Here is a 72,089-nt window from a genome sequence, read left to right as displayed (position 1 = left end):
CTCCACCTCCGGGGTCGACCAAAGATCATCAGTCGGATTCCCCGACTGAGCTCCCCAAGGAGAAGTCCTGGCCATGATGCCAGAACCAGGAAAAAGAAAAAGATGGAGAAAAAGAAGAAGAAGAAGAAGAAGAAGGGGAAAGAATTCTAAAAGAAGTAGGGAGAAGGCGGAAGGAGACAGAAGTCATGAAAGGACTTCTCAAGAAATGGGAGCAGAAGCAACTACCTGGGACAAGGGGGACCGCTCGGGCAGAGTCTTTACAGCAGAACCGCGAGAAATAAGGTTTTGGATACAAGCGACCCCATATATATAGGGCCCCTCGACGGTCGAGATGAGGGCGCACCGACGAGGACCTCTCGGATGATTGACACGTGGCAGCATCCGGACCCTCCTCTGGCCCGACGATTCGACGCACCCATCCCAGATTGGGCCACGTTGCCTTCATCCGCACGAACGACTCTGGCCCAACGACCTCCCGACACGTGGCGAAAGAACCGCACCTCAAAATTAATTCGCTGATGGTGGTCTGCGTTCCCCAGAAGACGTCTGACACCGGATCGTCTGACATCGGATCATCTGACACCGGATCGTCTGACACCAAATCGTCGGACATCGAGTCGCCTGACACTGATTTGTCTAGATCGTCCGCTAGTGAGATCAGCGGGATCAGGGCATGACGCAATGAAGATCCACTCCTTTCGCCCGATGCCCCACCCACGTGGAAATGCGGGCTGACGTGACATCAGGCTCAGGAGTGGGGGGGCAACTGTTGGGATATACCGACTGACCCTGACACCGACTCATCGATGGATCCCAATACCGACCCATCCTCGAGATGGACCGACCGACTTTGCCCGTCTGGCAACGGGCGACACTGACAGTAACTGCCGATGATGCCCTGCCCGAGCGTGTCGGCCAAACAGCCCAACACTGCCTCCGATCACCCGAAACCAACCCTGTATCACTGACCCCCTATCGGGTGGGACATCGCCGACTCCTTGTCGGGTTGGACAACCGACGCCCGACTTCTACAGGCCCTTCTAGATGCCGACTGTGCTCCTGAGTCGCCGCCCGATAGCCAAATCTTGATATATAGTCGGTCGGCCCCTCTCAAAAATGCCGAACGAATGGCATGGGCTGCAGTCCTGTCAAGGACAGGCCGTGCAGCCGCCAGGGGGCGTTGTCCTGCCAGAAACCTGGGGTGCTGTCCTGTCAAGGATGCGAATTAATTCTTAGGACCTGTCAGCACGTCGACGACATGATAACCCCCGATAATTTGACAACCCTTCAGTTGTCTACATCACCGACGGCGGGACCATATCACCTCCTACTATAAAACGAGGTAAGGTAGCAGCTTACACGGAACCTCTCTCGCTCCCTCCATCGCTGAGTCTCCTGATTCCTCTCTACTATTGCCTAGTCTCCTCTCTGACTTGACTGTCGGAGGGTCCCCGCCGGGGGTATCTCCGATCAGTATGGACTTTCCCTTGCAGGTGCCCGTTCCCGACGATCAGGCGACAAGGGGATTGACCGCAACACCATGCTTGCCATTTTTGTTAGTCTTCAATCGAATCCTCACCATCGTCCCGCGTGCTTTACTAGTTGAGGAAAGCTTTACTAGTCGTTAACCCACTTTATCGTGCTCCTTTCCCCATTCCCGCTCCTCATTTCTCTTTTCCCATGCATTATACTTTGTCCCTAGCCCAAACCCCATACCCCCTCCTTACACTCACCTCATGAAAACTAGATAGTTCATTTTATATTTTTATTTTCAATTTTTTTATCTTTATGTTTATTTTAAAATTTATAATAGTTTATTATATCTGTGAAGACCGTCCACGTCGACCTCTATCCTCATACTTTTCTCCTTAATCCAACCAAATCAAATGAAAACCGATTCCCATCTTAATAAGAGTAAACAACCCTTAAGTCACCTATTGCCATTTGTTTCTGAGCTTCTCTACATTGGTGCATGGAAAAGGTGGGAAATGCGAGCTGTTTGAACAAACCTGTGTTAGAAAATCAGAAGAATCTTACCGGTTAGCTAAAGGAATAATGTATAGTATACTTATTTAGGTGACTTTTGATTGATATCATTGAATGAAGCTTCATAGACCCACTAAGTTCTTACCAAAAAAAAAAAGATCCACTAAGTAAACATTTCTATTTTTAATTAATAATATTATATTTCTAAATGGATCTCATTGCATTCCACTCAACCAAGGGTAATCTCATTACAGATGTGATGAAATTCACATAAGCATCTGTCTAAATAAAGTGAACAATCTTAACAATTCAACAGCTTAAATTGATATGAAATATGGATTAAATTCCACTAATATCAAACATTGACCCAAATTAACCAATTTATAACCTACGTTCTGAAAATATCTTTCAAACAATCTTAATTTTTAGCTAAGTTTAAACTCATATAAGGTCATCGTAGCTTGATGCAAGGAAAGATTTCATTGCGAGAAGATAGTCATTTTTCTTCATCTTCCTATTTCTCATCATCCATCTTTGAGATGGATAGATCATATTGTTTGTCCAAATTGCTTTCTTCCTCTTAATTTAAAAAAAAAAAAACTTCTAACAAAAAAAAAAAGAAATACTTGGATCATTAATTTTGAAAAATAATTGAAACCTATAAAAAAAAACTTTTCTTGATAAAATCTAAAAATAATTTAAATATCTTAAATTTTGGTCACAAATTAATAATTACAAAAGCAAAAAAAAAAATTATAGTTTGAGTAAAGTGAAATGGTTCTAAATGATAAGAAAATCTAATATCTTGAAGTGCCAAGTTTCTAATACCATAATGAACTCAAAGATTACTCAAAACATAGCTCTCCTTCTACTTGGAGAGGAATTTTTTATTCTCAACCATGTCGGTTTAATCCTAGCATATTAGCTTTGAAACCATGTGAAATGTGCTTTGGTTGTCTTTATTGTCACATGTAATGTACATCTATAGTACTAATTCACAAAGAAAAATTAGTTAATAAGAATGAAAAATGAAATTATTAACAAGAAACATAATTCAAAAGTGTACAATAGTATAATGTTATAATCTATTTAAAGAAAAGCACTCAAAAGAAAGGAAAAATAAATTATAGCTATTGTTAGGGGGTAATACGTTGGCCACAATAAATTAATAGAAGTTGGGATCTCTGACCTTATCCAATATGATGTATCCTGAGTACTGTCTGAATTTCATTGATAACTAGCCTGGAAGTTCACCGACCAAGTGTTCCAAAGGAACGGCTATGAGAGGAAAAGACAGAGATAATACTAAGACTATTGGGGAGAGATATCCCACTATAGCCAGAGCTCGCCTTTGCCAACCACTTGGCTGAACCGATCACCCTAGGGTTCGACATCGCTTTGTCTACTTCGATCTCCGCAGCAAACACATCACCAGAAGATAGGAACCCTTGGCCTCCTACTTCGAAGAATGATCAAGGATCGAACGAGCGATCTCTGTCTAAAGCTCAGGTTAAGGAACACCAAACGATTCTCCGTGTGGAATTGTTGGGCTCCATTATCCAGTCACGTTACTTCGCTTATCAGTCGCACACAATGTCGCATCACCATCCCTTCCACAGCTGCGCATCGAGAGAATTTATGGCCACTGTCAGAGACATTTAAATACCTCACATGGTTCTGTGTGATGGGATACGGTCGTAATGATCCCTTATCCTCTCATCCTGGACTTTAATCCTCTCTTTTTTGGAGAAGGGGCCCTTGCCAAAATTATGGCACCAACCCTCGACTCGACCATGGGTTCCGACACCTTATCGATCCATACGTCAGCCGATCTTTTCCAAGATGGTGCTCGGGCACCAGGCATTAAGCCAAAAAAAGCCCGACTATCTCCAGAGATTTTGAGCCAATCCTTACACCTAATCAATCTTTAGATCATATTCTATTACAACTTATCGTATATCGAAAGGCTGACCTTTTTCCGGCCCTGCGTGGTGGGCTAAATCGATCCTTAGGTCGCACCAAGCTCCACTTGTCCAACCCCCCACTGACCTTGGATGGTCTGCTCTGGAGGATCTTCTAGCCTTCTTCCTGACCACCGATCTTTACTGCAGTTAACCAATGGATAGATTGGTCCGGACGAACCAATCGATCCCCTTGGCCAATAGCATTCGACGACGAAGACATTCATAAGCTCTTGGACTTCGACGTGCTGGACAATGATCCTCCATCTAAAATATGGATCAAGACGCACCAATTATGGTTTTGGTCTGCATGAGTTAAGTCAGGATACATCCTTTCATGCCATTATCCCATTTGCGACCCACACGCTGGATAGACTCACATCACCTGGCCTCCCTTGATTGACTACATGCCGCACAGCTCCGCATGATGGGATAGTCGGAATGATTTTTCGTCCCTCCTTGCTTAACTTTAATTCCTCTCCATTAGTGGAAGAACAAAGAGGGCTCTCAAAAAATGCATGAATAATGAGCCATCTGGATATCAAGCTCGAGATTAAGGAAAGTTTAGTTTTGGCATTATCCCTAAGGATTCTGAGCTGATCCTTACTCCTAATCGAACCTTGGATCCTTCACTATTATAACCTATCACTTTGAAGAAGGTGGCCCTTATCATACTGACCCTCCGAATAGGACTCCCTAAAAAATCCTCCGATACCTACATTCCTACCCATAAGCAGGTTCAAACCAACTGGCCACCCCCCCTCCTGGCCAGTGCTCTTCATCTAATAGTAAAGACCTCTTGATCTCCAGACTTCGACGTCAGAGGAGGAATCAGACATTAGATAACAGAACAGGCTTAAGGGTTAATTATAATTCTTATCCAAACATGTCAAGTCAGAATACATTATCATCATTTTGCTCGCCGCCCACGCGTCTACCAAGCCTATGTCACGTTACCTTCCTTGCCAACTGTGCATCGGCTAAAGGTTTACTTGCCAACTGATATTATCTGTACAGTCCATCACATCACCAATCCCCCTATAAGTAGAGGTAAAGAGGAGACCCCCAGGTACATGCATATGTGACCATCATACTTGTGCCCTCTTGTAATTTTTTCTCCTTCTCCTCTATTGCGTCAGATTCCTGACTTGATCATCAGAGGATCCTCGCCGGAGCTAATTTTGATGGAGATTTGTTTTACAAAAATACCACTTCAGTGGTCCCCAGTCTACTCCAGCTGTATCTATACGCAGTCCAAAATCTTTCACAACAGATTGACGCTAGAGGAGGGGCCAGGCCCGCTCTAAGAAGGAGGAGAGAGAACCATGCAACTACTCTGGCACCATGCAAAGGGATGTCTTTCCATCGATCGAACACTGCTACTTTCCAACCAATGGACAATCCACCCAACCCACAAACTCAGACATCTCCATTGGAAGTACCTCCACTAATCGCTCCACCATCTGGAGTTGTTGTCGGTATGGACCAGTTCAATATATTGGTCCAGCAGGTTCGAGACCTAACTGCGGCAGTGCAAATAATATAACAAAATAACCCTCTACCACCTGCTACATTTTTGCCTGGGCATCTCCAAGTTCCCCCACAAAAACAGACTCACCAGAGTCGCTTGAGAGACTCGAAGTGCAGTGCTCGACGGTCTTCGAGTCCTCACTTAGAGCACGACTCCACTTCGGGCCATGCTTACACTCCTCATTCTGGCATATATACTACCAGAGATGCAGAAATTGATCCTAAGTTTAAGGAGATGAACCGAATGATCGAGGCCTTGCAAAATCAGACTCCAGCGAGGGATGATGGATACAACACCGATCCCCCTTTCAGCATTGAAATCATGAGTCAGCCACTCCTCACCATTTTAAGATGCCCCAGTTGGAAAGCTATGATGGATCGACTGACCCTGTAGATCATTTGGAAAGCTTCAAGACGGTAATGCTTCTTCATGGAGCCACCGATGTCACCCTTTGCAGAGCTTTTCCCTCAACCTTGAAAGGTGTGGCTCAACACTGGTATTCTAGCCTAAAGCCATGAACAATTTCCTCCTTCGACCAAATGGGTTGCTTTTTTATGACCCATTTTGTCAGTAGTAGGAGGTAAAGAAAGGGGTCTGACTCCTTGATCAACATCAAGCAGAAAGAAGGAGAATCTCTCCAGGCCAATGTTGGCTATTTTAATACGACTGAACTGAAAGTAAGTGACCTAGATCAGTCAGTCACAATAACCGCCTTGAAGGGTGGACTTTTGAAGAACAGTCTCCGATACTCCTTGGAGAAATCCTATCCCCACAATTTTGCGGAGATGCTGATCAGAGTGGAAAATATGCCCAGACCAAGGAAGCTTTTGAAGATGTACCCATGTCGAGGACAACCTTGGAAAAGAAAAAAAGGAAGGGCCTAAGAAGCCCCGACCATAGGAGATCCAGAAGAAAGACTTTCAGTAAAATCGATCTCCCCCAAGGTGCAACCGATCTCAAACTCCCCCGAGAGGATGCTAGGGGTGGAGCCCAGTTGAAAAATGGTGCCCATCTCCATGCAAAAAATTTGCCAACTACACTCCCCCCAATGTCTCCTGGACACAGGTCCTTATGGAGGTGCATGCCCAGATCCCTCAATCCCAAAGAATGAGGAAAAACCCACTATGCTGAAACCCAAACAAGTTTTGTCTCTACCATTGTGATCACAGTCATAACATCGAAGACAGCATCCAGCTACAGGATGAGATTGAAGAACTTATTTGCCATGGACATTTGAACTGATTTATCAGACGCCACCCTAAACATCGTGAAGAGCACCGAAGGAACCCCCCATAGCAAGAGCAGCGGTAGGAACCCCTAGAAGACTAACCTCCAGCTGGGATTATCAATGTGATAGCAGGGGGGCATCAACATTGGATAGGAGAAGAAGCTGAATCATCCAAGAAGCCGAGGATCAAGGAGCCCATCACCTTCACCGAAGAGGACACCCAAGGGGTCTTGTATCTGCATAACAATGTGGTGGTTGTAACATTAAATATAGAAATTTATGGTGTACACAGTGTCTTAATAGATAATGAAAGCTCAGTGGATGTGTTGTTTTTTGATACTCTTATCAAAATGAAAATATCACTTAGAGTGCTTGGGGCGACTGGACACCCCCTTGGTGGGATTTATAGGCTAATCGGGACTTGCCCCATGTGCAAAGCAAATTCTAGATTGTGATGTGGATGGATCATCTAGTCCTGCTAGATCTGGTGTAGGACTATTGCTTTCTGGACCAAACAGATTCACCGTAAAATACACCTTACGATTCAACTTTTCCACAACCAATAACGAAGCTGAATACGAAGCCCTTCTGATTGGACTAAGAGTTATGCAAGAACTAGGAGTCAAGAAGCTAAAAATCTATACTGACTCTCAACTAGTAGTTGGCTATATTAAAGGGAAGTACGAAGCATGAGAGGAGAATATGAAAAAATACCCCTCAAAGATAAAAATTTTATTTCAACATTTTTTGATTTTGAAATTCAGCAAGTACCCAAGGTGGAGAAGTCAAGGGCCGATTTACTCTCCAAACTAGATACCTTGGCGCCAGGCGATCTTCCAAGGGGTTCGTTCTTTGAAGAGTTAGAGAAGCCAAGCCTTGACGATCCGATCTAAGTTTTGCAGATCGATGAAGAGCCTAGTTGGATCGACCCCTTTGTTCATTTCTTAAGGGATGAAATGCTACTGACCAACTCAAAGGAAGTCAAAAAAATCAAACATCAGGCCCCTCATTATATCCTCCATGAAGGCAAACTTTACAAGCGTTCCTTCTCCTTGCCACTTCTTAGGTGCCTTCACCCCATCGAAGCTGAATATGCCCTTTGAGAGGTACATGAGGGGAATACGGAAACCATGTGGCCGGTAAATCACTGGCCTACAGATTACTTCGACAGAGATATTATTGGCCCAAAATGTAAGATGATGCTGTCAATTTCATCAAATGCTTCAATCAATGTTAGAAGATCGCCAATATTCAGCACCTGCCAACCACTTCATTAGCCCCAACTGCAGCCCCATGGCCATTTGTGCAAGCGGGGATGGGCATCCTAGGTCCCTTTCCTCCAATTTTGGAACAAAAAAAGTTTCTATTTATAGCGATCGACTACTTCACCAAATAGATAGAAGTCGAACTTTTAGCCCAGATTACTGAGGCCAGAGTGATGGACTTCGTCTGGAAGTCTATCATTTGCAGATTTGACCTCTCATGAGTGTTGATCACAGACAATGGATGCTAGTTTTCTAGATCAAAGTTCGTTGAATTCTATCGAGAATGAGGCATTTCTCAATATTTTACTTCTGTAGGACATCAGCAAGTAAATAGTGAAGTCGAAGTCATAAATCAAACCTTTCTATAGGGACTGAAGGCCAGGATCGACCAAGCCAAGGAGACCTGGATAAATGAGCTCTATAGCATACTATGGGCCTACAGAACCACTCAAAGGACTCCGATAGGTGAGACTCCTTTTCACCTTTCCTTTGGAATAGAAGCCATTATACCAATGGAGATCAGACTTCCATCATTTTGGATCGAGAACTACAATGATGAAACCAACATGAAACAACTCTGAGCGAACCAAAATCTAATGGAAGAAGTTTGTGAAAAAGTGTGAGTTCGGATGGCAGCCTATCAATAAAAAATGATCCGATATTATAACTCCCACATCAAAAATAAAGAATTCAAAATCAACGATCTGGTCTTAAGTCAAACCAAAGTCTCCCAACCTATAGAACATGAAAAGCTGGCTCCTAGATGGAAAGATCCTTATCAAGTAGAAGGAATCATCCAACCCAAAATGTATCACCTAAAATGGCTAGATGGAATGCCCATATCTCACCTTTGAAACTCAGAAAACCTCCGTATGTACTATAGATGATGTATCTGGTTAATAAATGGTGCATTCCTCTTTGTTCTCATATTTTCTCTGATCTCTGGCTCAAATTCAATGCATGCCTTACTGGATTCGCGACAATAATACATCTCGAAATAAAAAAGATAATGACATTGTGCGAAAATAAAATATGCTTTATTAGAATAGTTCTATTTCATTTCATCATAATCATTGTTTATAAGAGCAAAAAAGCACTGCATGCATACAAACAGAAGAAAAAGAGAAAACACCACATAGAACAAAAAAAATGGCAATGTTCTGTTAGACCAACGATAATCCATCAACACCAAGGCTCAGATCCAGGACAAGGACCATCTGATATTCATCAACCGGCGACATCCCATTAAACCGACAATAATCCATCAATGCCAAGGCTAAGATCCAGGACAAGGATGATCTAATCTTCATCCAAAGAAATGGCTCCAACCTCCTCATCAGTATTATCAGGGTGGAGGCAGTGCAGATCCAACTTCGGCTCCAACCAATGGGTACGGGCCTTGCAGTTCTCAAAATCCTAGTTGAAGTCAGTGGCAGAAGCATCGAGAAGCTCTCCCTTGAAGGCCTCTGAGGTCTTATACCCCACAATATAGTGGAATCGAGCCTCTTTGAAAGCGAAGGACCCTTCTCCTGGAACTCTAAGAGGGGGAGAGGGATGAGCAATCTGAGGAGAATCCAGTGACCTGCTCCTCGCCTGTCCCAATTTTTGCCATCTCCTAGAAAGCCTGACTTTTTTGCTGCATCTTCCACCTATCGTAGGGAAGGTACCATATTGACAAATAATCAAGAAGGGAGAAGTGTCAGAGTGGATAGATCACTGGAAAAAGGAAGACTCCAATTTATAAGGATGCCGAACAGGATGCGCCCCTTCATCCAGCAACCATGCCATGCCATGCGTCTTAACCTTGAAATGTCAATCGATATGCTCATTCTCGAAGTCACCAAGGAATGACTGCTAGGCCATTTCAAGAACCATTTCCCTCGAGAAATGGTGCTCACTTTAATGGCACGGGGACTGTCGAACATCCTATGGCTGCTTGTTCTGATTCTCAGGCCGACTGTTGGTTTTTTCACTCTGTACCACCGACTTCGGCAACTAAATAAAAGAGAACGAACTATTTAGCCCCTGAAAGGCCAAACTTATCTTTGGATGAGTCAGTAAATAAAATTTCCACCTATTCGGTAGGAGTGCAAAGGAAGCTCCCACCTATTCGGTGGGAGTGCAAAAGAAGCTCCTATCTATTTAGTGGGAGTGTAAGAAAAGCCCCTACCTTTTTGATGAAAGTATAAGTGAAGCCTCCATCTATTCGATGGGAGTGCAAAAAAAGTCCCCACCTATTCAGTGGGAGCACAAAGAAAGCCTCCACCTATTCGGCGAGAGTGCAAGCAAAACCCCCACATATTCGATGGAAGTGCAAATAAATCCCTCACCTATTCGATGGGAGTGCAAAAGAAACCCCTACCTATTCGATGGAAAGCAAGTGAAGGCCCCAATAGATGAGAGAGTGCAAGTGAAACCTCCACCTATTCGATGGAAGTACGAAGGAAGCCTCCATCTATTTGGTGAGAGTGCAAGCAAAGCCCCCACCTATTCGATGGAAGTGCAAGTGAAGTCTCCACTTATTTGATGAGAGTACAAAGGAAGCCTCCATCTATTCAGTAAGAGTGCAAGTGAAGCCCTCACCTATTCGATGGGAGTATAAAGAAAGTCTCCACCTATTCAATGAGAGTGCAAGTGAAGCCCCCACCTATTCAGTGAGAGTGTAAGCAAAGCCCCCGCCTATTCGTTGGAAGTGCAAGGGAAGCCTCCACCTATTCGATGGGAGCGCAAGTGAAGCCCCCACCTATTCGGTAGAAGCACAAAGGAAGCCTCCACCTATTCACTGGGAGTGCAAGCAAAGCCCCCCTACTCGATGGGAGTACAAGTGAAGCCCCTATCTACTCGATGGGAGTGCAAAGGAAGTCTCCACCTATTCGGTGGGAGTGCAAGTGAAGTTTCTACCTATTCGATGGGAGTGTAAAATCTTCATCTATTCGATGAGAGTACAAGTGAAGCCCTCACCTATTTGATGGAAGCACAAAGAAAGTCTCCACCTATTCGGTGAGAGTGTAAGTGAAGTCTCCACCTATTCAATGGGAGTGCAAGCGAAGCCCCCACCTATTTGATGAGAGTGCAAAGACAACCCCCACCTATTCGATGAGAGTGCAAGTGAAGCCTTCACCTATTCGGTGAGAGTACAAAAAAAGCCCCCACCTATTTGATGGGAGTGCGAAGGAAGCCCCCATCTATTCGGTAGGAGTGTAAAGGAAGCTCCCATCTATTCGATGAGAGTGTAAGTGAAGCTCCAATCTATTCGATGGGAGGATGAAGGAAGCCCCCATATATTCGGTGGGGGTGCAAGCAAAGCCTCCACCTATTCGATAGGAGTGCAAGTGGAGTCCCCACTTATTCGGTTAGAGTGCGAAAGAAGTCCCCACTTATTGGATGAAAGTGTAAGTGAAGCTCTCATCTATTCGATGGGAGTGTAAAGGAAGCCCCCACCTACTTGATGGGAGTGCAAAAAAAGTCCTCACCTATTTGATGAGAGTGCAAGTGAAGCCTCCACCTATTCAGTAGGAGTACAAAGGAAGCCCCCACCAATTCGGTGAGAGTGCAAGCGAAGCCCCCATCTATTCTGTGGGAGTGCAAAAGAAGCCCCCACGTATTCAGTGGAAGTGCAAGCAAAGCCTCTACCTATTCGATTGGAGTACAAACAAAGCCCCCATGATATTACTAGTGCCCACACTGTCAAAGATCTAAGCCCCGTTGTTCACATGTTTGTTGGGTTGTGATTGTATCACAAACTCTCCACACGCATCCCCATGTTTACCCGAAAGTAAGATGGAAGCTACTCACTAGGGGATCGTACCCTAGATCACGTCAGGATTCATCGCTCTTCAGACCCCAACCGGTAAGAACACTTGTTTCAAGGCCATTGGTCATGAATCCGATCTCTGTGGAAGTCGCTGAACTCCTAACCCAGTTACTCCAGGCATCCTCCAACAGAAAATGCCTACAACTATTCTAGTGAGGCTTAGAGGGAGGGAGCAAACAATCTAAATTAAATCGGAGAACAAGTTCTAAAAGCATCCATGAGACCATTGCTAACAGAGTCGAAGTCAAGGCTCATCCAAGGATAAAGCAAGACTGAACCTAAGCTTGAAATAGCACGATCTGCGAGAATAGGTAAAGGCCTGGAGACCTTTCTAGAAGTCTGAAGGCCTTTATGATGGGAAGATTCTGGATAGATAGCATTCTCATTGGCACAAAACAGCCAAATACAATAAAAAAATGAAACTGCAATAAATCAGATGTATGCAACATAAGTTCTACCAAAGTTCAAACATTGTATTTATGATGTTTACAAGGTAAAGCATCACAGCAAAGGCAATTATAGAGACACGAAGAAAAATGAGAAAAAAAAAGGAGCTAATATCTGCTCTGCTTCATTATTAGCATGGTGGTTTCTCCACTTACCACCGATGGAGTCCGGAGTCCTTACCGATCCAGCTGGAAAGTAGCACAACACCGGCAGCGATGAGTATAGCTAGTACCAGTAGGCCATTGAGGGTCCCAGGGATGAGGTCTCCAGGTGGTGAAGACCATGGTTCGTGTCGAAGAGATATCACGTGGCCCATTGGTGATTCCTCATGGAAGCACATGCTCCGCATAAATATCATGAGAGACTATCATCGAAGCCATACCCGATCTGGGTATGGCACTGGGACAGTCCCTTAAGGCTGTGGATCCACTTTTTCTATGAGTAGAACGGCTATTTCCAATACCTCCCAAGCTAAACTAAAGCCATTAGGCGATTCTCCTTTCTTAGATGACAAGCAGCGAGCATGACTAGAAAGGATGGCACTTCTACTTATGGAGAAGATTTTCATTGTGCATCTGCGGCAAAAGGTGCCGCCCCACTCCTCCATAGCATCCGAGATGTGGAGCACCTCCCAAATGTCCTTTCCCTATAAAGAAGGCTAAACTCAAGCATCTCATGATCACCTCTATTAACCAGCATAACATAGCGATCGAGGAGTAGTTACAAGCACAACCTTGGTTGACGTGCACTTAGCACGGATGTGTATGAAGTGGCCGTATTGTCTTGTCTTACTTTTTCTAGGTCCTAGAGTGAGTACTCAACACGAGTACGAAAACATAAACGTGTCCCAAAAAGTCACGTACAAAACCTTTAGTCAAAATGGTACTCTGTACTTTTGATTGTTGCCTATGTAATTGTCTCCTATCTGATATCCAAATGCAGAGAAGAACACGTTGGCCAAATGATAAATTCGAATCAAAGTGTACCCTCACTGATTTTTTAGCATCCGATCCAAAAACAAGAACAAAATCGAAACTTACTTTCATTAAGTTAAAAGATTAAGACCTACTCGAAATTTGACTAAAATGGAGCTACTGATCCTAATTAAATTATCGTTGAACTCCATAAAGCCAATCTCTGAGATGTAAATCTCCCTAAAGCTGAGTGTTGACAGACGTTACTGATCCCATCTGATCGGCAAAAATTGGACAAGTGTTTTGGGGGAAAGAATTGCAAGAGACCAAACGAATATAGGGTAAGTCTCAAATAAAATATTTCATTTCGAAAGGATTACAACAAATACAATCGTACCCAAGAATGGACAAAGAAAAAATTTGGCTCCAGTCGTAAAAAAATTATGAAGTCAGAATCCTTTCTGGTGGACCTCTAGAATCGGGGGCAAGCACTATGGCCAAGCTTTCCCGCTCTTCAGACCTGATCTTTGAAATGTTGAGAAGGCTGATGTCTACCTTAGGTTAAAGCTCAAATATTTGTGCCTCGCATTCTCCAAACCCAACTCTAAAAGTTTGGCGAGATGTGCCAACAACCTGAGCAGCTGCCTCTCTCTGGATAGCTTCAAGCAAAACTATCCTGTTCTTAACCTTGCCTTCGGTAACCTTCCTAGTGGCTTCTCTCTTCACAAGCCTGATCTGGAGCTCTACCATCTCCGATCACTCTTTCTTGATCATTTTCAGGAGATCGGCGTTGGCCCACTCGGATGAGGTGAAATCGAATTGAAATTTAGCCGACAGTCGCCCTTTTTTTTTCTTTGTCCGATCATGATTGGTAACTTTTAGCCGCTCCAAATGAAGTTCACCCTCAAGCTGCCTTATTCGAGCGATCGATCTCCAGCGGGCCTTGCTTGCATCTTTAGTGATCACATCCCTTTCTTCAACTACTTTATGCTTTCGGGCGATGTAATCGTGCAGATTTTGTTGAGTACCTTCGTGGACATGGCTCACTTCAATCGAAAGGTCTTCGCATTTCTTCATCATTATTAGCAACTTTTGTTCAGTCTTGGCCACAATCTTTCTTACCCTAGCAAGCACCTTCTGTAGTGCCCCGATCTGCGGCTAGAGTGGTAATACCGACTGTTGGTGCAAAAATCCGCTTGCGCCGGAGAAGCTGGAGTCGAGGGAGTCACGGTCGCCATCGGGACCTGCAAAGGAAGTCTAAACCGGAGGTGAGGTTGCTCCGGCAAGACCATCCGACGCTCAAGTCAGTTCTCTACCTCAACAAGAATGGAGTGCTCGAACAGAAAATTTAGCAGAGTTTTGAGGTAAAGACTAAGAGCTTATAGAATAACGTATCTAGAACCCCCTTTTATAGGCGGAGAGGGCGGTAGCCTGATAGCGATATCTGTAATCGTCTAGCAGTGGGCTGCCCAGGGTCAGGCAGAGTTTGTTGCAAAGAGTAGTGGAGTGGACCTGTGGCTATCATCGGAGTGTGCCACGTGGAGTCTGCCGAGGGAAGTGGAGCGGCGTCCGTTGTCGCGACTTGCTAGCGGATGGAAGAATCGCGCGGTATCCGTCGCAGGAAGTGGAGCAGGATTGTGGCCGTTATCGTGGCTTGCCAGGGAGTAGTGGAGCTGCACGGGATCCATCGTAGGAAGTGGAGTAGTGCTGTGACCGTTACTGCGGCCTGTCAGGGAGTGATGGAGCTGCGCGAAATCCGCCGCAGGAAGTGGAGCGGGATCATGGTGGTTGCTGTGTCGCGCCTGGGAGTGCAGATCCGTCGGCTGAAGTTCGGTAGTGGTCGGAGCTGATGACAGAGTCCGGCTCCCGTAGGAGTCCGGGCGGAGTCCTCCTGCAATTAAAGTTAGGTGCGAAGTCCGGCTCCCGTAGGAGTCCGGACGGATCTTACCGACGGTTGAAGTTGGCGACGGAGCCCGGCTCCCGTAGGAGTCCGGGCGGAGTCCCCCTTGAGGTTGGAGTCGTGGGCGGAGCCCGGCTCTTGTAGGAGTCCGGGTAGAGTCCTCTCGGAGTTGATGTTGCGGGCGGAGCCCAGCTCCCGTAGGAGTCCGGACGGAGTCCTCCTGCAATTAAAGTTAGGTGCGAAGTCCGGCTCCCGTAGGAGTCCGGACGGATCTTACTGACGGTTGAAGTTGGCGACGGAGCCCGACTCCCGTAGGAGTCCGGACGGAGTCCCCCTTGAGGTTGGAGTCGTGGGCGGAGCCCGGCTCCCGTAGGAGTCCGGGCAGAGTCCTCTCAGAGTTGATGTTACGGGCGGAGCCCGACTCCCGTAGGAGTCCGGGTGGAGTCCTCCTGTAATTAAAGTTAGGTGCGAAGTCCGGCTCCCGTAGGAGTCCGGACGGATCTTACCGACGGTTGAAGTTGGCGACGGAGCCCGGCTCCCGTAGGAGTCCGGGCGGAGTCCCCCTTGAGGTTGGAGTCATGGGCGGAGCCCGGCTCCCGTAGGAGTTCGGGCGGAGTTCATTCGGAGTTGATTCTGCTGAGAACTTCGGCTGTGGGTATTTTATACCCAACACCAGTCCCCCTACTTTCGAGTTTGAATTTCGAACGAAGGAAGTACAGAGAGATTGGCACAGCCGAAGCTGTCCCCTCGAATCCTGTGCGCACCCGCCCCTAGATATTTTTGCATTAAATGTGCGCGTGCTGGAGTCTTTTCGAATCGGGACGATACGAAGGGACCCTTCGAAATTTTTGCCAGTACACTGGCTCAGGTACGGTGCCATAATGGCCCTACCGATTCGTCAGCCACTTTTAGCCGCCCGTCGGGGGGAGTGGGACACGTGTCGGGCGCGGGCTGGTCTGGGGGGATTCGCGATCATTATGGTGCCGGATCTCAGGATCTATTTAAACCCATCCTTCCACCTTTAGGGGCCCTATTCCGTTCCAGAGTTTTTATCAGTATCTGCCTTCCCTTCGAGAGCCCTATTTCAGTTGGCATCTTCTCGAGCCGTAGGCGCCCTCCAAATCGTCCCTGTCTTCGTCCCTCTGGTCCCTCAGAGCGATCTAGGTTAGTTCCAGCACCTTCAACCTTCTCCCCACCGCTTAGGGACTTCTTCTCTATCATTATTTTTTGTATTCCTCCGAGTTAGTTTCTTGTGACCTCACGCCCCTCATCCTGTCCATCCTCTTAGGGACCTTTAGAGCCCTCCTTCGAAACTACCCAAAATGTCGTCCGGCTCTTCTGCTCCTTGCAGTTCCAGAAGTTCTTCCGCCTCAAACCCCCAGGTCCCTTGCTCTGTAGACGAACCTGCGTCTGGGGCTGGGCTCCGCCCGGTTTTTGCACCGGGCGCCATTCCATGTTCCCTGACTCCGGAGGAACTCCTTCTGATAAGGGTTCAGTATGGAGTTCCTCCGGAGTACGACTTGGAGCTGCCTGGCCCTTCTGACCGGGCCAGCACTCCCCCATCCGATCGTTTTTGTCTGTATCAGAAAGCGTTCCGTGTCGGACTCCGGCTTCCGCTTCCTTCCTTTGTTGTTGCCCTCTTCCGCTTCTTAGACATCTCCTTGACTTCTGTGGCCCCGAATTCTTTTAGGTTTTTGATAGGATTTTTCTCCCTTTGCCACGTAGTCGAGGTCCAACCGTCCCTCTTCCTGTTTAGGCACTTCTATACTTTCAAGCGCCATCCTTCGACGAAGGACTGGTGGTACTTCTCCCCCCAGTTCGGCAAGAAGGGGTTGCTGAAAGGTGCCCCTTCTTCAATCCACAATTGGAAGGAGAAATACCTCTTCGTCTACTATCCGACCCTGAGGCTGGGCCTGCCCCCTTGGGGCTCTCTGAGGGATTCTGTTCGCCGGGCCCCTAGTCTGGGGGAGGATGACCTCCAGGCTGCCCGGAAGCTTCTTGCCTATTCCGCTCCTTCCCTTCCCAATCTTCTGAGGGAGCAATTTCTTTTCAACATCGGCCTGAGCCCCCAGGATCCTGCGAGTATTCATCTTTTTCTTTATCTTCTCTTTTCATGCCTTTCTTCTTTTTCTTTCCCTTTTTACCTCTTCTTCCTTCTCTCTCTTTTTCCCCTCTATTTCTTTCTTTCTTTCTTCCCCCCCCCCTCTTTTTTTTTGTCGATCTTTGACTCTTGATTGATTGGTTTGCTTCTTTTTCTTCTTTCTTTTTCTCTCCTTTTTTTTTTTTTTAAGGAATGGACGCCGAAGCAGTGCGGATGCTTGCCAGGGGCCTCAGGGCCCACAAGAGAAAGGGCGTCGCGACCTCCGGATCGGCGAAGAGGGCCAGGGCGGAGGAGTCGAGCTTGGCCGCACCCACCCAGGCGGCCCCAGCGATTGACATTCCCTCGGATGCCGAGGCAACGGCTCCCCGGGCCTCCTCGAGGAGTCCGCCGACTGGGGCCCCTGTTTCGGGGGTCCGCTCCATGGAGGCGCCCGTGGCCGAGAGGGGGAAGAGGAAGAAATCGGTGGCCCACAGGGTGAGTAGCCGCCGAACTACCGCCGACGAGTCCCTCTGCTCCGAAGAGGGGCCGGAGAATCCCTTCAATGACAGGGATCTGATCAGGCGGTTGATCGACGGCTGCATTCTGCCTGACGTCGTCGAGAGGATCGACCGTGCCGATCCTGAGTAGCGGGTCTGAGACTCTTTGGGGTCCTTCCTTGAGGTAAGCAAATCTTTATTCACCTGGCTATTCGGCCTTTGTTCTGATCCCCCAGCCGCCCTTGCAGATTGGGCACCAGCTCCTCGCCAATATTGAGGCAGTGAACCGTGCGAGGAGGGACATCCTCCAGGTGGAGGAGCACTGCCGGGCCGAGGTTGCTCGCCTCCAAGCAAAGACGGTCGAAGTAGTCGCCCTCCAAGAGGCTCTGGAGAGAGAGAAACAAGCCCGGGAGGAGGAGAGGCGGACCTTGGAGGAGTCGGCGAAAAGGGCGGAGGCCGAGGTCGCCAACTTGGCCGAGCAGATTTCGGTCCTGGTCTCGGAGGCCAGAGCCCTTGCGGTAGAGGAATTCAAGGCTTCCGCGAAGATGAGAGACCTGAACGTCCAATTCGGCCAGGAGGCGTTCATCAAGGGGTTTGAGCTCTGCCAAGAGAAGGTGGCCAAAAAATTTCTGGAGCTCGACCTCAGCTTCCTAGGCGAGGAGTCCGAAGATGAGGCCGGTCCCTCGCCAGCCGCCACTGCTATTGCAGCCCCCTTGCCGGGGACGCCGAGTTCTCCAACCCCCGCCCCTGAGATCTGAGACCTCCGACCTTGTATTTTTATTTCATCGCAATTTTTCTTTTCTTTTCTGTCTTCAAGAATCACCCAATTAATAAAGCTGAATTTCTTGTCGCGGATGGCTTCTCTTCCCTCCCCTTCTTCTCTCTGTTTTTTCTCTTTTTTTTTTTTTTTTTTGCGATGAGTCGTGCCTTGACGCTTTTGCTTTCCGACGGCAGTGTCCCGCAGAAGCATTTTCCCTGCCCCTGGGGGTCCCGCTGAAGTCGACGATCCAGCGGCTGAAGAAGAAAATCCTTCACTTGACAAAGAAGTCGAAGAAGATGGAAGGTGAGCTTCGCAGATTGAGGGAAGGTCATTTTGAAGCCACCACGGAGGCCATCCACTTTCGGAATCTCCACGTGAAGAGGATCATGGAGTATAGCTGAAGGAAGGTGGCTTTCGCGAAGGAGCTTGAGGAATGCAAGAAGAGCGCCAGTGATCGAATTTGGGCTCAGGCCGCCAGGATTAGCGCCCTCAAGGTGGAACTGTCAACTGCGAAGGGGAGGATCGGCCAGCTGGAAGGAAGTTCATCCCGGCTCTTGGCTCGGGTCGATGGCGACCAAGAGTGGTCGAAGAGGGTCTCCGACCTCCAGCAGCAGCTTCAGGACGCCGAGGTGAGCCACGACGTGCATCGGGCCAGCTGGCGCAGGCAGGTGGAGGAATATAAAGGGAGACTCAGGGTGGCGACCAACGAAGTCGCCCGTCTCCAGAGGCAGCTGGCCAGCAGGGCTCAGCTTACTTCCGCCCGGGATTCTGATAAGCTCCAGTCCCTAAGAGGAACCGTTGAAGGGATTTCAGTCGCCCTCGGGGAAAAGATAGCCGAGCTGCAACAACTGAAGATTCAACTGGCATACGAACAGTGGGCCGTCGCGGATGCAGAGGCAGAATCCGAGGTCTTGAGGAAGAGACGTCGAGAGGCGGAGGCCGAGAGCCAGCGACTTCGTCGGGCGCTCCAGGACGCGCTGCAGAAAAGGGAAGAGCTAGAAGAAGAAATTGAGAATCTAAGGCAGTCCTGGTTGAGGGGTGGAGCAGATAATTCTAGGTCGGAGGGAGCAGAGCCTCCTTAGAGCTCTTTTCGTCTTTCTGTCTTTTCCTGTATTTACTTCCCTTTTTGTCATTTTGCTTTTCTTTCCTTGGCCTTCCGGGCTTTGTAACGTGTATTTCGGAAATGGAATGAAAAGGGTGTTTTGTGTTACCTCGTCCGCGCATTGTACTAATTGTCGTTTGCCGAACTTTTCTTGTCGCTCGACTTGTCTGATGTAGACGTCGTTGGGAGGCGCCCAGTCGTCGATGCGTTAGCTTGCCTTTCTCGTCGTGCATGGCCGCAAGCCTGAGCTTGGCCATCCGGACTCCGCATTACTTTGGAGATGTCGCTATCTTTCTAACCTGTGTCGGGAGTCTTTTTAGAGGTCGGGGGTGTTTGGTAGGAACTCCCCGTCTCCGTCGGGATGAAGTCCTTCAGGTTTTTGGTGCGGTTCGTCCTTCATCTGTTTTCGCCGTAGTTCGTCACCCTTCCTTTTTAATTTTCCTCTTCTCCGAGTGAGGGCCCTCTCCTCACTTTTTACGGGGTTGCATAGGAGCGAGGAGGTGCCGCTGAGGGGCTTTTTCCTTTCCCCCGATCTTGTTGGGCGGCCGGGTCTCGCCATCATCAGGACGAGGTTCTTCTCCCATTCCCGCGGGGCACGTAAGGGCCATTGCCAGGGCGGGCGGAGTCTCCCTCGCTGCAGAAGTCGTGGGTGGAGTTCGGCTCCCGTAGGAGTCTGGGTGGAGTCATCCTTGGTGTTGTGGGTGGAGCCCGGCTCTCGTAGGAGTCCGGGCGGAGTCTTCCTTAGCGTCGTGGACGGAGCCCGGCTCCCGTAGGAGTCCAGGTGGAGTCTTCCTTGGCATCGTGGACGGAGCCCGACTCTCGTAGGAGTCCGGGTGGAGTCTTTCTTGGCATCGTGGATGGAGCCCGGCTCTCGTAGGAGTCCAGGCGGAGTCTTCCTTGGCATCGTGGACGGAGCCCAGCTCCCATAGGAGTCCGGGCCTTCTACTTTGCTCAAGCCAGGGCGAGGTTCTCCTCCCGTTCCCGACTTGGCTATGGGGGCGCGTTAGGGTGCTGTAAGGCCTCTCCCTCCATCCGGTCTAAAAGAACCGAGTCTTTGACTTTGTTCATGTCAGGATGAGGTTCTCCTCCTGTTTCTGACATGGCTGTGGGGGCACATTAGGGTGCTGTAAGGCCTCTCCTCCCATCCGGTCTAAAAGAACCGGGCCTTTGACTTTGCACATGTCAGGACGAGATTCTCCTCCTGTTCCTGACATGGCTGTGGGGGCACATTAGGGCGCTGTAAGGCCTCTCCCCCCATCCGGTCTAAAAGAATCGGGCCTTTGACTTTGCTCATGTCAGGACGAGATTCTCCTCCTGTTCCTGACATGGCTGTGGGGGCACAGTAGGGCGCTGTAAGGCCTCTCCCCCCATCCGGTCTAAAAGAACTGGGTCTTTGACTTTGCTCATGTCAGGACGAGGTCCTCCTCCTGTTCCTGACATGGCCGTGGGGGCACATTAGGGCGTTGTAAGGCCTCTCCCCCAATCCGATTTCGAGATAGTCGGACTTTCATTTTAGGTATGTTAGGATGGGGTTCTCCCCCCGCTCCTAACATAACTTTGTTTCAGGCGTTTGGAGGGGTCATATCCAGTCGTGACAAATCCATGCCAGATGGAAAGAGTACGTCAAGTAGAAAGAAATTTAGATTCAAGGTGAAATCGTAAGTGATACATTTACAGATTTTTCGAGTTCCACGATTGCGGGAGGTCTGCTCCTCCTTGAGGCCCTCCGGTGATGGAGTCGATGGTCCCGATGGGGGGTCGGTCTTCGGGTTGCTCCTCCCTTCTTGGCGGTTCTGGCTGCGGAAGGGCCCTTGACCGATCTCCTCTACCCTCAGGCCTGCGTCGGATGAACCTGTCGAGTCGACCTCGCCGAATGAGCTCCTCGATCTCATCCCGGAGCTGGATGCATTCCTCTGTGTCGTGGCCGTGGTCGCGGTGGTAGAGGCAGAACTTGTTGGGGTTGCACTTCTCGGGGTGTGTGCGCATCCTCTCTGACCTAGGGAGCTGCTCCCTGACCTCCATCAGTACCTGGGCCTTCGAGGCGTTGAGGGGGGCGTAGTTGCGGAATCTCCCTGGTGGGGAACCCCGCCGAACCCCGCGATCCGGACTTCTCTGCCTGTGCACCCGGGGTGGAGTATGGGCGCACTTGTGCCCAGGAGGGGATCGAGAATGCGGTCGGGCTTCCCTTGGCCTTTTTTCAATTGCGGGCTTACTCGAGCCTCCCGCTTGCCACTCTCTCGCTGTCTCTTCATCCTTCATTTTGAAGGCTTCTTCCGCTCGGGCGTATCCTTCAGCCCGAGCTAGCAAATCAGCAAAATCCCTGGGGTACTTCTTCTCCAGGGAGAACAAAAGATCATTCTTCTGAAGGCCACCCTTCAGGGCGGCCATTGCGACTGATTGGTCCAAGTTCCGGATCTCCAGTACCGCGACGTTGAAACGGTTGATGTAGGCCCGAATGGACTCCCCTTCCCTCTGCTTGATGTTGATGAGGGACTCTGAACCCTTCCGGGGGCACCGGCTGCTGACAAAATGGGCCACGAATTAATGGCTCATTTGATCGAAGAAAAAGATGGTACCCGATTTCAAAACCGAGTACCAGTTCCTCGCCGCTCCCTTCAAGGTGGATGGGAAGGCCCAGCATAGGATGGCATCAGGAGCACCGTGAAGCAGCATCATCATTCGGAAGGCCTCCAGATGATCAACCGGGTCCGAAGTCCCGTCGTAGCTTTCGAACTGGGGAAGCTTGAAGTTTGGCGGGATCGGTTCCTGCATGATCATTTGAGAGAAGGGAGGGTCAGTACAAATATCCTCACCATAAGCGGGGGGTGCATGACGGAGTTCTTCGATCCGTCGGTTCATCTCCTGGAGCCTCCGGTCTAGGAAATCCTCTCGACTTCGAGTCTCGAGGGTCCTCTGGCAGAATGGGGGCAGGGATCTTCCAGGGGTGGAGTCGTGGTCCGATTGAGGACTCTCCGCCCTCGGGTTCGTTTTCCCAGGAAGGACGGGGCGACTGGCCCAGGTGGCCCGTCCCGTCGTCGGATTCCGGTGCTCCGGGGATATCCTTTCCGGGCGTACCGATGCCTGCGGCTGCTGTTGCTGCATAGCTTGCACAGCTTCAATGAGGCCTCTGACCTGCTGCGCCAGTAGGTCAAACTGCTTCGCGCCGACCGCCGCCGCTGGAGGAGGAGGAGGAGGTTGAGAAACAGGAGGGGAGGTCGGAGCCTGAGATCTGGCCGCGAAGGTCGTGGACCATCGCGTGGACGCCTTGCGGGGAGGCATCGAGTAAGGATCCTGAGGGGGAGATAGGGGTGGGTGCCGGAGGAGACGATCGGAGGCGGCTCCATTGAGCGCTCCTTTAAGAACAAGGGTACTGCGAAGGTTCAGCCCTTCCTCTAGCGCTAATCCTGTTGGTGCAAAAATCCGCTTGCACCGGAGAAGCTGGAGTCGAGGGAGTCGCGGTCACCGTCGGGACCTGCAAAGGAAGTCTAAACCGGAGGTGGGGTTGCTCCGGCAAGACCCTCCGATGCTCAAGTCAGTTCTCTGCCTCAACAAGAATGGAGTGCTCGAACGGAGAATTTAGCAGAGTTTTGAGGTAAAAACTAAGAGCTTATAGAATAACGTATCTAGAACCCCCTTTTATAGGCGGAGGGGACGGTAGCCTGATAGCGGTATCTGTAACCGTCTGACAGTGGGCTGCCCAGAGTCAGGCGGAGTTTGTTGCAAAGAGTAGTGGAGTGGACCCGTGGCTATCATCGGAGTGTGCCACGTGGAGTCTGTCGAGGGAAGTGGAGCGGCGTCCGTTGTCGCGACTTGTCAGCGGATGGAAGAATCGTGCGGTATCCGTCGCAGGAAGTGGAGCAGAATTGTGGCCGTTATCGTGGCTTGCCAGGGAGTAGTGGAGCTGTGCGGGATCCATCGTAGGAAGTGGAGCAGTGCTGTGACCGTTACTGCGGTCTGTCAGGGAGTGATGGAGCTGCGCGGAATCCGCCGCAGGAAGTGGTGCGGGATCGTGGTGGTTGCTATGTCGCGCCTGGGAGTGCAGATCCGTCGGCTGAAGTTCGATAGCGGTCGGAGCTGATGACGGAGTCCGGCTCCCGTAGGAGTCCGGACGGAGTCCTCCTGTAATTAAAGTTAGGTGCGAAGTCCGGCTCCCGTAGGAGTCCGGACGGATCTTACCGACGGTTGAAGTTGGCGACGGAGCCCAGCTCCCGTAGGAGTCCGGGCGGAGTCCCCCTTAAGGTTGGAGTCATGGGGGGAGCCTGGCTCCCGTAGGAGTCCGGGCAGAGTCCTCTCGGAGTTGATGTTGCGGGCGGAGCCCGCTCCCGTAGGAGTCCGGGCAGAGTCCTCCTGCAATTAAAGTTAGGTGCGAAGTCCGGCTCCCGTAGGAGTCCGGACGGATCTTACCGGTGGTTGAAGTTGGCAACGGAGCCCGGCTCCCGTAGGAGTCCGGGCGGAGTCCCCCTTGAGGTTGGAGTCGTGGGCGGAGCCCGGCTCCCGTAGGAGTCCGGGCAGAGTCCTCTCAGAGTTGATGTTGCGGGCGGAGCCCGGCTCCTGTAGGAGTCCGGGCGGAGTCCTCTTGCAATTAAAGTTAGGTGTAAAGTCCGGCTCCCGTAGGAGTCCGGACGGATCTTACCGGCGGTTGAAGTTGGCGACGGAGCCCGGCTCCCGTAGGAGTCCGGGCGGAGTCTCCCTTGAGGTTGGAGTCGTGGGCGGAGCCCGGCTCCCGTAGGAGTCTGGGCAGAGTCCTCTCGGAGTTGATGTTGCGGGTGGAGCCCGGCTCCCGTAGGAGTCCGGGCGGAGTCCATTCGGAGTCGATTCTGCTGAGAACTTCGGCTGTGGGTATTTTATACCCAACACCGACATTATGGTTGAGGAATCAATTCGTTGCCTACGACAGCTTGACTGAAAGAAGGTATTAAATATCAGAAGAAGTGATTTGCACAAAAAAGAAGTGATGCTCATAAAAAGGAAGGAAGAACTTTCTTTTTCATTAATTTGAAAACATGTTTACCTTGCTTTCAAGCTAAAGAAATACAAACAAAGCCCTAAACTTCTCTAACCTCGGTCTGGGCTTCGGCAAGAAGCCTTGAAGTCCCTTCGACCAGCTGCATTTTAGTTGGAGTTGGGGGTTTGGTGGGCATCGTCGCTTCGGGCTCCAACATCCCTTCAGCCCCGGAGGGAACAGGTGCCGGACCTCCTTCAATTTCTACTTCCACTGCCACCCCTAGAAACATCAAGTCAAGATCGAGGAAGCGCTCCGCAACCTTTGCTTAGCAATCCCTCTTTGCTACAATGTATACTTCGAGGCCAAAGTCCACTTTGATCTTGGAGAGCTCCGTGGACTCTTGAAAGGCCTCTACAGCTAGTCATCCAGCTTCAGCAACCCAACTCTCCATCCTCTTCTCGACCTCTAGAACTTTGGCTTAAGCTGCTTGATGACTCTTCTTCTCTGCAGTCAAGTTAGCTTCAGTCCTTATCCTTCCTCTGCTTTGGCTTTGCCCACCTTTGTCCTCTCCAACTCCTCCCTCAAACTTTTAGCTGACTTGGCCTGAGCTTGGGCTTCAGCTTCAGTAGCCTCTAGCCTCCCTTATGCCTCGACAAGTTTCTGTTCAGCTTCTCTAGCTGAATTAATAAAGGATGCAACCTGATGCCCCAACTGAACCAATAAAATCAAGTCAATAGAAATATAAAGAAAACAAGAAGTTTCAGAGGAACTTACTCGGATGAAGGAAGACATAGATTCCTTTTTCCGCACCCTAAGACTCTACTGTTCGATCCTTGAAATATTGAGCTCGTGCAGCATACCCTCCAAGGCCTTTCGAGCGGTCTTGTAGTCCTCGATAGTGGCACTCTTAGGGATCCTAGTCGAACACTCCCACTAATCCGTTGTGTTGGGAGAATGGGCTGATGTCCCCTCTCCTTGGGGTGCAAGAAGGACCTCCGGACCAGAGGCAACAACCTCCGGAGCGGGCACCAGAGGACTTTGGGTGGAGGAGAGGGCACTGAAGATGCACTCCTAGCACTCGCTTCGGCGGGCCGCAGCTTCTTAACGACCCCTATGGAATTGGAAGGGCCCCTTTTTATTTTTACTATTGCGTACCTCCCTTCCGAAGTGCCTCGAGTTCTCCCTGGGCGTCCCCTTTTCAGAGTGCTTCGAGCTCTTCCGATCTCATCCCTACATTGTCCTAGTCAGTAAATTAAAGAAAATAAAAAAGAAAAAAAAATCTAGGGTCGGCCAAACTGATCTCCAGGATCGGCTGAACTCAACCCAGTGTGGAAGAGGACCTACTCCGATAACAGATCTTTTAAGGGAGGAATCTTGTACTCCTATAATAGCACAGAGCTACAAAGGTCCTCTCCTTCCAACTTCGGCATCCGAAACACAGCATCTCTTGGCCGACCCCAGCTCAGTAAAACTAGTAACTCAAGAGAAGGATCCGAAACAAAGAAAAATCGCTCCTTCCACCCATGAATGGAGGAAGGAGCCCCCTTTATCAAGGCAGGGACATCCTTTGGAGGAGAAACATACCACCAATCTATAGTATATCTTTTTAGGAAAAAGAAAGATCGAAAGAGAGGGATAGATAGGTGAACCCTGATCAAGGAATAAGCGACCACGAATCTGATGATAAAACAAAAGGAATTAGGGACTAAGGAGCAAGAGGAAAAATTAAAAAAATAAAAAATTTCTACAAAGAAAGGGTGCACAAGCAATCGGAGTTTGACCCGGAACGACTCTTCATAGAGATCGATCCATCCGACGAGAGGATTACCAATCCTACCACTCACCCCCGGAAGCTCCAGCTCAAATGAAATCGAAATTCTGTAATGGGCCCAGATCAAATCCAAATCTTTTGGACTCAACACAGACCGAATGGTATCAGACACAAAGGTCGATTCTGCCTCATGCCTGGCACCTTCCCCCTCGATGCCAAGGAATGGTCCGATGACCAACTCCCAATGAGCCCTTGGTACTGACCATCATCAATCAAATAGGAAGATAAAGAGTCAAAGAAAAGGAATGAGAATGAAGGGGGAACCGATCGAAGAAGAAAGAAAATAATGAGAAAAAGGATAGGCCCACCTTTCGTTCAAAAGAAAAGAATGAAAGGAAGAGAAGCGGCTGCTGGAGAAGATGACCGGTGACCTGGGGAAATAAGAATGGAGAACCTCTGAGTGTGGCATTCAAAGAGAAAAATTCAAAGCATTAGGGAGAAAAACTGGCACCCTAGGTTCCTTTTCATAGCAATAAAGATCAAGCACGGCCCCAAGCTTGAGACTCCCGATAACCGATGGATGGAGGACGACTGGTGCCTCCCCATTGGTCAGCGCCAATCGAAAAATGGCCCATAATGAGGAGTTTTCAAAATAAAACACGCCGCCCTTTGAATCTTGCATAAATCGACTCTCTCTCCTCTCTAGCTATTAATAGCTAGATAATATAGCGACCTCATTTTCAAAAAGTTGCCGTCTTGGCTCCAAACGGGCGTATACCCTCTATCACCTCTTATACTCCCATCCTCCAAATCTTTTAAGCCTCAAACTCGGGAGTAGGGGGGCATATGTTGGGAGATAATACATTGGCCACTACAAACTAATCGAAGTTGGGGTCTCTGACCTTATCCAATGTGATGTACCTTGAGTATTGTCTGAATTCCATTGATGACTAGTCTGGAAGTTTGCCGACCAGGCATTCTCATGAGAGAAAAAAATTGAGATAATGCTAAGACTGTTTGGGGGAGGTATCCTATTATAGCCGGAGCTCGCCTTTGCCAACCGCTTGACGGAATTGATCCCCCTAGGGGTTCGGCATCGCCTTGTTTGCTTCAATCTCTACAGCAAACACATCATCAGAAGATACGAACCCTTGGCCGCCTACTTTGGAGAATGATCAAGAATCAGACAAATGATCTCTGCCTAGAGCTCAGGCTGAGGAACACCAAATGATTCCCCATGTGGACCTATTGGGCTCCATTGTCCAGTCACATCACTCCATCTATCAGTCGCACACCATGTCGCATCACCATCCTTTCCATAGCTATGTATCAAGAGAATTTATGGCCGCTGTCAGAGATATTTAAATACCTCAAACAGTCTCATGTGATGGGACACGATTGTAATGACCCCTTGTCCTCTCACCCTTGACTTTAATCCTCTCCTTTTTGGAGAAGGGGCCCTTGCCAAAATTGCGGCACCAGCCCCCGACTCAATCATGGATTCCAACACCTTACCAATCCATAAGTTAGTCAATTTTCCCCATGATGGTGCTCGGGCGTCAGGCATCAAGCCAAGAGAGGCCCGACTATCTCTGGAGATTTTGAGTCAATTCTTACATTTAATCAGTCTTTAGATCATATGCTATTACAACTTATCGTATATCGGGAGACTGATCCTTTTTCAGGCCCCATGCGGTGGGTTAAATCGACCCTTAGGTCGTGCCAAGCCTCACTTATCTCCACTGACCTTGGATGGTCTACTCTGGAGGACCTTCTAGCCTTCTTCCTAGCCACCGACCTCTACCACAGTCAACCAATGAATAAATTGGTCCGAACGAACCGACCGATCCCTTGGCCAATAGTATCTAGCGATGAGGACATTTGTAAGCTCTTGGACTATGGCATGCTAAACAATGACCCTCCATCTAAAATACAGATCAAGATGCACCAATTATGGTTTTTATCTGCATGAGTCAAGTTGGGGCACACCCTTTCATGCCATTATCCCACTTGCGAACCACGCACTGGATAGACTCACATCACTTGACTTTCTCTGATTGACTACATGCCATATAGCTCCGCGTGATAGGATAGTTGGAATAACTTTCCGCCCCTCCTCGCTTGACTTTAGTTCCCTCCAATTAATGAAAGAGCAGAGATGCCTCTCGAAGAATGCACAAATAATGAGCCATCTGAACATCAAGCTTGAGATCAAGAGAAGCTCAGTTTTGACGTTATCTCTGAGGATTCTGAGCCAATCTTTACTCCTAACCGAACCTTGGGTCCTTCACTATTATAACTTATCACTCTGAAGAAGGTGGCCTCTATCATACTGACCCTCTGAATAGGATCTCCTAAAAAGTCCTCCGATATCTACATTCCTATCCATAAACAGGTTCGGACCAATTGGCCGACCCCTCTCCTGGTTGACGCTCTCTATCTAATAGTAAGGACCTCTTGGCCTTTAGACTTCGACATCAGAGGAGGGATCGGACATCGGACAACAAAATAGGCTCAAGGGTTAATTATAATTATTGTCCAAACATGTCAAGTCAGGATACATTACCATCATTTCACTCACCGCCCACGTGCCTACCAAGCCTGTGTCACGTCACCTTCCTTGCCAACTGTGCACCGACTAAAGATCCACTTATCAATTGACATGATCCGTATGGTCCATCACATCACTAATCCCCCTATAAGTAGAGGTAAAGAAGAGACCCTCAAGTACGCACGTATGTGCCCATCATACTTGTGCCCTCTTGTGATTTTCTTTTCTTCTCCTCTAACTTGATCGTCAGAGGATTCTCATCAGAGTCAATTCTGATCGAAACTTGTTTTGCAGTAACACTGCTGCGATGATCCCCAACCTATTCTAACCGTATCCATACGTAGTCAGGAATCTTTCGCAACAACTATCATAGAGGTAGAACAGAAAAATGGCAATCATCAACCATGAATGTTAGCCAGTGCGGCAAGTCCAAATAATCGACCTTATCACTGCAAAATCAAACTTCTATTAATTTATTTATTTTATAATTGTAAAAGCAAAAAACAAAAATTGAAAACCGGTAGCCATGCCGAAGACATGTAGACTTTCTTAGAATGCCCTGCCCATGTCCTATCTGCCTTTGCCGTCAACGGACAAAGCTAGCATCCTAAAACCATCCTCTTTTGAGTTCGCATTAGCCAATGAATGGGACTGGTCTTAAGCGAGGTACTCTTGCATGCTCTCAACTTCAAATGCTCCAAACCTCACTATTGTAGAATCGATTTCTTTTACCAGTTTGTTAATAAAATTTTTAAAAATAAAAATCAAAAATTGAAAACTGGAAGCCATGCCAAATACACCTACACTTTCTTACAATTCCTTGCACATGCTAAATCAAAAATTGAAAACTGGAAGCCATGCCAAATACACCTACACTTTCTTACAATGCCTTGCACATGCTGGAACTGCCCTGCATCAGAGCCTGTAAACAAAGCTAGCATCCTTAAACTATCCTCTTAAGCTTGCATGGCCAATGAATGGGACAGGTCTTGAGCGCGGTCGGTCACAGCATGCTCGCAACACATAAAAGTTTGGCACGCCTTTTAAAGCATTCCAAACGCCTTTAACTCTGTCTTGAAGGCGGCCGAGTTTGTCACCCCGGACAGCATACAGGAAGGAAGCAACCGTACAATCCCCTTCTTGTCTCCACTAAAGCTGAGACCTGGTTCTCAAACCCCCGCGTCCGGAGTTAAAAATACGAAGGAGATGAAGTTAAGAGAGCATTTAGGCAGCTGTCCAATGTGTGACAAACTTCCACACATCCAAAGCACGCAGCTGGATACTGGATTAGTCATGCACTCAAGGCGCATCTAAACAAAAGCTATGACCAGAGAGATGGAAATATTATGACTGAGATTACTATAGCAAACACATATTTATAAAAACAGTTCACAAAAAATGAAAACCTGCAATAGCTCCAGTAACGACAGCCTAGCTAGTTTATTCATTCTAGAGCATCACAAATAACTCTCCAGCTTCATCTATCCTATCTCATGCTTTCTTAGCCTTGGCCTTTGGTGGTGGCGGGAAGAGAAACTTAAAAACCCAAGCAGCCAGAATGGCACCACTAAAAGGGCATATCCAGTAAACATAAAATTGTTCCCACGTATTGTGGCGATTGTTGATATATGCCCAGCCAAACGCCTGTTAAGAAAAAATGACTTTGTCAAATTTGAAAAACAAAAATAAGAATAACAGTACTAGATAAAAAAATTGAAAGTGTGCTAAGATATATCAGCTATGATGCTTGCCACAGCCCACAAGAGTCAGCAGACACCGCGATGGCATTGCTATTATAAACAACCCAATTGTCCTACTGAACTCCTCTGGATTTGTACCAGAATAGTTCAATCACAGAAAATAAAAAATAAAAAAAATAAAAGGTTTCAAAAAAAATAAAGGACTAATAATATATCTTCCATAAAATTCCTTCTCCAGTAAGTTCATAGCACGATATATGGTAGATATGTCATTCATCGCACAATAGGCTTCTGATGGCATCTGATGAGTCTGTTTATAAGGCCATTGTGAAGTCCACCTTATCATGATGTGCCAATTCACCACACAAAGAAAGTTGCAGGCAATATTTACAAACAGCCATCCAATCATTCTTTAACTGCAAAGTTTTGTTTCATTGGTATAATATCATACAATGGGGAGTCTTTGCAGCCCTTTTTTTTTTTTTTTTTTGCTTGTATAGGATAAGAGAATGGCATGATAAATGCAGAGGACATAGATGCTATGAATAGATACAATGTATGGGTCAAAATTTAAATACAATGAGCTATAAAAAAAAAATAAGTATGGCTATACAAAAATAGTAAACAACTATACAATAAAAGGTGAAAAATCATGAAAAAAATATTCAAAGATAGTACTGCTAGTTGTAACAAATTTTTTTGATAGATTTTTTTATTTAAATTTTCTTATTTGCTGAGATCATAGTTGATCTTTGATTGTCGAGATCTTGACTTGATTCTATTCTTCTTTGGCTTGATTTTATGATATCATTATGATTTTTGTCTTATTCTGTCAGATTTACTTGAGATTCGTGGGATTCTAATAATTTTTCAATACTTCCCCTCAAGTTGGCACGTAAAAATCAAGTCCAACTTGCCAATGACAAAATTGAAAAAAATTAGAGGACAATCCTTTGGTAAGTCGGCCGTTTGTTGCAAAATTAGAGGACATCCTTTCTATGAAGAGAAGCCTCGGACTACTTTCCTTGAAGAACATCCTTTCTAGAGTAAACTTTTCCAAAATGCCTATCTATGTTTACTTCTCTTTCATTTTGATCATAAATTTGCAGTAGGACCACAGGTGAACCTTCAAGTTCTTCATTATTTAAAATATTTGAAGAATTTTTATCAATATTTATTGCAAAATTTTCACTATCAGCATCATTTTGTTGATTTGGATTTTCATTTCCAGCAACAATTTTATTCTCGGATGCAAATATAGGGACATCCACGTAATGGGGAACAAAGAAAAAAATAAATTCATTTTCAAATATGCTAGAATTTTTCACATCTTCTTTCTCTTTCTCCCTGAAGATGAGAGTCAAAATATGGAGTTTGTTCAAAAAAAGAGACACCCATTGTTATAAATTTTTTTTTTTGAAATGGGATCATAGCACTTATATCCTTTTTGGTTAGGTACATATCTCACAAATACACACTTGATGACCCTCGGATCAAGTTTTTCACAATTTTGATCATGATTATGAACATAAACCATGCAACCAAACAGTCAAATAGGCAGACCAGAGGGTATTCGAGAGGTAGAAAATTTTTTTGTGAAAACATACAAGGTAGTTTTAAAATTCAAAATCTTTGAGGACATGCGATTAATGAGATGCGGGGCTGTAAGAATTGCTTCACCCCAAAGATAGTTAGAAACATTAGTTACAAAAAGAAGGGCTCTAGCAATTTTCAAAAGATATATAATTTTTTTTTCACAATCCTATTTGGTGGAGTATTAGTACAAGAACTTTGGTAAACAATATCTTTTTTCAAGAAAACTTGCCCTAAAGTTGAATTAAAAAATTTTCTGCCATTATCAGTTCGAAAAATCTGAATTTTTTTATTAAATTGGGTATGAACCATAGAGTAAAAATTTTTAAAAATTTTAGTAACTTCAAATTTTTTTCTTAAATAGGTACATCCAACTATTTTTAGTATGATCATCAATGAAAGACACAAACCATTTTTTTTTCTTGAAACTGTAGGAATCCTTGAGGGTCCCCACACATCATTGTGAACTAATAAAAAAGATTGTGTTGGCCTATATGGTTGTGAGGAAAAAATAGCCCTATGTAATTTTGCCAAAGTGCAAATTTCACATTGAAATGAAGATGGATCTTTTTTCAAAAATAAATTTGGATACAAATATTTTAAATAGTGAAAACTCAGATAACCTAACCTATAGTGCCACAATATTATTGCATGATCAGTAAAAAAAAAAACAAACTCTAAACAGATATCCTGAACAAGTTTACTAGATTGTGATCCATCTTCAAAGAAATAAAGTCCTCTTTTTCTAGCAATACCAATCATCCTCTCCGTTGCTAGATCCTGAAATTCACAGTGAGAATAGTGAAAATTAGCACGATAATTCAGATCATAGATAAGCTTACTGATGGACAATAAATTACAGGATAATTTGAAAACATGAAGGACATTATGAAGGGTCAGTGTAGGTGAGACCATGACCAAATCTTTTCCGACAATTGTTGAAAAAGATCCATCAGCAATCTTGATTTTTTGATTGCTTGCACAGGAACTATAAGATGAAAACAATTGAGAGCAACTAGTCATATGATCTGTTGTCTCAGAGTCAATAATCCAAGAATTCTAAAAATCAAGAGAGATATTGACTGACACAATTAAGTTACCTTGGTGGGCTAGAGAATAAGGAGTGGTGGAGAATTATAAAAATTTAAACAACCGATACAGTTGCTCTCCCATTGATGGAGAATTATGAAGATTTAAACAACCGATACAGTTAGCCAAGTCAGATTCGACTGATTTCTCCTGAGTATTATCAGTGGTAGCTTGAAGCTCTCCCATTGGGCTTCTTTTGGTTAGGAGGCTTGCCGTGAAGGTGCCAACAAATCTCCCGAGTATGTCCCGACTTCCTGCAATGGTCACACCATGACTGCTTTTTCTTTTCTCCTTCTGCCTCCGATTTTTGAATTGCAAGGACTGAACTTTCAGCTCTAGGAGTAACACGAGATGAGGATGAATGAAGCATAACCTTCCTCCGACTCTCTTCTAGTCGAATCTCAGAGAACACCTCCCTAATAGAGGATAATGACTTCTGACTCAAGATTCTCCCCTTTGCCTCATCAAATTTCTAGTTCACACCAGTCAAGAACATATACACCCTATCAGTATTTTCATCTTTTTTGTGCCTTGCACATTTCTCGAGATCCTTTAACTGAACTGTGCGATATAGGTCCAACTCCTGCCAGTGTTACCATCTCATTGTAGTAGGTGGTAACATCTCGATCTCCCTGCGTCGATCGCCATAGCTTGAACTTCAACTCGAAAATTTAGGAATAATTTTTTCGATCAGAATATCTCCGTAACAGCATCCCAGATTTCGTTCGCTGTTGAGAAAAATAGATAGATCTTTGGAATGGTCGGCTCCATGGAATTGAGCCATGCCATAACCACTACGTTCTCCGTCGTCCAAATCTGAAAATTGAGATCAGTTTCAATGGACTCTTTGACACTACCCATCAGATATCCAAACTTGGCCCAACCTTTCACGGCCAACTTGACCGATTGTGACCATTCTAAATAATTTGTACCATTCAGTTATGTGTGAATGATAAGTGAAAGAGCAGATCCAACAGAATAATCTACCCCGAAAGGTATGCTGGTGACAGTATTACTCTCTGTAATGGCTCCGAATATGGAGTCTCCTTTGTCTCTGATTGATCTCGTCATCACTGTCTTCACCATCTTAGATCAAGAAATATTGCTGAACCAAGATCTGATTGCAACAGAAAAAACAGATCGGAGATGATCAGTAGCAGAATAAGAATCAATAGAGGCTGGACAGTGGCCGGCCGATGGTAAGGGAGCCTCTTTCAAGGCTTGTCAGCAACGGCAGGACGTTTTTTGAGAGTGGCTGGCGACTATGGTGGAGCACGGCTAGGGTTGGCCGGCTCTGATACCATGTGAAAAAAGGTCCTGTTGAGAAGAAGAAATAATAGAGGAAATAATTTCAATTACAGAAGAAGATATTCTTTCAATGTATGGGTCAAAATTTAAATACAATGAGCCACAAAAAAAAGATAAGTATGGCTATATAAAAATAGTAAACAACTATACAATAAAACGTGAGAAATCATAGAAAAAATATTCAAAGATAGTACTGCTGGTTGTGATAAATTTTCTTGATAGATTTTCTTATTTAGATTTTCTTATTTGCTCAGATCATAGTTGATCTTTGATTGTCGAAATCTTGACTTGATTCTATCCTTTTTTGGCTTGATTCTATGATATCATAATGATTTTTATCTTATTCTATCAGATTTGTTTGAGATTCATGGGATTCTAACAATCTTCCAACACATTTTATCAGGCCATTCATTATAGCTATTATCTCCATAACTGAAATAGTGTCACAATGAAATTTTTATTTCAACAGAAGAAGCTAGCTACAAAAACATTTACCTCAGATTTTTAACTAAAGATAAGTTGATAACAATTTTCAATTTTTGTATTTGGTAAATCTTAGAGCCTTCCAAAAAACAAGACCAAATATCACAAACTAATATGTAGAACCCTCTTATATTATAAAACTACTCATAATTTAACTAATATTTTCATTACTCTTCCATATACAAATGGATACAATTGCACAATGAGATGAGCATGCCAAACAAGTTGGCTTGCTTTTTCAACTTTGAGTTCAAAGCAGCTGCCCACCTAATATGCATATCAAAAACAGCTGAAGTATGCATTCTAACATGACCAAATACTATTTGCCAATCCATGCAAAAACTAATACATCTTTAGAACACCATATAATTATACTCCCCCTTGCCAAACCATACTTGCCTAGATGATTACAACTCGTATGCAGCTAAAAATCCGCATCGATTTGCCATTATCTGCAATTTCTTCTATAAAAGGAAGTTATCGATTCTGAAGTAAAGACAGTGCTAGCAGCAGTGCAGTTAAACAAAGATCAGCACTAGTATCAGTGCAATTAAACAACATGCTATATTCCAATTGATGCAAAGTATTCTAGCATCTAGTGAATCCCTCTAATCACTGCATCCTCTACAATGATCACTGCATGAAACTTTTACATTTTCCAGCACAGTCGGTGCAAGTTGTTTTGCTAGTACATATCCAGTACACCTTGCAACACACTGTTTTTTCTCTATGATATTCTTGCTGTTGAATTACCTTTCATTATCCTTTTCGATAATTATTTGAGTGTGTTCATACCTTCAAAAGTATTCACATATTAAGATCTTTATTGCAGTTTAGACCTTGACGATTTTGCATCAAATTTTGGATCCTTCACAATCCCCAAGTGCTTAGAAGGAACATAAAATTTTTGACATCAGAGGTAGATATTATGAATTTAATCCTTTACGATAGATTTGGGAAAAAATTGTTCTGGCACACCCAATGCTTGAGCTTTTTGCAAAACATAAGTTTGTTCTGTATCCTAGAACGGTCAATCATCAAGTCAAGACAAGAATCATGGCACCACTTATAAGCAAGGGTGCCAACAGGCATAGAGCTGCCAATTTGGATTGGGTCCATCGGGTTGGCCAGCCCCGCTACGTAAATGAGGCAGGTTGAGTTCATATTTTAGCAACCCATTTAAAAGCGGGTTAAATGATCTGCCCCATTTGGGTTGGCGGGTCGAGGCGGACTGGTCTGTCTTTTCTCTGGAGTATATTGCCATTTTCTCCTGTCTCTCCCTTGCTCATTCTTTTTGCTCGATTCTCTCCCTGCGAACGCTCCTTCGCTTCCCAGAAAATAAAATTAAAAATAAAATAAATGGCCAATGGTGAGCCCTCCTCCTCTCCATCCTCCTCTACCATTGCCGCCAATGCCGGATCGCCACTGCCACAGTCAGTCTATTGTGCCTGCGGCGGACCCATCGCCTCCGTGGCCTCCCCGCACCCATGGACCGATGCCTCCCCGCCGCCAGCCTATCGCCCGATCCGCACCTCGGCGATCAACGCCCCCTCCTAGACCAATGCCATCATCCTCACCCCCGTCCCCCTCGCCTCCCCCCTTACCACTTTGAAACCCCCTTCAAGTGCATCTATCCTGACGACACTCGCCACTTCCACTCCAATTCCGACCGCCATTTCCTCGACTTCGTCACTACCCTCTCCCACTCCATTCGTGGTCGCAAGCTCTCCGACCCCGTCCCCCCACTCTCCCAAACCCTCACCTCCCTCCTCTCCCTCCTCCAAACCCTAACCTCCTGGATCGACGAGATCCCCCCTCTCCCCCACCCCACCCACTACGGCAACCCCGCCTGTCGATCCTGGGCCCTGGCATGCCCGCCTCTTCATCGAGGCCCCCGCCCTCCTCCCCTCCAACGAGCTCCGCCCCGTTGCAGATGAGCTCCTTCCCTACCTCCTGGACTCCTTCGGCAACGCCTCCCACATCGACTATGGCACCAGCCGGCCATGAGACCAACTTCGCTGCCTTGCTTTACTGCCTCACCCGCCTCGGCCTCATTTGGGAGAAGGACCACCCTACCGGCAGCTGTCGTCACCAGGGACTTTTTTTTTTGGAAATTTGGCAGGTTAGCCCGTTTAACCTGCAGCCCATGACGGGTCAGATTGGGTTGGGATTTTCCTAACCCGCCAGTTAAACGGGCCAACCCGCCCCACTCCGTTTAGAGATGGGTTGTGGTGGGTCGGGGTGGGTTGGGGTGGGCCGGCCCATCTTGATAGCTCTAAGCAGGTGTATAGCCATTGCCAAATCCAAACTACATATGTTAGACCCACAACTCAATTTACAATCTACATGCATAAAATATTATGGCTATTTGGAATCCTATCTTGGTCAGGGGGCAGGGGTTTAAGGGGTTGAGCACAGATATTTGAGGTGTGTGGTTTTGGTTTTCCCATGCCGAGGATGTGATTGGGAGGAGGTGTGGAGAATTCTGCTAACAATGTCTTTTCCATCTCTCGAACACAAGGATGCTCATCAAATCGCCACTGCCTCCATTCTGAAAAAGGATAAGGAAACATAGGGAAGTCCAAAAGGGAAATGGAGTTGAGAGATTTGGCTCAATTAATGTGAGTAGATGAAATATAGATAGTAAATGTATCGATATTACATTCAAAATGAGGTTTTGAATTTCAGGAATATTATAGGTATACCCCATCTAACAACTTTGTTCCCAAAATACACCTGTGTTCACTATTTACCTTAACAAAGCCAACAAGCTGTTGATTGGTTAATCCAACTAGATTATTTTCTAAATCATGTATTTAGCTCAATAAAGATAGAAACAATACCTTATCCACAATCCTCTACCATGAATACTCAATATATTATTTAAAAGTTAGAGTTTCTTGCCCATCAATTTTCTAATCATAAATTGATCAGCCCTTTTCACTCTTTCAAAATACCATAATGCACCTACTCAGAAAGGAAAGAGAATAATTATATAACATCTAGCAACTGTAGAAAATCTGATACAGTTATCTTAAAATGAATTCATATGTCCAACTGCTGCCACTTATGCATACAGGTTTGCATGCTGATATAGGAGTGCATAGGTGACTGCACAAAGGATGTAAGATTCACAAGGTGCATATGCAATCACCACAAGCATGTCAATGTCTAGCTCTCAACATGTGACATTCCATATGTGATTATCCACTTTTCCTCATTTACCATATGTCTCTGGGACTGCAACATGGGCACAAGTTGGGTCAGGTTAAAAGCTAACCTCAAAACAAAGCAACCTCAACTCTCAAATCCAACTAACTCAACTTGACTTTGGCTTGGGACTTAAACAACCCAAACCATATTACACTATGTCAAATTGACATCGGATTGGTTCTGTTTAGTCAAGTTAGGCCATACTGAACAAGGATTTAGATCCCAACGGGATGTCCTATGAGACACCGGGACGGGCTACCATCCCGCTAGCATCCTAGCATCCCGATTGGGGCATCTTGGGCCATCCTCTGTCCCAAGTATCAGGATGGGGCGGGACAGCAACACATCCCATTCCATGAAAAAACCAAGATAGTTCCGTCCTACAGGATTTAAAACCTTGACACTAAATCAAGATTTTGAGATTGAGGAAAAGCTTGAGAAAACTGTCTTAGGTTTATACTAGTTAGGTTGGAATTCTAGTAAAGAGGAAAAGGTGTGGATATCTTAAGTTCTTAACCCTCAACCAAGATAGATGAATGAATAGCATACACAGTGATATGCAATTCTATAACTCAATAAGGTTTAGACTGGGTTGCAGTCAGTTTTGGGATGGGTTTATGCTCAACCCAATGTAATCCAAGTTGGAGTCAGATTGAAATTTTTGAGCCGAAACCTAACCAAAGTTCATTGACTCTCAACCCCATCCAATTGAACAAGCAGGTTAGGCTGGTTGGTTTTGGATTGAGCCCAACCTAACTTGAGTGTCTGTTCCAATCCCAACAATCCCATTTCTCCCTCCTTGTTTGAATTATAGCCCCTGAATCCTCTCCCACAAACCCTTAGTATTGGCCCTCTTTCTTTCTCTATCTATTTTTCCCCTCAAGCTTAATATATCTCTTGCATTAATTACAATTTCAATTATTTGCTGAATTGCAAAGCAAAAGAGAAGTAATCTCCAAAAAGCTATTTAAACTTCTCCTCTCCTTTTGACATGGCTGCTTAACCTTAAATTTAATGATATATTACAAGAGAGGATGACCAAAAGCATGATCTAAGAAATTCTGATAAACTTTAACAAGATCCCTAGGATAGCTAAAGCCCTTGGGAGAGGACATTTCATTATTTACCTTACAACAATATCTTTTTTTTATTTTTTTTTAAATATCTTTCTATTATTCTATTATTGAAAGAAGTTACCTCTAATTTTTCTTGAAAACAAATTGATCATTTTGTTGAGAAAAAGGAAGGTAGAAGCCCAATCAATTATTGGTCTGAGGGCAGATCAAACCCAAGTCTCTTGTACCAAAAATAACAAATTTTAACAACTCTACCAGTTGACAATCAAATGAATTGATAATGCAATAAGATAATTACAAATCTCTACTAAATATAATGGGAAAGCCATCGAGCCCATCACATGCATGTTTGACTCCAAGTCCTTGCATGTTAAAGGAGTCCAAAAGGCATTATGACTCCACTGGAAGCAGGAAGGAATGCATTTCCTGAAAGATTACAGGGCATTGGCATCCCTCAGCTATATTTCCCAATTATGGCTTTTCTCCTCGCATACAGAGCATGTCCACGATTCTGGTTTACTTTAATTTCATAGTTTTTAGTCTAATAAACATTGCACATGCCTGTAATGCATGTCTGTGCAATATAATACATGCATGCATATATATATGTGTGTTTGTATGCATCTATGTAGGTATGTATATGACTTGTTTGGAAATGGGGTAATGGTACAGCATCTTAATCAACTTACATCCAAACTCAACTTGATAAGGATTTGGACATAGATTTAGGATCTAGACATAATATAGTAGGTGGTAGATTATTTGGCTAATTTTGCAGATCCAAACCTGAAATTTCAAATTCATATTTGGTTAGCAGGCTATCAGCCCCAATTAACACCTATGTTGGACCTTATTTTTACCAACACTCCATTCTCGCTCCTAGCTTCTAAGAGTTTACCTGTAAACAAAGAATGTCAAACCTACATATCTTGTGTTAGAGAAACAAGATCACTTCTACCAAACCTTTAAAGAATTGTGGGTCTGGATTATAATTTAAATAACTGTAAAACATGTAAATAATTGAAAACTATCACACCTAACTCTTATAGTAGATTATAAAAGCATTCTCATCACACAGACATACTATGTGTTCAAGGGCATTGGAATGGAAATAAGTCTTGTATATAACAGCCCAACAAAGCTTGGACAAGTGAATTCTGGACCACAATTCAGCCCAAGTAGAGCATCTAAACAAGTTTCAGTATGCACAGGTTACCTGGAACATATTATGTCCAGCCTAATCCTAACACAACTTGTTCTTAAGTAACCAAAATTTTATTCAACTTGATTAGAGGCCAGAAAAACAGCCCTAAAATCCATAAAACATCTAATATATAAAAGCTTTGCTACATTATGCAACTTCCAACAATAATAACTCATATAATTTTTAAAAAAAAAAGAAATTACTAACAACATTCACCACTAAATGTGTTAACTATTTAATAGTGAAGGTAGCATTTTTTAGAGATTGGTAAAAATAAATATTTCAATGGAACTGAAGTCTGACTTTTGACAGTTGCTGACTCCTTAGTCCTCAACAAATGCATCATTGTAAGTTATGCCATCAAAAAGACAAGATAATTCTGCCCTGATGTATTTACTAATTATCTCTACCTCCAATATCGTCCATAAATGTTTTAAGAGGCCCTTGATAAACTAAAAATGACCAAGAAAGAAAAATTCTGCTTTTCTGACAAAACATCCAGTTCATAATCAGATGTCAATTTTTTCCATGCAATCCATGCACCAATATTAGTATCAATTTTTAGGAAAAAATAATATCAACAGAAGTAGAAGCTAACTGTTGTCCATATGTGCATTGCTTATATTATAACCATACTGCAAGTTCTTCCTTGAACCCTTGCTTTAATAGATGCTGGGTGAGCCATAGACACAAGTATATCCAAAGCTATGCATATCTTAAAACCAATCAATGAAAGTGAAACTACAATATAACTTTCTTATTTGTACTTTAGCTACTTATAAGTCCTAGACTACATTGTACTATACACTGAATTGTTTTGTACCACAAATCGCAGGATAATCTGCAAAAGACAGCCTAGCTTCATAGGCTGAAGATGAAACCCAAAACAGGGGGAAGTAAAAAAGAAATCAACAAATGCTGCAATTAGATCAATGGCATGCATGAAACATTGGAATGTTCAGCTGATGGTTAAAAGTTTTAATTCTTCACCCTGCATCATACAAATATTGCTTTTTCCCTTCTCCCCGTATCTAGATAAAACTCCTCACCAGCTAAGAATTATCAGTTAACATTCACTTATATAAGGACCAACAAAAGATGTGTAGCTTAGGAGGCAATACGCCAACTGCATCTATTACCACAAGATTACACTATTGTTGTTGATGGCACAAAATTTTTGACCCTCTCCACACAACCCCCACCCCAACAACAAACACTAGCACTTGCAAACTTGCAAGCTTGCACACACATGCACATCAGAGAAAAACAAAAGGTAAGGTTCCAAATCTGATGAACCTCCTTGGAGATTTGAACAGGAAACATGCCAAGCTGTTGAATTGAGTGATGACATTGACAGATTTCCTACTACTATCACGAAGCTATACCACAACTTCTAAATCAGGGTAAGTCGACCTGGCTGATTCGGAGTGTACCAAACCATATAAGTCAATTATTGGCACGATTCAGCCAATCAAAACAGGTTTTATGAAAAGCCCTAGTTGAAGCTCTTTGTCCCTACAAGCCTGTTCGAAACCCTTGGTCTCCAATGCACTTATTCGAAGCTCTCAGTCCCCATCAACAACGACGATGTACAACGACAACATCATCCCGACCAGGTGAGACTCCCTCTCATTCCTTGTCAACGAATCTAGAGATCTTAAAGCTCCCCATCTAAGGCTCGAAGCCCTTGCTTCCCCTCTCTCTCTCTCCCTCTCCCATCTCCTCCTGTAGCCTCTGTCCCCTCATGAAACTGTCATCGGATGCCTTGGCCTCTGTTTCTCTTTCTCTTAGATGAGTCCGAAGGCCTCCGCCTCTCTCACTCTCCCTCTATCTCCGCCCCCCCCCCCCTCTCTCTTCCTTGGTTCCAATATGCCGTTGTTCAATATGGTACGTATTGGTCACTAATCGATACAACTCTCAGAATCGGTTCAACAAACATTATTCTACATAGTAATACAATAACACCAAAATAATTTGCAAATATCTGAGATGATAATAATTTGGAGGTGCAAATGAGACAAGCAGTTCACAAGTTGCTCAAACTTGATTTAACTCTTATCAAGCTCAAACAACTTGAACAGTTTTCGAATCGAGCTCAAATAGCAAAATATTTAGCTCAAAAGCTCGCGAGCCTAATATATTTTAATAATATTATATTTTATTTATAATATATAATTATTAATTTAATATTTTAAATATAAAATATATTTTTTAATCGAACTAACTCGTAACTTTTAACCTTATTTTCTAATTATGAAAAGGACTATAGCTCGATTGATATTCAAGTTGAGTCAAATTGATCTCTGTCTTTTTTTTTCGACTTAAGCTCAATCTTGGATATCAAAGCTTGGTCAATCTTAAGTTAAGTTTCGAGCCTGAGTATTTTGAATCGAATCAAGCTCAAGCCTCTAGCTATTCGACCCGGCTCACCTGGGTGGCAACTAATAAGGATGAGAAGAAAAGGATGATGATGATGACAGAATATGCAGTATGCAGAATATGCAGGATAAGGCAAAATAAGGCAAGAAGCAGCTCACGTTGGCAGGGTTCATCGATGGCCCTGTATAACCAGCACCTGCAAGCACGAACGTCACAGTCGTCACAGCAAGCAACCACGTCTTCACGAATGCGCTGCTGGGACCCTTGATAACTATCCAGAGGACAGCCAAGGTAATGCAAAAGGTCAGGACCCCTTCCGCGGCTGCCCCTGTGTGCAAGTCCACTTTCAATGAAGGGCCGCCCAGCATGTGCTTGTACGGACGAGGCATCAATTCTGCGATAGCCAACGCACCACCCACCGCCCCGGCCGCCTGTTGTCAGGAACCATCATATCAATCAGATGGTCCATCTGGCCAGATCCACGCAGAAACGAATGGGGAGGAAGGCAGAGAGAGGAAGCGAGCGAGAGGAGAGAAACAGAGGAGGGTGGAGAGACCGACCTGGGCTGGGAAGCGGAGAGCCATGGAGACAAGGTTGTCCCCCCCAAAACCGGCGGCGTAGAAGGCGGCCGTCCCGGTAGGGTTAAAGCTGGCCCCGCCGATGGCGTCGCAGATCGGACTGAAGACGAACAGAAGGAGGAAGATGAGGGTGGTAGTGATGACGAGGGAGTAGGCGGCGCCCTGGACCTGGAGGGCCGACGCGATGACGGTGGTCAGGGCACCCACACTGGAGACGCAGAACACCCACAGGAACGTGATCACGGCATCGCCCACGGCTGCCTTTATCGCGCCCATTGCCCCCAGCCTTTTTTTCCTTCTCTCCCCCTTTCTCCCTCGCCCTCTCTCTCTTTCTCTCTTCCCCCACCTTGCCAGAGATTCCGTCGAAGGGAGGACTGCTTGGTGTGGAAAGAGACGTCCGGCCTCCTTCCACTGCGAGAAAATATCTTAACATTCCCCTAACCAACGAATATGCTAGAGCCAAGTCTCGAGAAAATATTCGTTGCAACGGTGATACGACGTCAAACTTGTCGCAAAGCACCTACATTTCATCTATATTTCATCGGTTTTTATAAATAATGACCCACGTTAACGGTTGATTTTCGATTTTTGATTGGAATGTGATAATTTGGACACGATACACCATTGCAACGAATGTCTTCTAATCTTTTTCTCACGTGATTTTGTTTTTTAAACACAAAAATCTTCCATGAATTAGTGTTTAATTTTTAAAATTCTGTAACTTACTATTTATATATCATCCAGATACGAATTGAATATTCTATTCTAGAGTTCTTCCAAATATTTCTATACTAATTTTTTAGATAAAATACCTAATATATTTATTTAAGACCTATTTAAATATCTCTATAGGATTAGATAGAAAATCTTGTAGAAAATTTATCCATTGGCTTGTCTAGCTTGTATTTTCAAATAGTCCTATTGTAGTTATGGATCAAGAGGTTAAATAGCTCAGATACTTGGTTTATGCCTCCGCCTCCATATACATGAGGTATTGTCCGCTTTGACTCATGACCATCTTTAGACTTCAATAGGCCTTAGGCTTAATGGACCTTTGACTTCAATAGACCTTGATCATTTAGAGCCTCACAGTTTTATCCTTTAAAAGGCATCTCACGTTGGGAGAGAAGGTTCCAATCCATATAAGCCATATTCTCTCTTGATTCATAATTAATATGGGACTAAAGAAGTCCTCTCTACACCACAACACAGCCCTCCTATCAAGAAGGAGTATGTGTGGATAGGAGGCAATTCTCACAAATGGCGTCAATGTTATGGTCATGGGTCAAGGGATCGGATTACTCAAATGGTTGGCTTATGCCTCCACCTCCACATACATGAGGTATTGTCCGCTTTGACTCATGACCGTCTTTAGGTTTCAGTGAGTCTTAGGCTTCAATGGGCCTTTGACTTCAATAAGCCTTGATCATTTAAAGCCTCATGGTTTTGTCTTTTAAAAGGTGCCTCATATTGGGAGAGAAAGTTCCAATCCATATAAGCCATATTTCCTTTTGACTCATAATCGATGTGGGATTAAAGAAGCCCTCTCTACACCACAACACAACCCCTTCCTAACATGCCAATCTGTTGCGGCCAACTCCCTATTGCTTGTCGCCGGTGATGAGCACCTACAAAAACAGCATCCTCACAGATCAGAGTTGTGTCCGGCAAGGACTCTTCGATGCTTAAGTCAGAGAGAAAATTGATGAACAGTAGATTTCAAAGTTGAAAGTAGCAAAACTCTGACTCAAAAGTGTCTTTTCCTCTGGTTTACTTATTTCTCCTTTTTATAGATAATTCTGATGTAACCGTCGAGCACGTGATCCCACTTTTTATGATGCTGAATTATCGGGCCATAAATGTGGAGTTAGTGGGTCGTTAATTTTTCTGAATAGTCGTGACACGTAGTCAATAACCGTTCACAACGGTTATGGTATGTTGAGTAGATTAACCGACCATATGTCAGTAGAACCAACCATATGTCGGTAGAATCTATGAGCGACCATCGGCTAGTAGTTCAGTTATGCCGCCGGTTCAAGTCGTCCGCTATTGATCGGTAGTAGTCGAATATTCATTGGTCAACCGACCATAAGTTGGTGTAATTTTCTCAATCGATCGATGAAGAGTCGGAACTACATGTTCAACCGATACACAGTCGGAGTCGTGGTGACCAAAGTCAGGGGTTGATTGGTTTTCCCCAACAGTTCCCCCCCACTCCTAAGTCCAAGGTGAACTAACGTATATATTGCCACGTGGTTTGTCATGTTGGATGAATGGAGTTATTTCTTGTCATATCGAACCCCGATTCTGCAGTCACCTTTTTCGGGGTATGGATGATTGGTCGCTTTGTTGTTTCGGCAGATATAGAGTCATCTTTAAATTATCATGTTGACAGGATGATCAGTATTAGATGTTAGTATCAGACGTCGTTTCAGAAAGGTGATTCGGTGTCGGACGATATGATTCTGATAAGTAGATTTTTGCCAGGTGTCCAAATGTTATTGGGTCGGAGCTATTCACGTGAATAAAGGTGACGTGGCTCAATCTGGAGCAAGTACGTCGAATTATCTAATCAATGATCGGTCCAGATGTTGCTATGTGTCATCATCTGGTAAATCTTCAATTCAATTACCTTCATCTCGGCCATTAGGGGATCTTATATATATGATCGCTCCCAACCAAATTTTTACTTTTTATTTCGTCTTTTCTGATGCTGAGACTCTACCGAAAGATTGTCCCAGCGTCTGAGGACTTTGTTATTCCCATCTTTTTCGGGTCAAGTTTGTCTTTTCTTAAGTTCTTTCTTCTCTAGTCTTCGTTTCTTATGGCTAGGACCTCTCCTTCCCGGGATGGTCGGTCGGAGAATCCGACGGATAAGTCCCGTCAGGTCCGGAGGTGGAGGCTTCTTCACTTTCGGAGCTGAATGTCGAGTGGCTTCGGGAGCAGTATTGTATTCCGGAGTAATATCAACTTTTCGCCCCTGGAGTCGACGGTCGGGTGAATACCCCTCCTTCGGGCCAGGTGGCCTTTTATGTCGAAGATCTTAGGGCAGGTCTTCGATTTTCGATTTTGAAGTTTATCCAAAATATTTTAAATTATTATGGTCTTTGCCCTGCTCAGCTGGCACTGAACTCAGTCCGGCTGATAATTAGTTTTGTCTTGCTATGTCGATTGCTGCTGACTAAACCTCGTCCTTTCCTTTTTCGTGCTTTCTTAGTCCTCTGATTTCATCCAAAGGCCAGGGGGTGGTAGTTCTTTAACCCTCGAAAAGATCTTTCTTTTATTATCGATCTTTCATCGTCCATTCATGGATGGAAGAACCAGTTCTTCTTTGCTTCTTCCTCTCTTCCTTGGGATTTTTCTTCCGATTGGGACGATCCACGAACCGGTCCCAATGACAACAGCCGAGAGGTCGACGATCGGGAGGACTTCCATCAGTTGAAGGACATAGCGGTCCTGCTACAGAAGGAGCTTGTGACCAAACAGGCATTTTACGATGTCGGTCTTAGTTCGGTCATCCATCTAGGTATAGTGTAGTCGGTCATTTCTTACTTTATTTTTCTTTTTGCTTGTTAAGTCGTACTAATTTTTGTTGTAATTGCAGCCATGCAGTCGAGAGTACAAGTATCGAGTGCTGACATTCGTCAATACGATACCAGGAAGAGGGCAGCATCCGAGGTTGGGCCTTCCCGACCATCGAAGAGGAATCAAGCTGTTGCTTCGATGCAGACTCGGGCTACTTCAATGACAGCTCCAGCCACTACTTTAATGTCGACTGGGGAACCCGATGCACCATCTGCATCAGTTTCTGAGCCGATTCTGGCACTTGCCGTGCCGTCTGAAGAAAAGGCGGTGAGGGGAACTACCGAGGCAACATCGATAGTTCCACCAACTGAGGAGGTTCGGGCCGAGGCAAGATGACCCGAACAATTTACAGCTGCGCCAGTTGCTCCTTCAGCTGGAGCTTCTTTGGCACAGTCGAGTTCAAGCTTCCCCTCACTTTTGAATGTGGGGCTGCCGACAAGGGATCAGGGGAAAGCTCCGGTGACTTTGACAGAAGACGTAGCGTCGGAGGGCCACATGGTTCACTTAGACATTCAAGTACCAGGAGATGAGTCAGCCCTGGCCAATCCGACATTGGCCAAGAGACTGTTCCAAGCTACCCTTCTTTCAATTGATCGAGAGAATCGGAGGAACCGAATGGTGGCCGAGATGTTCTCGTTCTTTTATCTGATGATACTCGGGGTAAGTTTCTTTTCTTTTTTTTTAACCTGACCTATCTTCTGTTTGCAGTTGATCCATGACATATTCGATTTAGAGGCTGGCTACATGAAGTTTGGTGACTTTCATCGATCGTGGATGAATAAGGTGGCAGCTACTGATGCTGAGAAGACGGCTGCTCTCGAACAACTCAGGTCGGTAGCTGAGCAGAAAGCCTAGCTTCAGGAGGAGATTTTTCGGTTAACTGACGACCTAGCATCTTTTGGGGCCGAACTTGAGTCGGCTCGCAAGAGTAATTTGGCTCTTGAGTCACGGGTCAAGAGCAAAAAATATTCGATCCACCGACTTCAACAGGAGCGAGACGGATGCATTATAGAACTCAAAGCCGAACGTGAACAACATTGGGCCGGCCTAGAAAGGTTGGCACTAGCTGAAGAGGAGTCGTCTTCCGCATGAGCTGATGTTGACTTGGTGAAGGTGGAAGCGGAGTCGGCAAGGGAGGCATTGAGTCGGGCAATCGAGGACTTCAGGGGTTCAAAAGAATTCAAGGAGGACATCTTCGAAGGTAACTTTGCTTCGTACTGCGTCGGGTATGAAGACGGCCGGGATGCGGTTGGAAAATTATACCCAAACCTTGACTTAAGTAATATTGTCCCTCCAAGATCGGAAGATGGGATTGCTGAAGATGAAGCAGTGCCGGCTCAAAATGGAACTCCGACCGTGCCTGAAGTTGTTCAAGTCGTCAACTCTACATCAGAACAAAGGAATAGGGATGGCGACGAGCCTTGATCGATGTATTTTGCTTTATCTTTTTGTAATCAAATATCTGTAATCGGACTTCGGTCCAATTTTGTAGTTTTTTTTGACAATGAATGAAAAAGATTTTTTCCTCTTAAGTCCAAACTTTTTGTTTCCTTTGTTTGCAATGTTAAGTTTGCATTGTCTGCAATGTAAAGTGGCCATCGAATATTGATCAGTGATTCGAACGTTCGGTAGGACTTGTAGAATCATCCGTTAGTCATGTAGTCTTTTTGACGTATTTAAGGGTAGTCTTTTTGAGTCAGAGCTCTGTTACTTTCAACTTTGAAATCTACTGTTCACTAATTTTTTCTCTAACTTAAGCATCGGAGTATCCCCATCAGACATAACTTTGATCTGTGAGGATGCTATTTTTGCATGTGCTCATCACCGGCGATAGATAATAAGGAGTTGGCCGCAACAGATTGGCACACCAGGGAGGGCTGTGTTGTGGTGTAAAGAAGACTTCTTTAGTCCCACATCGATTATGAGTCAAGAGAAAATATGACTTATATGGATTGAAACCTTCTCTCCCAATGTGAGGCACCTTTTAAAAGACAAAATCGTGAGTCTCTAAATGATCAAGGCCCATTGAAGCCTAAGGCCCATTGAAGCCTAAAGACGGTCATGAGTCAAAGCGGATAATATCTCATGTATGTGGAGGCAAAGGTATAAGCCAACCATCTGAGCCATTCGACCCTTTGACCCATGACTACAACATTGGCACCATCTGTGGGAAGCCTTCTATCCACACATACTCCCTCTTGACTGGGGGGCTGTGTTATGGTGTAGAGAGGGCTTCTTTAGTCCCACATCAGTTATGAGTCAAGAAAAAATATGGCTTATATGGATGAACCTTCTCTCCCAACGTGAGGCATCTTTTAAAAGATAAAATGATGAGACTTCAAATGATCAAGGCCCATTAAAATCAAAGGCCCATTGAAGTCTAAGGCCCACTGAAGCCTAAAGATAGTCATAAGTCAAAGCGGACAATACCTCAAGTACGTAGAGGTGAAGGCATAAAAAAAACTACCTGAGCAATTTGACCTCTTGACCCATGACCACAACAAGTCCATTCAAATCCAATCTATATCTAAGCTCTTTGCTATATATATATATATATATATATAAAACAATCTTCCCAGAGAATTTAGGCTAGATAGTGTTTGGTTAATTCATGATCATACTTAAATGAATACTCCAATTCATGAAGTTTGCTAATTATATAAGAATTTTCAAGTAGACCCTTAATGGACTCCTTCACGAATGTTCTATTCTTAGTCCTTCAACTATCAAGTTGTAAACAAAAGGAAGACAAACAACTCAAGAACTAGGTAAAGTCTCAAGTTGAATTTGTTGTTAAGTTATGATTCTTTTTTGTTTTTATAATTCTGATTAACTTTCAATTAATAAAAATAAAATCTTCTGGAACTATATACTTGTATAATATATTAACTTTAAAAAAATTATACGAAAATAAACAAAATAAGAGTCGGGTTCAAGTTTCATATATATATATATATATATATATATAATTGGATGGTTGGGGTTCTACACTGAATGTAAATCTACTATATTTAAACTACTTACGTACAAAAAATATATAATTTGGAAACCCTAGTCTATGCACGATATGGTAAAAAATTAGATAATTCAAATAAAATAATTTTTTTGACCACTTGATGTATAGGTCAGATATGTCCAAATCATATGATTTTTGGTATGTGAGCAGTATAGAGATAATAAGACCCATCAAATCACTCGAATTATTAGTGCAAAACCTATATTATCTAATTTATAAAAATGTAAATTTTATAAGAGTTACATTAGGTGTAATATAATCCTAATCTATTTTCTAATAAATAAATAAAAATTTTAAAAACTAATTTATAGAAAAAAAGGAGAAGAAAAGATAAAGACTCATTTTACATATGGGATTAATGCTGTATGTGAACCAAAATAACGATAATGACGATAAATTGTTTGAGTGACAACAGAAGTCTCATGCAGTAGATCTATATTTTTTCTCTTGGACCAGCAACAAGTAGTCTGTGTTGGATTTTGGGATTTGATACATGCATATGTATTTCAAAAATTTTATTTTTTAAATACCGTAGCAAAGAATAAAATTAAAATAATTTTAATCTTAATTTTGTATGTATAAAAATATAAAACTATATGATCTATTTCATATGCTGAAATTGATATTATGCTGAAATTTATATTGTAATCAAATCATATACCTATTTCACAATCTCTTTTTTCAAAATTGGATCTGAAAGAGAAAAGGCTCTCTCTTAGCTGCATAAGTGTCCAGTCTCTATGAGTATCCAGTCAAGATCAGCCTGAAATAGTCTTCTTTAATCTAAATTTTGGTTCTCCAAAGTTCAGCCTGCTGAATCTGAACGAAGCCTGGATCGTGATCAATGCTTGATCTTTCTCTTTAATCTTCTTCTTCTCCTCTTCTCTAGAGTTTCTCTTTGCTATGTGTTGCTACTAGATATTAGAAACTAGTAAGAAAGAGGCACCCAAACTCTTTTGGACATGGAACTCTTTAGGACGTGCATCCCAAAGAAGGGGTGTATAGAACACCCAAGAGGAGAGAAAGGGAGAGGAAGAGAGAGCATGAGGAGAGCCTTTGGGTGTGAGGGGCTACTGATTTTGATACTCTAGGGACCTTAGGGGAGGTCCTTTTAAATAGACATAAGGATTGAATCCTATTCAATCTCATAATACAAGTCCTACTTACATTAAGATTCCTATTAACTTAAGTTATCCAACTTATATTAGGAAGTCCATTAGGTGTCAACAATTGGAGCCCTTGCACCTATAATTAGACATCCCAAAATACACCCAAGAGATATCCCATATGAAAATAAAAGGCCCTCTAATCAATGGACACGTCCAAATTGATCAAATCAAGGTGGCACCCCATAATAACTATCAAAGAGATTTATAAGGGACTTGTACCCTTAATTTATGTGATCCATAATCTTAGACACTCAATAATTGAAGTCTCATGAATCTTATTCATGTACATTATTAATAGATAATTAAGTTAAAATTAATTTATTAAATAAATAATCTCAATGAAAAGAGGAATTGGATCCAACCATATGCTAGCAAGGTTATCATGAACTCAATAAATTTTTTTAAATCTAATTGATATTTCATAAGCTCAATTACTTATTCCAGACCTAATCCTTTTGTTGGTAATCTCATAGGTTCAATTCTATCTGATAGTGAGACATACAATGATTTCTATCATCGTATTAATGAAACTCTTTTCAATGGATCAGAATAATTTCATTCTAACTCAACAAGGATTGTCGATCTAGAACAATCCTAGTGAGCTCTCACAATCCACTAGTGAGACCTAGCAGTATGTAGTGATAATTCAGTAGAACTGAAATGAACCTCTAGGTATAGTTAACATGTGATTCAGTCCCTCTATCATGAGTCTCAACTAGATGACAGGTCATGGATAAATCGTCAAACCTCAATATCGGTCATATGATAGATTCAATCAACTTAAGTCCATATGTGATTCTATGGAAACTCTTTTCTATCAATCACATTGCTATGACCATAGACTTAAGGACTCAGCCTCTTAAATCTTATAGGACTATTTTCTTCTGCTAGAGTTGATAGATCCCATCTTGATGCACACTCCACTCTGACAGTGGATCAACTATCGTCAATATCCACTCAAGGGCTCCTTGAGACCCATGTTGATATGTCAGTTAAACTCCAGCAGCCTCACTACGAGCAGTAGTGTCATCTCAGATCAAAGGACCAGTCATACAACTGCAGCATTGAGAAAGTCACTAATGAGTGAGTAGACATCCATGTGACTTCTCGTGTTGGTCATACTCAGTGCTAGTTGTTCTCTAACAACCACCTGCACTCTCACTCCAGTGTCTCTACACTGCAAACTCGAGATCCATCTGTCTGAAGAAAGTGATCCGTGCACTGGTCTATCTGAGTCAATCACCATCCTCATGATGATCCTATGACTAGGAGCAACTTAGGAATCAACCATCAATGACATATGCCTCAAATTCTCAACTCTTTGAGAATATGTGTCATCATCTTGTTAATCTCTTGGATGATTCATGGACACATGACATGAATGATAATATAACTATCCAATAAGTACAAAATCATGTCCTAGAGATATGAAATGTGTCAGCCAAGATTGGCTTTTAGGGCATACATCCAACAATCTTTCACTTGTACTAAAGTCAATCTGCCATGTACCAAACCCTATCCTCACAAGACAGGCTATAGTCTTAGGCTAGCCAAGTGACTTACCAGTGGGTCATCCACATCACATGTGAAGTTTGCTCTTTACACCTCTATATATTTTTACTCGAGATAGTCGCGTGTTCTGCTGTTCTATGTGCTTGAATATCTGGTGAGACCTAGGTTCCTTAGCAAAGACTATAGTGCCATTGTCTTTGCAGTATAATGTCACGGTATCTGATGGTATGACAACTAATTCTACAACTAACATTACAACTAGAATGCATCCTACATATCTACAGTGTACTCAGCTTTCATTGATCGATTATTTAGAATTCTTCCAATATATCAATATAGGAATATATCTATGATGTAGACATTCTACCATCAATATCAGACATAAAGTCTGAATTGGTGTATCCTCCCACTCCTAGCTTTGATCTTTCTCTGAACATGTCCTCAATTTTTCTTAAGAGCTTAAGGATGTTTTCACAACAATCTAGCACTCACAGCCTGGATACAATTGATATCTACTTGTGACAATCATGGTATAATTAGTTCAAGTATTTTATGGCATACGACTATGCTCGAGAAGGTAGCAGATCCCTCTCCGAGATTTCTATGCTGAACGCTTTCAGCATCCAATCTCTGGACTTTATCTATGAAAATACAAGCATCCAATTGCATCTATTTCTATAGATCTTTAAGATGCTCACTTTATATCTTTCATGAAAAAATCTATATTCAACTATATTTTAATCGATGTCAGTATTGGACACTCCCACTAACCCTTTTGAAATCCATAATTTCTCATATCTGATCAAACAATTTGATCATATCATTGGAATGAATGTTCCAACTCCAAGGATATTGTGGTTTTTGTGATCACCTATCACAAGAAGTGAAATTCATAGGCTATTCCATATAGAAATCTTCAAAAGATCTCTACTCGGAAAATCTATTTCACATCTTTTCTTGGAGTTGATGTCTCACATCACCTCGTTGTAGGTTCTGGGATTATCTCTATATTCCCTATCTCCCATGAGAAATGATTTTCTTTACATCCTCTGTTAAGCATACTCAAGTACCTTTCAAGAGAATTAGAGATTCTACTATGTGTACGAGGTGGAAGAGAAATATATATCTACTGGCTTATGATTAATATGTTCTTAAGGTCCCAAGACTCCCTACTCTTCAAAGATACTCTCTTAAAGCTTAACTTTTCTCTCACTGCTTCATCTTGGTTAAACAATTTTTCAAGAAGATAGCATTGAGTCACAATCACATTATAATCTCATTGAAAAGTAATATCCCAAACTCTTTTCGGAAGAGCTTTATAGACCTATCCTCTAACATATCCACCTGCTGTCCTAGACACAGACTGTACATTCTTGAATCTCAAAATAATCAAGATTCAATTCTCACCATATCATATCTTATATGGTGTGGTAGAAATAGATTTAGAGAGATCCAATTTTATAGAAATAAAGCATGTTCTTAAATAAATATAAATAAATCAGTGAATTTCATTATGGACTAGATCATATCTCATATAATCTCATGACTCTTCTTATCTCATTGAGCTGAGATTTACTAAGAGGGGTCCAATATGAAACAATACCATTTTATAAGATAATCGAGAAATTTTTTTCAATGGTATTGCATTCTCGATCCGATCGAAGTATTTTTAAAAATTTTTAAATTTATTTCTCTATTTACATCTGAATTCTTTGAACCTTTCAAAAATTTTGGATTTGTATCTCATATACAAAGTAGAGACAACTCCTTAGTTAGCACATCACATGGGCTACACACATCAAATGTGTACAATGATAAGTATCTCAGTGGTCCTTTTCCTCTTATCCCACAAGAGTAGCTTGATCATATTTTCTCAAAGAGATGATGCACAAACTAGATTTGACTTAACAGTCAATAAGCCTAAGCCCATATTTTTTAATTTGTTAATCATTTTTTCTCCAATATGACTTAGCTATAGGTTCTATATATATTTTAAATTTTATCTCAATTTTGGATCTCTCAAATCCAATGACATTCACTGATTGCTCAATTAAGTTCACATATATATCAACATGCAAATGATAGAGACTGTCTCTAAAAACTAAATCCAAATGATGATCGCAAGGGATAAATATGCATGGCCGCAGCAGCAATTGTTGTCCTATAGTCAATTCAAGGGGTACTTTCTCAGCCCTCTACCTTTCCATCGACTCTACACTAGAGTTTGTGGCTCAACTAAGAGAAGAAAATATTGTAAGGATAATATTGAGCAATTTCGACATACCTACTCTAAGTATGTCTTTATTTCTTTAGGCTCTCCCGGTATTTACCTCTAAACTCTTTCAAAATTTCTTTGTTATCAACACTTTAACCAATTCAGATAAAGTGCCATGATGATCTTTCATATGGTAGTTTACCATAAACTATCCATATAAACTAATCAGGAATCGCAGGATCAAATCCATAAGCAATTCTTTATACATAATCATGTCGAGCCTTTTAAGCTCTTTAATGTCCTCGATCATTATCAAATAACGATCATAGACTGATTATCTATCATGCATCACATGTGCTGTGCGACTCTGATCACCTCACAATACTTATGGATGAATCAACATATCGTTGGCAGTGTACATGTACTCATGCATAGTACCTATATTTATTATCATTATCCATCCACTCATCAAGTATAGCTCGTTGACTATGGGTTGGAAGGGTTGTTAACATTAGAATAATCTGGTAGAGAACATTGCTTAATTTTCTAAAATTAAGAACAATTCTTAAGTTTGTAAGTCAGTCTATGTACTCGATTTCAGTTAATCGGTTGATATCTAAGATTCAAGCTAGAGGGTTGGAAGCTGACAAAATAAATAGAAGAGAGCAAAAATTTTAATTGAATGCTTGTATTTATTTTATAATTTTGCTTTAGAGATTTTTAGATATAAAAAAAGACTCTCACTATTTTATCAGAACTCCCACACTCTTCGGATGGAGAAACAAAAATTCTAATGCAACAATTGAATTTTTAGTGGGTGTTGCAGTCCCACCGATATCGTGCACCTCATCTAACAGTTATTGGTAACATGAATAAACACCGATGTATAGACAACTCTTTGTCCAGATGCTTCTCTAAGTATATTATAGCCACTTAGTCTCTAAGTCATGTAGGCTCACCTAACAGTTATTGTCCGCACTTCTTAGTTAAGTCAGACCCACCATTCACAAGAAGGTGTAAAGCCGTCATTGGATCCTTCAACTAACAGTTATTGGGCCTAACCTCATCTTTACCCCGTAGCAACTCTTTGCTAATAGAGTGATTACGTATTTTCGCTACAACTGAACCACTGTGACCAGCTGAGAACAATCAATGTCGATAGTATACCCATACATCTACAATGGTAGAAGACCTTGGACTTAATATTTTGTGAAGAAATTTAAGTTTATGTCTCATCTAATCAGTCATCACATGATTGATGTAATTGGCATGGGCTAAATCAAACCACCAAGCAACCATATTTGTGACTCAATCTTTCAAATTGGCCAGATAAGTGGAGATTAGTGGGAATCCTCCTGTTGCTTTCTTCAGACATCAATAAATTGATCAGATAAGCGAACAGAACCAATTAAATAACCACTTTTCAATTACTTATCTTAGACACCAATTGGATAATTGATCAGAATTGGTGAGCTCAAGTGAATCGGGCTCAAATCAATAAATCAAATTAGGTCCTTAGGTTAATCGATTCTACATATGGGACTCAATCGATTTGATCAACAATAATTGTATGATCATTAACTTAATTGATCTAACTCAATTCAATACTTGACTCGGTTTAACCAATTACTTAATCAAATTAGACCCATATGTTCCAAATCAAAAATCTTAGATGTAATCCTATTACATGATCTATTTTTTGATTTTTTTATGACCAAAATTCTTGTACACAAATACAAATTTAAGATTCTAAAAGTATATTTTAGATCTAAATACTTTATATGAAAGTAAGTATTAAAATATAAAAATAATTTTTAAATTCTAACATACAAACATCTATCACATATATGCATGTAAAATTAGATCTGAAATAAAATTTCAGATCTAAACATGATATCATATATCTTATATACTAATTATAGATCAGATTAAAGCTAAATTTATGATCCAAATATGTAATTATATATCATACATATGAATCAAAATTCAGATCATAAAAAAATTCAGATTTCATGTATGTATCTATTTCACATGAACTAGAACTCTTTCTAGATCAATTTTCAGACCTATATATGCATCAACATATCAACTATATATTCTAAAATTAAATTTAAAATTAAATTTTAGATTTAAAAAATCCATCCATACATCTCATGTATCAAGAAAAAATTAATTTTAAAATTTTTTCAAAAATATGTATATTAAAATTCAGCATATGAAAATTCATGGCTCTGATACCACTGTTGGATTTTGGAGTTTGATGCATGCATATGTGTTTCAAAAATTTTATTTTTTAAATACCATAGTGGAGAATAAGATTAATATAATTTTAATCTTAATTTTGTATGCATAAAAATATAAAACCACATGAACTATTTCATATGCTGAAATTGATATATGCTGAAATTTAGATTGTAATCAAATCATATACCTGTTTCGCAATCTCTTTCTTCAAAACTGGATCTAAAAGAGAAGAGGCTCTCTTTTAGCTACACAAGTATTTGGCCTCTATGAGTATCCACTTAGAATTAGCCTGGAACAATCTTCTTTAATCTAAATTTTGGTTCTCCAAAATTTAGCCTGCTGAATCTGAACAAAGCCTGGATCGCAATCAACGCTTGATCTTTCTCTTTGATCTTCTTCTTCTCCTCTTCTCTAAAGTTTTTTCTTGCTATATGCTGCTATCAGATATTAGAAACTAGCAAGAAAGAGGCACCCAAACTCTTTTGGACATGAAACTCCTTGGGACATGCATCCCAAGGAAGGGGTGTATAGAACACCCAAGAGGAGAGAAAGAGAGAGGAAGAGAGGGTGTGGGGAGAGCCTTTGGGTGTGAGGAGCTGCTAGTTTTGATGCTCTAGAGACCTTAGGAGAGGTCTCTTTAAATAAACATAAAGATTGAATCCTATTCAATCTCATAATATAAGTCCTACTTGCATTAGGATTCTTATTAACTTAAGTTATCCAACTTACATTAAGAAGCCCATTAGTCACCAACAAATGGATCCCTTGCACCCATAATTAGACATCTCAAAATACATCCAAGAGATACCCCATATGAAAATAAAAGATCTTCTAATCAATGGACATGTCCAAATTGATCAAATCAAGATGGCGCCCCATAATAACTATCAAGGAGATTCATAAGAAACTTGCACCCTTAATTTATGTGATCCATAACCTTAGATACCCAATAATTAAAGTCTCATAAATCTTATTCATGTAGGTTATTAGCAAGTAATTAAGTTACAATTAACTTATCAAATAAGTAATCCTAACGGAAAGAGGAATTGGATCCAACCATATGCTAGCAAGGTTACCATGAATCCAATGGATTTCTCTAAATTCAATTGACACTTCATAAGCTCAATTACTTATTTCAAACATAATTCCTTTATTGTGTGATCTCATAGATTCAATTCTATCTGATAGTGAGACATACAATGATCTCTATCATCATATCATTAAAATTCTTTTCAATGGATCGAAATAATTTTACTCTAACTCAATAAGGATTGTCGATCCAGAACAACCCTAGTGAGCTCTCACAATCCACTAGTGATATCTAGCAGTATATAGTGGTAACTCAATAGAATTAAAATGAATCTTTAGGTATAGTTAATGTGTGATTCAGTCTCTCTATCGTGAGTTCCGACTAGATGGTAGATCATGGATAAATCATCAAACATCACATCGATCATATGATAGATTCAATAAGCTTAAGTCCATATGTGATTCTATGAAAATCTTTTCCATCAATCACACTGCTATGGTCATAGACTTAAGGACTCAGCCTCTTAAATTTCATAGGACTACTCTCTTCTACTAGAGTCGATAGATCTCATTTTGATGCACATCCCACTTTTACAGTGGACCAACTGTCGCCAACATCCACTACAAGAGCTCTTTGAGACCCATGTTGATGTGTTAGTCAAATTTCAGTAGTCTCACTATGAGCAGTAGTATCATCTCAGATCAAAGAATCAGTCATACAATTGCAGCATCGAGAAAGTCACTAACGAGCAGACATCCATGTGACTTTTCGTGTTGGTCATGCTCAGTGCTAGTTGTTCTCTAACAACTACCTATACTCTCACTCCAGTATCTCTACACTGCAGACTCGAGACCCATCTGTTCGAAGAAAGTGATCCGTGCACTAGTCTGTCCGGATCAATCACCATCCTCATGATGATCCTATGATCAGGAGTAATTTAGAAATCAACCATCAATAACATATGCCTCAAATTCTCAACTCTTTGAGAATATGTATCATCATCTTGTTAATCTCTTGGATGATTCATGGACACATAAATATGAATAGTAATATAACTGCCCAATAAGTATAAAATCATGTCCTAGAGATATAAAATGTGTCAGCCAAGATTGGCTTCTAGGACATACATCCAACAGTTTGTACCTTCTATATTCAGAGGGAGGCGAACCTTAGGAGAGATAGAATAGGGAAAAAAGAAAAGAAAATAGAACATCGAACTAAGACAAGTTAAAAAGCTATCTCAGAAAACCACACCTATAGTCTAGAGTTGGGTGGTGGTGCTGCTGGCGGTGGCCTTGACGGTGGGGCCCGGGGCTTGTTGTGGCGGATGGATCTGCCTATGGTGCTGGCGACTGTAGCATTGATGTTGAGGGTAGCATGGTGGCTGCGAACTCTAGGCTTGACATGCTGGCCAGGGAGGCGATAGCAGAATATGTGGAAGCGGTTGCAAGACTGTGAGACATTTTGAGGGAGGCTGAAGTTGGGTCTCTTTATGATGGGCATTCAGGGAGCATGGTAGCAATTCAAGGCCACACTGATGGATTTGAGGTGGCACATTCTAATGATGTTTCTTATTGATGAAGATCTTAGTGTGAAATGTGCCGAGGGTAGAGAAGCCATCTTTTTCATCTACATATAGAAGATTGGTTCACCAACAGGATCCAAATTTGTGTGCGTTGCTCGAGACCCAACTTTTGGATAGGAGTTTGGAGCGAGCTCGACGGCATTTTCCATCCTCTTAGGGTTTTTTTGCCATTAAGTCTCAGGGCCTCACTGGAGGTATGATTGTTGTTTGGAAAAAATAGAATATCAATGTGGATGTGATGAATAAGTGCAATCAACAAGTGGTTGTGGTTATTTCTGGTATTAATAAGAGGCTTTGGCTTTTATGTGGTGTCTATGCAAACATAGATTATAGAGTGTGGAGGGTGTCGTAGGAGGAGGGATCGAGACTAGTAGACCAAGGTCTCCTCTTTCTTTTTGCAGGGGACTTCAATTGCATCAATGGATCCCAGGAGAAAAGAGGGGGTAGGCCTTTCTCAGACAATATAGGAGCTAGGGAGTTCGGAGAGTTCATCGGCCAAAATGATCTTATTGATCTCGATTTCATTGGGCCCAGATTCACTTGGTGCAACAACCAGCAGGATAGTAACCAAGTTTGGGAGTGCATTAACATAGCCTTTGCAATGGTGGGGTGGGTGCGGCATTTCCTGAGCTTTCAGGTTCATCATGTCCCTCAAATTGCATCTAATCACAGTCCTATTTTGATTTTCACTGCTCTTGATTGCTCTTACTGGTCCCCCTTTTGGTTTAAGAAATTTTGAATCTTCTACCCCCAATCCTGGGACATTATCGACAGGTTTGCAAGTTACCGATTCATGACAATGCCATGTATAAGATTACCTACAAATTAGACATCATGAGGCGCAGACTCAAGAGGTGGAATAAAGTTGAGGTTGGTGACATCTTCCGAAGATTGGAGGAGGTTGAGGCTTCTATCTTTGACCTCCAATTGAGAAAGGATAGGGAGGGGGTTTCCCTGCCATTGATCTAGTTGATCTTAGGCCCAAGCTCACTCTGCATCATTCCTTATGGAGACAGCAAGAGCTCTTCTGATGCCAGAAGTCCAAAGTTCAGTGGTTAAGAGAGGGTGATAAGTGTTGAAAATTATGTCCTAAAATTAATTGTATGATGATTGAGTTCATTTTTGTATATGAATTATTGATAAATAAATAATAATTATTTTGATATTTTTCATCATAAAATTACATCTTTCTTGAAGTTTTGTGCTATGATGAAGTCCATAGAACTATGTTAGTGTACGATAAAGAGAGAATTTATCATAACATTTTTAAACATGTTTGCGATCAAATGATACATCATTTATGATGATGACGTTTATCGAGTGGAGGTCGTTGTGTGCCATATGGGTTGGTTGTTGATATGATCGCGATGTTGTCGTTAGAATACTATGATTATCAATCTAATTTTAACTTCAATAAAAATTAAAAATATATAGAAAATAGCGAGTCAGGTCGAATCCATAGAGAAAGCAGGATTTTGATTTAAAATCTTTGATTTTGTAAAAAAAATAAAATTTTGATGAAAGTAATTTAAATAAAAATTAAAAATATAAAAAATAAATTAGATACTAAGATCTACTATTTAGATCCTAGCTTCTACTTGTAATAAAAATAAATAATAAAAATTTAAAATATATAAAATAAATTGATACTAAAATCTATTAATTAGATCCTAGGGGCCAACGTCTATTTAATTTTAATTAGGTTTGGTTAATGCGGGATGCTGGTTTGTTATTTTTGAGCTAAGGAAGGGTGATGAAATCCCTACCTTATCTTATTAATGGATGTTGCTCTTAAGTTGATTTGAGATGAATATGCACAACCAATTTTAAACAAGAGGTTCTATGCAACTAAATTAGATGCACAAAATTGATCAAACTTGAAAGCTTACTTTGTCTCCAGCGATCATCAAAAGTAAATCTAAGATGATGAATGCTTCTAAACAATTAGATTTTTACTCTTGTTATGCGATTTTTATTAGATTTATGTGGATATATTTTATATTAATTTAAAAAAATAATAATTAATATTAAAAAAATAGTTAAGGTTGGGATTAGGATTGATCTCACCAAGCAAAATTAGAAGCTTTCTATCTCTTTTTTTTTAAATTTTTTTTTATACAAAAAAAAGTTAGTAAGCTATGTTCATAAAAAAATTAAAGAAATTAAATATTAAAATTGGTGCCTTCTCTAACAACGGCGCCAAAAATTGATATGACCGTGATATTGTCGTTAGAATATCATGATTATCAATCTAATTTTGATTTCAATAAAAATTAAAAATATGTAGAAAGTAGTGAGTCAGATCGAATCCATAGAGAAGGCAAAATTTTAATTTGAAATCTTTGATTTTGTAAAAAAAATAAAATTTTGATGAAAGTAATTTAAATCAAAAAATTAAAATTAAAAGTATGAACAATAAATCAGATACTCAGATTTACTATTTAGATCTTAGCTTCTACTTATAATAAAAATAAATAATAAAAATTTAAAGTTTATAAAATAAATTGATACTAAAATCTACTAATTAGATCCTAGTATCTACTTACAAAAAAATAAAAAGATAGAAATTTAAAGTGCAAAAAAATAAATTTTGTATTAATTAAAATTAAAATTTAAATATAAAAAATTTAAAAAAATAATAAAATAAAATAAAAATAAAATTATAATAAGGATCTGAAGTTGATCAGTCCAACTTCATTGAAAAGATGGTTGATGATCTCTCTTTCTTTCTTTATATTCTGTAGAGCGAACCGACTTCTCTTCTTTCTCTCCTTGGATCCCTAAAGCTCTCTATTTTTTTTTTCTAATTTTTCTTTACTCTTCTACTGATTTTTTCTTTTTTTCTCACTTATTTCCAGATCTCTTATTTATAGGTGAATTTTTTACATTTTTCTAATAGCAAAAGGAGTCCCAAAATCTTTAGAAATAATATTATACACGTATAATTTAATTCTGACTATTAGATCTTCAATGGATCACTCAAATCAATCCAAAAAATAGTTGTTTAAATCTTTATCACAGTCGGAGATGTTCTCAGCCATTGGATCGTACTTCAAATTTGATCTGGGCTGTTGATCAGCACTCAAAAATTCTATTCAAAGTCGAAAATGACATCAACCATTGGATCGTGATCTAGATCAAAAATCAACCATCGGATCGCGTCCAGAAATCCTTCTTTCAATCGGTAATGAATGTGGACCGTCGGATCTGGTTCTGAATTGATATGAGCCGGTGGATCACACAAATAACCTTCCATCTGCCTATAGACCATGCCAAAACATCACAAAACTATTCCGTAGACTGCGCCATCACTTTTGTGGATCGAGCGGTTGGTCCACCGTACATCGAAGATAATAAAATTTATTTTTTAAGATATTTTGATTTGATTTTTGCTTCGATTTTTGTCTGAAAAATTAAAAAAAATATGCATTAAATTTTTTAAATTTTTTTTATTATTTTGGTACTTAAATTCTCAATTAAATCAATATCTATTTTTTATAAATATGCTCTAATTTTATATTTTTTTAATTATTTATTTTTATAAAAAAAATTAATTTATTTATGAAATTAGATTTTTGAAAGATGTTAGCACCATAAATTATCAAAAATATCTAAAATAAATATAAAAATATACCACTTATCAGTTGTCCTCTTAACCAAAGAGTGTGGTGATACTGGTATGATATACAGGTGAGATGTAGGAGTATATCGTCACTAAATAAGTGACTCACCTACTGAGTATTCTGCTGTCAAGAACTGCTCGCGAAGCACATGAGTATAAGTATCCTTCAGATCTGAGATCACCATAGTGACTTGTAAGCAACTCACTGTGCTTTGGTGCTGAACTATCTAGATTTCTAATATAGTGACGGAAGGCTATTGGGTACAGTCAAATACTTGTGAAGTCTATATGTGAATCAAGATGGAATTGATCCCTTCAGATTATTGGAGTTGATGTATCATTGTATTTCAATTTAGTAAAATCTTGATCAAGGTAATCCATGAGATGGATTTGAAAGATTGAAATATAATGTAGATGAAGCAATCTTGATTGACAGTTAACCTGAGACCATTCTAGAGAATTCAGGATCAAAAAGATGAATTATGCAGTAACCATATATATGGATTCTGAAATATTATTTTACGATAATTCGATCTATCAGAACATCGAAAATTATTTCTAGATAGTATCTCGATTAGTGCAGAAATCGGTTCCTATGCTACCGGCTTAGTGTTTGAACCTATGGAGTCACACACACAAGTCAGACACCGTAGGAAGTATTGGCCTTTATATGTCTAATATGGAAGTACTTGACTTGATTGAACATATAAGCTAACTTGATTGAGAATTAAATTATGGATCAAACGGAATTGAAGAGTTGACTATATCTAGCTAGCACTACACATAATATTCAGGTTCGATTTTGGGGATGAACAGTTTCTGATCTATGATCTATGAAGCATATGAAAGATTAAATTTAAATACTAATTAATTTTAAATTAGATCTGAATTAATTAGACTTAATTGATTCCAAAATCTAAGTTAGACTTCATACAAAAATTTTAAAGAGTTTGGGATTGACAGCTTTTCAAAATTGTTTCGAACCAGTTTCGAATTGGATTCGAATCGGATCCATTTTGGATAAAATATGAGAAATCTTTCTTGTGTTGGGATTTTCCTCTCTCGTGGACTGACCAACACCTGGAAGCTTCCTCATTGTGGGTGTCCCATGTGGGTGAGGGATTGGATGCAATATGGTTGTCATATGTGAGAGCAATACTAACTTATGTAGGAGTCCTTCTTTTATGAGTATTGGATTGATTCAAAGTATATTTGAGTTAGGAGTCCTATACTTATTAGATTATAAAATTTATTTATAAATAGAGAGGGTCTCTATCTATGCATATATAGCAAACAAATCAGATTGAGAGAAAAAAGAAAGAAAGAGAGAGGTATGAGAAGAGAGGAGCCCTTCTTCTTCTCCTTGGCCTCTCCCCTTTGGTCCCGCCCCTGCTCCCTCGACGTGGGCCTTCCTTGGACATCCCACTTGCTGGTGTGAGGTGTCACACCAGCACATCTCCTCCCTCATTTGATTGGATTGCAAAAGTGATTTGATCGGAGTTCATCCCGCTTTCCTGCGGCATCTGGCGTGTATGTGAAGTAGAGGGTCTGCACATTCAGACCTCCCTGAAGGATTGTTTCAGATTTTCAGAGATTTGATCTTTGATTCTATTACTACTCAAATAAAAATTTAATCTTTATTCATATAGATTAATAAAAAATTTTTGGATGCAACCTGGGCTATATGAAAAGAAACAGTTTTCCTTCCCTTCAATTGGTATCAGAGCAGACCTTTAATTCATGCATCCATAACTAATTTTTTTTGGATTTATTATATATTGTATATAATTAAAATTTAATATTAGACATTAAATCTAATTTAAATCTATTTATATAAAATTTTTGATCTGATTTTGATTAGATTATATGAGCCTAATCAATTGTTGATTAAGGTTGTTATAAGTTTCTTATAATAAAATTTTATTGTTGCTGAATTTTTTATGGAATAACAATGTGAATTAAAATCTATTTTAAATTTATTTTAATAAAATTTTAATATTATTATTTTCATAATGAAGTGAGATTTATTTTAGATTTAAATTGGATCCATTTCGATGGATATTTAGATCTGAATCCTATCAGAATTCAGCACTATGTGAAAACAGATTTTATCAAAAATTTATAATTTATATATTTATGTTTGCATCTAATTAATTTTCTATATGATATCAAATTTGAAATTAATATTTTATAATCAGTATAAGATGTGTTTTAGATCTGATATGATGTATATGATATATCAAATCTAATTAGATTAGATGAAGAACATGATTGATAAGATCAAGGATATATTCATGACATAAAATAGTTTGTCAATAACTGCATGTTGATGTGATTATATATAAAATTAGATTTTAAATCATAGTAGCCTAGTACTTAGATTGATGAGATCATCAGATTGTCCGATCATAGGAGATTGAAGAGATTAATTTTCTTTTTGTCTATTCGATGGGTTCTCTTATGACGTGTAGGGGTGTCATTGTGATCCGATTTCATAAAAAAAAAAATGAACAAATTTTTATGAATTATTTTAATCATAAATATATTTAGATTAGATCTAAAATGATATATGATTCATTATAATAAGATAAAATTCAGATATAAAATTATTTTAAATTTAAATAATATGTTACATATGATATAATCGGTGTAGATCTAAAAATTATCATGATGCATGAGATGTATGTATGAAGTTTAGATCATACCTATGTATGTTTAATTATTAAATATATTATAAAAAATTATTTTCATGAATTAAAATATATGGTATGCTTCACCTAAAATCTTGATATAATAGTTCTATAGACTGAAACATACGTTTCACACATTTAATTATGAATTAAGCTTTGAATGATCTAGATTTAAGAATTGAAGATCATTAAGACACCACATAAGTTAATGGGCAAAGGGTTAGCTTGAATCAGGTCCTTCTAATGGATTAAATCTAGAGTTAGAAATACATATGGATCAAGTAGAGAAATTGATTAAATCTAATCAAGTATTGAATTAGATTATGTCAGAATTTCTCTAAATCAATCTCAATAGTTGAAGTTTGATCAAGTCCATATGTTTGACCCTAATAAATGGATTATAATCATGGCTCCATAGTTGAGCCTGAATATTTTGGTGGATCAAATTGAAACTAATTAACCAGTTGGTATCTAACGTAAGTTTGGCAGATTTGATCAAGTAATTTTTAATTGGAAGCTATTCACCTAGATGCGTCTATGATGAGTTAAGGGCATATCTCTCCCACTAATCTTACTTACCTGACCAACATGGTAGATTATGTTTTGATTAGGTCACTAGTCGATTTGTTTAGATCCATGCCATTAAGGTAAATCAGTGTGACTGATTTAAGTGTCTTTAGACCAACTTATGTTTAAACCTCTATATGACTTGGTGAAGTCAGTGGGAGGATTTGCAGCTTGCAGGTCATCTTCTTCTCTTATTCTCAGATCAATAAAATCAAATCTTTTAAATTATTAGGTATATAAAATGATAGAGTTACGAGATAACTTGATCATAGCTTCCTATTAAGGTGCATGATAATGAGTTCAATATTTCAAATAGGCATTGGAACCGCCACATGTCTGGTGTCTATTATATATTGAAATTATCATTCATCATATGACCATCATGATGTATCTTCAAATCAATGCTCAGGTTGGTCGAGCCACACTCGAGCCTGAACATCTATTTGTTGGATACACTTGGTGTTGTCATGTTAATGATTGGACCTAATCAAAATTTTCAGCAGAGGCACCACACACCTGCTGAAGGGATGTTTGGGGTAAAATCTAATTACTAAAAATTATTTGAAGAAATAATTGATTATGAACCTATCCATGGATGCACTAGGATTGGCCAAGCCACACTTGGGCCTGAATGCAGTCTGTGTGGATTCTAGTACCCACTAAAAAATTTGCGTAATTTCTCGAGTTGGAAGTAGAGGCTACTAATTCGTTAAAAATAGTGGGAGGATCTTTAGACTAAAGTCTATGTCTTCAAGATTAAAAATAATTCATACACTAATAGGCTTATATTTTTTTCAGTTATGGCCAACACACTATCCCTCCGTTCGTTGTTGGACAGTGATAAGCTCAGTGGATCCAATTTTGATAACTGGTATTGAAAGTTGAAGATCATTTTGGAGCATAAGAAGATTTTATATGTCCTTACGGATGAGGCACTTGAAGAACCTGCAGCCAACGCTCTTCGTGCCATAAGAGATACTTGCATGAAGTGGCTCAATGACTGCACGACTGTGTATTATGCAATGAGGGTAGCTATGAATGATGAACTTAGCCATAAATTCAAGGATGTGCAGCTAGAGGAGATCATTTAAATATTGAATGAGTCCTTCGGTACCCCTGAGGATGTGAAGAGACACAAAACCTCCTACGCAGTATTCAATGTCCGTATGCGAGAGAGAGCTTCAATCACCGATCATGTATTATACATGATTGAATAGATTGAACGTCTTAAAAAATTTGACTTTTTGTTGCATGAACAGTTAGGCAAGAATGCTATCATCAATTCACTACCAAAATCCTACCTATCCTTTCTCAGTCATTATAGAATGACGAAACCTGCAGTGAACTACCATGATTTGCTAGGATTACTACAGACTTTTAAGAAGGATCACCAGCTCTAGAAGAAACCAGTAAATTTAGTGGGAGGATCATCTGTAGGGCGTCAATCTTCTAGTAGAGGAAAGAAGAAAAAAGTGCAAAAATCTCATGTCGTCGATCCTAAATAGAGCAAAATATCAAAAGTTGATAAGAACCAGGCATAATGCTTCTTCTGTAAGAAGTTGGGTCATTGAAAAATAAATTATCCTGCTTATATAGCCACCCTTGATCCAAACAGGCCTGGAAATAAGAGAAAGAAGCAAGCGGTTGCTTCATAAGGTACTTATATGATAATTTCTTATAATTTCTCTGTTTGTGATACTACTATCTGGGTATTGGATATCGAAAGTTCTATTAATATATGTAATTCATTGCAGGGACTACAAGTAAGTAGGAAGTTTCGAGAGGACGAGCAGTTCCTTAACGTTAGAGATGAAAGTCTTGATCCAGTTCTAGTCTTGGAAGCTTTGCAGCTTATCTTCGAGTCTAATAGTGTCATGTTAGATGATTGTTATTATTGTCTCTCCTTTATGATGAATATCATCTCTGTAGGTCTTTTGACCAAACTTGATTACAAGTTTATAATAAAGGTTGATTTTTGTGATATTATTATGAATGATACTACAATTATGCATGGACAATTAAAATATGGCATATACATAATTTCACGGCCTATTAGTGTAATAAGCACTGCCAACAAATGTCCTAAATTAAATAATGTCAGTGAATTCTATCTTTGATATTATATGCTTGGTGATGTGAATAAGAATAGGATTGACAGATTGATCAAAGAATGTATCCTTGAGATAGATGATTCTGAATCATTGCCAATCTGCAAATCCTGTCTACTTGATAAGATGACTAAGTCACCTTTTAAGAAAAAAATAAAAGAGCTAGTGATGTCCTAGGTCTAATATATATTGATGTATGTGGACCTATGAATATAAGTACCAGAGAAGGATATTACTAGTTCATTACATTTATAGACGACCTATCGAGGTATGGGTATGTCTATCTTATGAAGCATAAGTCAGAATCATTTAAAATATTCAAACGATTCCATGTTGAAGTAGAGAAATAGACTGAGAAGAGTATTAAGACCCTTCGATCTAATCGAGGTGGTGAATACCTCACCAGTGAGTTCTTGACATATCTGGAAGAGAATGAGATTCTCTCACAGTGGATCTCTCCTGGAACACCACAACATATGGAGTGTCTGAAAGGAGGAATTAAATCTTATTAGACATGGTTCGATCTATAATGAGCTTTGTGAGTCTATCAATTTTCTTTTGGAGATATGCTCTTGAAACTGCCTACTACATTTTGAATAAGGTGTTGAGCAAGTCTATCAATAAAACTCCAAATGAGATATGGACTGGACGTAAGCCGATGCTTTCACACCTTAGAGTCTAGGGGTGTCCAGCTTATGTCAAGCATTTAAAGATAAATAAGCTTGGACCTAAGTCCGATAGATGTTTGTTCGCAGGGTACCCAAAGAAAACTAAAGGATACTACTACCTTGTTGCAGAACAAAAGGTGTTTGTTAGCAACCGGACAGTCTTTTTGAAAAAAGAATTTTTTGGTGAAGGAGCTAATGCCTGTAAAATTGAACTTGATGAAGTTCATAAGGTGGAAGGATCGATACATATAGAATTAGATTTGATTGAAGAATCAAATTTGAAGCCAGTAGAGGCACTATTAAGAAAATCTGATAGAGTACCACATCAGTCGGACAGATACTGTGATTTCTTGATCTAGAATGGTGATCTCATTGAACTTGATGAGAACGATGAGGATCCGATTACCTATATAGAGGTCATGCAAAGGTCTGACTCCCAGAAATGGCTTGAGACCATGAAGTCCGAGATGGAATCCATGGAGATCAATGGTGTATAGATACTAGTTGATCCACCCAAAAAAATTCATAAGATGTAAATAATTTTTAAAAAAAAAAGAAGAACGGACAGGAAGGTAAAGACCTATAAAGCCCATCTAGTTATCAAGGGTTACCGTCAATGTTATGGTATAAACTATGACGAGACGTTCTCTCCGATGGCAATGCTCAAGTCCATCCAGATTATGCTTGCTATTGCTGCACACTTAGATTTTGAGATCTGACATATGGATGTCAAAACTGCTTTTCTTAATGGAGAGCTGGAAGAAGATGTGTATATGATATAACATGAAGGGTTTACATCCACAGATGAGTCGAAAATGTGCAAGCTGAAAAGATCTATTTATGGACTTAAGCAAGCATCTAACAGTTGGAACATACATTTTGATAAGGTGATCAAAGCGTATGGCTTCGTTAGGAACAGAGAAGCGCCTTACGTCTACAAGTGAGCTTTCGATTCTGTAGTCATCTTTCTTGTGCTGTATGTGGATGATATACTGTTACTAAAAAATGACATCCCGACTTTACAGAATGTAAAGCTGTGGTTATCATCATAGTTCTCCATAAAAGATTTGAGAGAAGGATCCTACATCTTAGGGATGAAGATCTATAGGGATAAATGTAGAAGGTTGCTTGAATTGTCTCAATCCACGTACATCGATATCTTATTGAAGCGGTTCAACATGGATAATTTTAAAAAAAATTATTTTTCGATAGGCCATGAAATTACTCTTTTCAAGAAGAATTGTCCAATAATTTCTGAGGAGAGAGAGCATATGAGTAGAATATCATATACTTCGACAGTAAGATTTATCATATACGTTATGACGTGTACAAGGTCGAATGTGGCCTATTCATTAAGGGTAGTGAGTAGGTACCAGTCTAATCTGGATGAAAAGCATTGGAAGATTATGAAAGCAATTCTTCAGTATTTGAAAAATACTAAAGACCAATGGCTTATCTATGGAGATACTGACTTGAAACTTGTGGAATATACTGATTTCAATTTTCAGTCAGATTATGATAACAGCAGAAGTATGTCGGGCTACGTATTTACTCTGAATGGAAGAGCTATTTATTGAAAGAGTTTCAAGCAATATACTGTGGTCGATTCTATATACGAAGCGAAATACAATACTGCATCGGACGCTGCAACATATTTTGCGACGCTATCACCTGGTGTGAGAGATCATGAACCGAGGTGACGTCAAGCTTCAGAAGATCGATAGAAAGAAGAATCTAGCCGACCCCTTCACTAAAGCTCTCGAAATCAAAGAGTTCGATGACTTCAAATGGAAGATAGATATAAGATACTGTCCCGATTGGCTTTAGTCCAAGTGAGAGTTGTTAAAAATTGTCTCTTAAAATCAATCATATGATGATTGAGTTCATTTTTATATATGAATTATTGATAAATAAATAATAATTATTTTGATATTTTTCATCATAAAGTTATCTGTGATGAAATTCTTAGAACTATATTAGTGTACGATAAAGAGAGAATTTATTATATTATTCTTAAATATATTCGCGATCAAATGATACATTATTACAGGATGATGATGTTTATCGAGTGGAGGTCATTGTGTGCCATATGGATTCGTTATCCTCTTCACCAAGAAGTGTGGTGACACTGGTATGGCATACAGATGAGATGTAGGAGCATATCGTCATTAAACAAGTGACTCACCTGTTGAACGTTCTGCTGTCAAGAATTACTTGCGAAGTATATAGGTATAAATATCTTTCAGACTTGAGATCACCATAGTGACTTGCAAGCAACTCACTGTGCTTTGGTGCCGGACTATCTGAATTTTTAATGTAGTGACGGAAGGCTACTGGGTACCATCAAGTACTTACGAAGTGTATGTATGGATCAAGATGGGATTGATCCCTCTGGATTATTGGAGTTGATGTATCACTGTATTTCAATTTAGTAAAGTCTTAATCAGGATAATCTATGAGATGGATTTGAAAGGTTGAAATATAATGTGGATGAAGCAAACTCGATTGATAGTTAACCTGAGACCATCCTAGAGCATTCAGGATCAAAAGGATGAATTATGCAATAACCATATGTATGGATTCTGAAATATTTTTTTACGATAATTTGACCTATCTGGATGTCAAGAATCATTTCTAGATGGTATCTCCATTAGTACAGGAATCGATTCCTATGCTATTCTTAGTGTTTGAACCTATGGAGTC

General features: G+C 41.6%; 1 protein-coding gene and 1 pseudogene across 3 annotated transcripts; one reads left to right on the top strand and one right to left on the bottom strand.

Moving 5' to 3' along the window:
* Positions 1-30,086: 30,086 nt before the first annotated feature.
* Positions 30,087-43,807, bottom strand: LOC105034331 (aquaporin SIP1-2). Of its 3 annotated transcripts, XR_012137872.1 has the most exons (4): positions 43,358-43,791; positions 42,956-43,228; positions 34,122-34,451; positions 30,258-30,396 (listed from the first exon to the last, which is right to left on the bottom strand). XR_012137872.1 is itself a non-coding variant. In XM_010909453.4 (3 exons), the coding sequence occupies exons 1-3, from the start codon at positions 43,649-43,651 to the stop codon at positions 30,244-30,246; spliced, it is 720 nt and encodes a 239-aa protein (XP_010907755.1). In that variant the 5' UTR covers positions 43,652-43,807; the 3' UTR covers positions 30,087-30,243. The 3 variants fall into 3 exon arrangements, 2 of the variants coding, with proteins under 2 accessions (XP_010907755.1, XP_029117423.2); XM_010909453.4 differs by lacking the exon at positions 34,122-34,451 and having other exon boundaries at positions 30,087-30,396; positions 43,358-43,807; XM_029261590.2 differs by lacking the exons at positions 30,258-30,396; positions 34,122-34,451 and adding an exon at positions 30,403-32,825 and having other exon boundaries at positions 43,358-43,794.
* On the top strand, positions 36,285-37,104 carry LOC140854837 (uncharacterized; annotated as a pseudogene).
* Positions 43,808-72,089: the final 28,282 nt, after the last annotated feature.

This window comes from Elaeis guineensis, chromosome 1, assembly GCF_000442705.2.
Source record: "Elaeis guineensis isolate ETL-2024a chromosome 1, EG11, whole genome shotgun sequence".
In the NCBI taxonomy this organism is placed as follows: Eukaryota; Viridiplantae; Streptophyta; class Magnoliopsida; order Arecales; family Arecaceae; genus Elaeis; species Elaeis guineensis.
Note: the sequence above shows the minus strand (reverse complement) of the source record. Positions and strands in the feature narration are given on the sequence as shown.

Bases quoted from the DNA above. Each gene is read 5' to 3' on its own strand.
- LOC105034331 (XM_029261590.2), bottom strand. From the start codon at position 43,651: ATGGGCGCGATAAAGGCAGCCGTGGGCGATGCCGTGATCACGTTCCTG. The intron at 43,229-43,357 runs GTCGGTCTCTCC...TCCTGACAACAG, and splicing joins CTCTCCGCTTCCCAGCCCAG to GCGGCCGGGGCGGTGGGTGG. The intron at 32,826-42,955 runs GTGAGCTGCTTC...TGTGAATTTCAG, and splicing joins CATCGATGAACCCTGCCAAC to GATCTAGCAACGGAGAGGAT.